Source organism: Gossypium raimondii, chromosome 5 (assembly GCF_025698545.1).
Source record: "Gossypium raimondii isolate GPD5lz chromosome 5, ASM2569854v1, whole genome shotgun sequence".
NCBI classification, from domain to species: domain Eukaryota; kingdom Viridiplantae; phylum Streptophyta; class Magnoliopsida; order Malvales; family Malvaceae; genus Gossypium; species Gossypium raimondii.
In genome coordinates, this window is record NC_068569.1 from 7,417,862 (window position 1) to 7,487,955 (window position 70,094).

The following is a 70,094-nucleotide window of genomic DNA, read 5'->3' on the forward strand; positions in this document are numbered from 1 at the left end:
GTTTAGTTGAGTGCTTAATTAGGTATTAATTAGGTGAATTTAGTCTAATTAAGAATAATTAGGAAAAAGGACTAAATAGAATAAAGAATGAAAGCTTAATTATAGATTAAAAGAAAGTAAAAGGGCTAAAATGGGAATTAAGCCATTTATATGAAATGAGGCGGCATATATGCATTAAAATCTAAGATTTTATTTAAGTTATACATAAATATTATATATATAATTATTATAATTATTAACCATTATTATGGTTTTATATTATTAAATAAAGTAAATAGTAGACAATTGTATGGTAATAAAATATACATGTGTAAAAATTGTATTTGTACATTTGTAAACTAACACCTAAATTACTTATAATTTAAGTATGAAGATATTTTATAATTAATTATTAATTGTATTAATTAAGTTATAAGATTTTTTTGTGATAAATAAACTAAATGATGACAAATGTATGGTATAGATGATATTGTACATTTATAAATAAAATATATGTTTACATTTGTAATATTATTATTTGTTGTTAAATAGATTTTTATTGAATAAATAAGATAATTGACAAATAAATGGTAAAAATTTATACAAGTGTAATAAAATAAATATGTACAAATGTAATTAAACAATTGGTTTACTTAATATTTAAGCATAAGATATTTTATATTGATATTATATTAATTATTTAGTAATTAAAACAATAAAGCAAATAAAATAAAGTAAAAGAAAGAAAACAAAAATAAAAGGAAAACTAGGGATTTGAAGCTTGAAGTTTAATTGGTAAGCTAAATTAAGTCCTTTTCTTATAAAATTGATGTTTTGGAATCCTAGAGTGAAATGCTTTTGGATTTAAGTTAAAAATTTGGAAGTTAATAGATTTTTAGTAGGGTTTATGTTGAATAAATTGTTGAATTAGGAATTTAAATGATTGAATTTCTAGTTAGAATTGATAAAAGGATTAAATTGTGAAGTAAGGTATAAGATTTATGTTGTAGGGACTAAATTGAGGAAAATTCAAAATTAGTGAAATTTGCTGAAAATTTGGTAGTTAAATTTGAGTTTAGATAAAATTTGAATAGAAATAGAGTGTGAAATAAATTAGAAAAGTAGATAAATCTAGGGGTGAGCATTCGATCGAATCGAATCGAATCGAATCGAAAATTTTCGAGTTAATCGAGTTTTCGAATCTCATTTTATCATCCTAACTTTATTTGAAGTTTTCTCGAATAGAGTCGAGTGAGATGGAATTCGAATCGAATCGAATCAAATCTATTTGTTCGAGTTAAATTTTAAAAAATAATTTTGGGTCCTTGTAACCATTGTCACCCATCGTTATAAAATTTGACCACCTTAATCAAATTTTTTATTAACTTTCATGTTTATCAATCATAATCGAGCATATGATCAATTATACACAAATCATTCATATATTTTCCAATTTTCCTCGTCCTTCTCTCCATTTCACATCCTTAATATGTATAACACACTTAAACACCAATATTTATACTTTCACTATTTTCCTGTATGTAAATTCAAACTATCTGTCTGAGTCAGAGTTACTAATTTATTTATATATCGAGATACCGAGCTCCAAATTAAGATCCGTTAATTTTCCCCAAAACTAGACTCACATATATTCTTACCATAAAATTTTTAGAATTTTTTCTTAGCCAATAAGTACAGTTTATTCTTTAAAGTTTCCCCTATTTCACTGCTCGATAGTTCTGACCTTTCTTCACTAAAAATTAATTATTTCATAGTACAGAATTCGGATAATGTTTTTGTTTGTTTCTTTTGAAAATAGACTCATTCAGGATTCTAAAAATATAAATTTTATATCATAATTATTTTTTACAATTTTCAATGATTTTACAAAGTCAGAATAGGGATTTCGAAATCATTCTAGCCCTATCTCACTAAAATTCAAATATCTCATAATATAAAACTCTTTTGCCTACTCTGTATCTTTTATGTGAAAATAGGCTCATTCAGCTTTAATTTCATATATTATTTAGACTCTAATTCAATTTCCACCATTTTTGATGATTTTTTAAAGTCACATAACTGTTGCTGTCTAAACTGTTTTGTTGCTAAATGTACTCTTTCATAATTTCACTTTTTCTCACTTTTCCCTTTTTTAATGATCAAAGTCAATTTCTCGTCTTTCTTGATTTATAATAACACATTTAACTTGTTTAACACACACATTATTCAATTTAGTCCAAAAATCATACTTTGGAAAAATTACATTTTTGCCCCTAAAGTTTCACAAAATTACGATTTTGCCTCTAGGCTCGAAAAATAATTTTTATTCAATTTTCTTGCATTTTAGGCCTAGCAGAACCATTTTCATAACTATAGCAGCCCACAATTCTCACTTATTCACACACTTGTGACATATTTTATAACTTTTACAAATTAATCCTTTTAGGCATTTTCATCGAAAATCACGTAGTAAAAGACGTTCATCACACTCCAAACATTCATATTCTTCCATAAAACATCAAAATACATGCATATCATTCATGGGTAAATTTTTAAACACAAACCCTAGTTCAAAATAATGGTAAAAATAGGTAAATCTTGTTACGGAGATTTCAAAAACGTAAAAAACATTAAAAACGGGGCTAGAACGGACTTACAATTGAGCTTGGGAGCTTGAAAAACCCTAGCCATGGTTTCTCAATGCAATTTTTGGCCTAGGGGTTGAAGATGGACAAAAATTGACTTTTAAATTTGTTTTTAATTCATTTTAATAACTAAATGACCAAAATGCCCTTAATGAAAAACTTGGAAACATGCCTAACCATGTCCATTTTTGTCCACCAACTTAACCAATAGTCTAATTACCGTATAAGGACCTCCAATTTAAAATTTCATAACAATTGGACACCTTTAACATGTAGATCTCAACTTTTGCACTTTTTACAATTTAGTTTTTTTGACTAAATTGAGTGCCCAAACGTTGAAATTTTTGAACAAAATTTTCACGAAATCATTTTGTGAAATTGTAGACCATAAAAATATAATAAAAATAAATTTTATCCGCGTCAGATTTGTGGTCCTGAAACCACTGTTTTGACTAGGCCCAAAATCGGGTTGTTACACACACGGCCTGAGACACGGGCGTGTCTCCAAACCGTGTGAGTCACACGGCCTGGCCGTGTGGCCCCTGCAGTGTTGAAAATTTTAAATATGTTTAAATTTTTTTTGAGTTTTCGACTTAGTCCCTATTTGTTTCTAATGCGTAATCTGGGCCTAGAGGGTTCGTTTAAGGGACAATATGTATAATTTTGATTGGTTTCTCATATGAATGCTAGATGAAATAAAATGTCTAGTAATTAATTTGTAAACACTGGTAATGCTCTATAACCCTATTCCAACGACAAATTCGGGTTAGGGGTGTTACACAAAAGCTCGCATCACTCATTGTCAACTCTCGCATTTCCTCTCCCTTTCGACAGTCTTGCGTCATTTTTAACTACGAGTAATAATTTGAAAATAATATAATATCAAATTCCATCAAAATCACATTCAATTACAAAGTCATACATATTTGCAACTTATTCAATTTAGTCCCTAAAACCGGGACTAACATAATTTTCAATATAAAGCTTTTGATTGAAATCCGATTTCACAATTACTCATTAGAGATCTCCTATTTCTTATTCCTACTAACAATTTTACATTTTATTCAATTTAATTCCTAATATACAAAACTATAAATTAAGTTTTACAATTTAGTCCTTTTCTTAAACTAAGTTTAACTTCTACCAATTTAACACAAAATTCATCCATTTCTCAACAATGGTAACTTTCTAAAACTTTAACAATTTTACAAATTGGTATATGGGCTAGCTAAATCAAACTCCCATAATCTCAAAAATATAAAAATTACAAGAAAATGACTTAATTCAACTTACCAAATTGTTGGCCAAAGTTTACGATTTTTGAAGCTTGCCTTTGAGTCTTTCTCTCAAATATTTCGGTGGTTTTTGGGAAGGAAGATTACAACCTCCACTAGTGTTTTCTTTATATAAAAAAAAATTAAGCTTACTTAGCCATTTTTATTCATTAATTAAACTTAATTTAATTTATAATCTAATCTTAATAATCCATCAATACCCGTCTGATTGAAAACATTGGTTTAAATATCATTTTAGTCCTTGATATAATTGTCATTTAAGTCCTCAAGCTTTATTTTTAAATAAAAAGTTTATAGCGATTGGACTTTAGAATTTACCCTAATTAACCATAATTTTAACTAAATTGACTATCCAAAATTTAATTCACCAATATATTAAATCCGTAAATATTATTTATTACTTATGAACTCGATTTACAAAACGTGAACTTGAAATTATATTTTTCGACACCACTAAAATTAGATTTTTACATATCATATGTGAGCATGAGAAAATCTTTTAGACATACCTTAACATATTGATAGAAATAAATTATAAGATTTTATTGGTCACACGGTGTTTCATATTTGATTATATGATTGTAACAAAATATTTCAGCAGTGGGAAGTAGAACAGTGGCAATCCCAAATGTTTAATTTTTTAGCTAGTTTCATTACAATATTAAGAGTGTAATAATATCAAAAGAGAATGTGAAATGTAAAACAAGTACTAGCCAAATATTATGCCTCTCAATAATATTATTTTTAAACTTTCTTAATGTAACTTACCATGTCAGTTTACTATATATTATATTCCTTATTAGATCCAGTTGCATACATCCCCAATTAATGCCTGCAACAAGTTATCTTTGAACCTTTTATTCTTTTTCTGCATAACAAATTTTGTTATCGTAAGACTTCAGCCAATTTGTCTATTCCTTAATATGGATTTTAATAATATTAAAATTTTCTAGAGATTTTAAAACATTTATAAAATATTGTTATTCTGCACAAGAAAAGTTATCCTAATGATTGTCAATTTTTTTTTATTTTTTAAACTTTACATAAAGATTCAAAAATTGAGACGTATAGAAATGTTTAAACAATATTAAAAAATGTTACTGCATTAATATTTGAACTGAAGAACATGGAAAATGAGGCAGGCGAGAAAAGAAGAGCTCATCCTTCTCAAATGTAAATCGTCTTTCCATGCAGACAATGATATAATTTCGTACACTAATTAGCCCCGTCTCCCTATAATCTATGTATATCTTTATTTGCCAGCCTCACCGTTTTTAAATGCGGATGACCAACCGAACTGGTTAAAGCTGCTAACTGTGAACTATAATGGCATTTCCATTTGCGTGTACTGGACTTCATCAGAGATTGGAACGCTTTGCTGACTCAAATGGAATAAAAATTAATCAGCTAGAAAAATATAGTTGGCCAAGGTTGGCACATGGCAGTGTTTTCTTTTCTTTGCTTTCTATCATCTCACATGAGGCAGAGCTCGCTAAAGGGGTGGGTGACTGTATCTCGACTTTGTAATAAAGATTGATAAGGAACTACACGCAAATTCGGTTGGTGGGTGTTGACTGTTGAGTGATAGCAATGGGTCTTTAAGCATTTTCACATGTCCAAACTCCAACTCATTCGGGGTGGAGGACGGGGTCCGGTGGGAGATTCTCCTTTATAAGGCTTTCTTTATTTTGATCTCTATCGGCTCAATCGATCTTACCAAGTATAGCTTTTTTCTTTTGCCTTTGTCTTTTCCCTTAATTAATTGTCTCTTATGGAGCTGTTCTCTTTTTTGTTGATAATTCCAATTTTCTATCTTCTCTTCAAAATATGGAATTGGATTAATGACGTGAGGGACCAACAATGTTACATTTTGGATTACCAATGCTACAAGCCCAGTGATGATAGGATGGTGGGAACTGAGTTCAGCGGGGAAGTGATAAAGAGGAACAAGAATCTCGGACTCAACGAGTACAAGTTCTTGCTGAAAGCCATTGTCAGTTCAGGCATCGGAGAACAAACCTACGCCCCAAGGATCATGTTTTCCGGGAGAGAAGAGAGCCCGAAACTGGAAGATGGGATCTTGGAAATGGAAGAGTTTTTTCACGATAGCATCGAGAAGGTGTTATCAAGGGCAGGCATATCCCCTCAAGAAATCGATCTCTTAGTCGTCAATGTCTCCATGTTATCCACAGTTCCTTCTTTGTGTTCTCGGATCATAAACCACTACAAAATGAGACCAGACATCAAGTCTTTTAACTTAACTGGAATGGGGTGTAGTGCTAGTCTGATTTCTCTTGACATTGTTCGCAATGTCTTCAAGTCTTACAAGAACAAGTTCGCATTGCTTGTGACTTCGGAATCGTTGAGTCCGAATTGGTATGCCGGCAACGATAGATCGATGATTCTTTCCAATTGTTTGTTTCGTTCGGGTGGCTGCGCGGTACTTTTGACAAACAAGAAGTCCTTGAAGCATCGAGCAATGTTCAAATTGAAATGCTTGGTGAGAACACATCATGGAGCCAAAGATGAGTCGTATGGTTGTTGTATCCAAAGGGAAGATGATAAAGGAAAGATGGGATTTCACCTTAGCAAAAGCCTTCCCAAAGCCGCAACTCGTTCTTTCGTCGATAATTTGAGGGTCATCACCCCAAAGATCCTGCCTGTTAGGGAACTAGTCCGCTTCATGGCAGTTTCACTCCTTAAAAAATGGAACGTCGTCCGCCATGGTTCTTCCCACAAGGGAGCTTCTCAAGGACCAATCAAAGCTGGGGTGAACTTCAAGAGTGGGGTGGACCATTTCTGCATTCACACAGGAGGGAAAGCAGTGATAGATGGGATCGGAATAAGCCTTGATTTGACCGAGTATGATTTGGAACCGGCTAGGATGACACTGCATCGATTTGGCAACACATCGGCAAGTAGCCTGTGGTATGTTTTGGCATACATGGAAGCCAAAAAGAGGCTGAAGAAAGGGGATAAGGTGTTGATGATAAGCTTTGGTGCTGGCTTTAAATGCAACAGTTGTTTGTGGGAGGTTGTAAGGGATTTAGGAGATGGGAATGTATGGAAAGATGAAATTTACATGTACCCACCAAAGACATTGGTTAATCCTTACATGGAAAAGTTTGGCTGGATTCAAGATGAAGATCCTAGCACCTTCAATCCCGGAGATTAAAAGTCTAGAAAGGTAAAAATAAAATATCTAAATGTATACAGTTAAGTTCTTAAGATTGTTAAATCCCAAAGTGGATTCATAAACAATAAGTTGGGCAGCTTTCGGTGATGAGAAGTGTGCCCTTTTTTATTAATAATTGGTAATCCTTAATTTATTGTTGAATTTCGAGGGAAATTAAAAAGGAATCAGGTTTACAGTTGAAGAGATTTTCAAATCAATGCTCTTGTTCTTCGAGGGACTAAGTTGTTAACATTTAAACAAATCACAAATCTTGACCTAATCTCAATCAAGAGGAAAATATTTTGTCCTTGATTTGACTCTGTTGACTATAATAATCATATTTAAGATTTTTTTGTGATTATTTTTTGCAACAATATTACACTTTTAGAATATTTATAAGTTTAATTTCATATTAGTGTTGCAGTTAAGAAAAACTTAATTTTAAAAATTTGTTATGAGTATTATTAAAAAAAAGTGTTATGAGAAAATGTCGTGAAAATTAGATTATTATTTCATATACCATTGCCGAGTTTTTTAACTCTATAAACAAAATTTAAAGACGATCATGTGTCTTATTTATATATTTTTACTTTTCAAATATAAATAAAAAACAATTGTTATTTTGTTAATTCTAAGCTTAGTGAATACATTTTTCTAACCATAAATTGGAAACAAAGTTTTCAATTTATATTTTAGAATTAATTGTACTACACATCTTTAAATTAATATACTAATTTTAAATTGGTTTTGAAACTTCAAGACAATCTAATTATACACCCAAACTATGGGTGTTATATCAATCAAGTCTTTGGCGTTTGAACAAAACGAAATTCTACTATACTCATCCAGACGAAGTGCACAAAATAGAATGTGCATTGTCTGTATTGAGTTGATCATTCTTTTTCTATCTTCCTCATTTAATTCCTTCTTGCCTTTTGGAACTAAAAGCTCTCCTTTTTGTCTGAGTGGTATGGGAGGACCGTCCATGGTAATGTCTCATACGACAAGATTATTTGTTTGGATGAACAACATCATCATTGTCTTCCAATAAAAATAGTTAGCACCATTGAAATAAGGAGGTTTAGAGATAGATTGAGACTCATCAAAGAAAATTGACCTGAAAGTAGACGTTATTGTTGTAGGATGAGTTAATGATCGTTTGAGCTTCCCCAAGGATCTTCTCTTGGTTGTTAAATTGTCTTTAGAGACTAGTTTTGCTATTAATTGTTAGCTCGATAATTCAACTCGAAATCACCAAAATGGGGAAGAATTGGCCATTTAAAAATTTGTGGTTGCTAAGAAAAGGATAGAAACAATGAACACTTCAATTTATAGTGGTTCGACCCCTATTGTCTACTCTACTACTTTAGTTTTCCACAACTAAGGATTTCCCCAATTTCACTAATTTGATAACCTTTGAGGATAATGTTTAACCTTACAATTTCTCTTAAGAATTTTACCCAAAACCTTAAGATTTTTACCCAAACCTTAAGACTCAATCCTCTCAAAGAGTAAATACAAATAGCAAACTAAGAAGCAGTCCTTATAATATCAGAATGTTTGCCAATAAAGCACAAATAGACAAGAATACACTTGAGCTAAAGAATAACAATGAAGGCTCACAAGTGTTTACAAGAAAAGTATGAAAGAATTAAGCACTAAAGTTGTAATGATTGGTCTTTTGGCTCCAACCGTAGTGGTTGTTGGAAACATGAATAGAGTCGTTAGGGATGAAAATACCAAATCATTAAATTCACCAGCAACAAAAGGTATCAGTACTTTTTCTACGAGTATCAATACTATTAGCATTTAATGACTGATTGAGTGACCGCCAAAGTTAGTTTACAACGATACTAAACACAATTTATCGATACTTGGTAAAAGGTATCGATACTTTTTGAAAATGTATCAATACTTTTTATAATTAATTGAAAATATGATATCAATTTGGTATCAATTTTGGAATGGGTACCAATATTTTGGAAACTATTAATGTAACACCCCCTAACCCTAAACCGTCACTAGAACAGGGTTACGAGGCATTACCGAACATATCAGACAATCTACAAATAATTCTTGAACAAATAACAAACTTATTATAATATAATCATAATTTCATATAAATATTAAATTACTGATTGACTTCATTTTTTTATTGTTTAAAATTAATAAACTTCATTCATTCTATTTCAACTTGTTACCAAATATATCAAATATGTTATGATAATTCTATTTCCATTTCATTACACCAAGTATCAAAATATTATGTTAGTATCATTTCCAACCAAAAGCATAAGACACTTTCAAGTGACCAATATAACACCTAAGTACATGCCACTTTACCAAAAGATCTTACATCACCAAATTTTGTACTGGAGTCGGGATCGCTCTGGATACTGAGCTGGAACCTTAATTAAACACTCAACTAGACTCATGATTACTCCTAATAATTATTTACGAACTCGGTTTACTAAGACGGAGCCCTTATAACTCACTTTTCCAGTGCCTGTGAATTTTGGGTCATTACAATTGATACGTGGCCAAAAAGTATCGAGCAATAGTAACTTGTTTTAAAACTCTTTTAACATGATTGAAAATTTTTTAACTGAATTGAAACCATTTTAACTTGATTTTATCAAATTGCTAATTTTATTCAACTTTAACTTTTATTCAAAAATATTTTAATTTATTATACCAAAATATATTATCAAATAAAGCTAGATATAACACTATGGCATGTCAATTATATTCGAATCTGTCCCAACAATTAATAGGGTAATAACTATTTAAATTTCCAAATATAGTCAATTCATAAGCTTAACTTGAAGGTTAATTATATCCGACTTTGCCCAAACAATTAATAGGGTAATAACTATTTAAATTTCCAAATATAGTCAATTCATAATTTATCGTATCCAATTCATCAACTCAATAATAATTTCATTCATATGATAGCACAAATCAATCCAATACAAATTCAATTTCACGTTTTATCAATCTTTAATATTTTCAATTTAATCCCTCATTTTAAAATCAACAATTTCATGCCAATACAATTCATCTAATCAGTCCCAACTTACCTCAATATCTTATCATGTTATATAATGAATTTATACAACAATTTAAGTAAATCAAATTATAGAAATACAAACCGAAAAGTTCGAGCTATTCATTGACGGCTTTAGCTTTGTAATGACCAAAAATTCACGAGCATTGGAAAAGTACATTATCGGGCCTCCGTTTAGTAAACTTAGTCATAAATAATTATTAGAAGTAATTATGAGTTTAGTTGAGTGCTTAATTAGGTATTAATTAGGTGAATTTAGTCTAATTAAGAATAATTAGGAAAAAGAACTAAATGGAGTAAAGGGAAAAAGTTTAATTGTAGATTAAAAGAAAGTATAAAGGATCAAAATGGCAATTAAGCCAATTCATAAGTATGAGGCAGAGGCGGCATAAGCTGGGTAAGATTGAAGATTTTTATGTGATATTTTCTATTAAAAATTCATTAATAATCATTAAGGTTTAATATTAAATAATAAATTATATTAATTGTTATTATTATTATATTATTATTATTATGAAATAAGTTAAACAAAGACAAATGTGTGATAGTGATTTCATACAAATGTATTGATAAAAGTATATACATTTGTAATAATTATATTAAATTATTAGATAGATATTTATTAGATAAATAATTAAATTATAAGATATTTTAGTGTGTTAAATAAAATAAATGATGACAAATGTATGGTATAGATGATATTGTACATTTATAAATAAAATATATATGTACGTTTGTAATATTATTATTTGTTGTTAAATAGATTTTATTGAATAAATAAGATAATTGACAAATAAATGGTATAAAATTTATTAAGGGAAAATTGGGATTTTAAAGCTTCAAGTTTAATTGGTAAGCTAAATTTAACCCTTTTCTCTTAATTTTGGTGTTTTAGAAGCTTTAAAACAAAGTTTTGTTGAAATTAAGTGGAGGTTATGGAAGTTCATAGGTTTTTGAACATGATTCATGTTGAACAAGTTGTTAAATTGGGGTTTAATTGATAGAAATTTTAGTTAGAATTGATTAAAGGGTCAAATTGTAAAGTGAGCTATAAGTTTTACATAGTTGGGATTAAGTTATAAGAAGTCTTAAATTAGGGTTTAATTATGAATATTGAATAGTTGAGTTAAATATGGCAAGAAATTAAGTAGAAAAGAAGTATGAATTAAGCTAGAAAAGTAAGTAAGCTTAGTTAGAATTAAATTGGGAATAAGTAAGAATTGAATAAAATTTAATTATTATTGTTTTTTTTATAATTTAATGTTGTAATTAATAGTGAAACTAATTATTATTTTTGTAGCTAACAAGGAAAACGAGGCATCGGCATCCAAAGAAAAAGAAAAGATCGTTGAGGAGTAAACGCGTATTCCGAGTTTGTATTACTATAACTTAAACTATTTACTAAATGCTATATTGAAATTGTAATCATGGGACATTTAAAGTAAGGTAAGTAATAACATTTGAAATTAAGTAAGAATATGTGTGAATATTGAATTATATGTGAATTGAAATAACAAATGTTTTGATTTGATTGAATATTTGAAATTGTTGTGGAAATGAATTCGAAATTGGAAAAGTAAAATAATACCCCATTAACTTTTCGGACTAGATTGGATACAAATGGCATACCATAGGATTTGTGATATGATGAGGAGATTTGTAGTTCGGCCGAGAAGATGATTATGTTATTATATGCTTCGGTTTATCCGAAGAGGCATCTAATGCCTTATTGGTGTGTTTGGGAGGATATAATATATTGGTGTGTTAATGAGGATTTATATTATTCCGGGTGTGTTAGGTTGGATATTCTGGTGTGTTTGGGTGGAATCCATGTATCTGTCAGAGTTTGAGCATTGTTAATAGGGTAAATAATTGAAATGAAAATTTGAAAATGAGATTGATTGATTTGGCACTATTGAAAAGTACGAGAAAAAATGTATGAATTAAATTATGAATTGAATTAGTATATGAAATATATATATATATATATATATATGAATTTAAGATTTATGAAGTGATATATAATTATGTATAATTAATTAGTTTAAATGATTTTTTTAAAAGGCTTATGGTTGATGTTTGTAATTTATTAATATTAAATAATTTAATTTATAGTAACATTACTGAGTATGAAATACTCAGCGTACGGTTGTTTCCGTGCATAGGTCATTAGAGTTCAAAGTCTAGTTCAACATCCAGAAAGATTTCGACTCCAACAAGAAAATTTTGGTGATGTATTTCTTCCTTTTGTTTAAGTGGCATGTACTAGGTGATTGTACACGAGTCGTATATATATGTAAATATATATGCTAAATGATCTTGGTTGTAAGTAAATGGTTATGATCTTTTGGGTGATAAATAAAGTTTAAAGTTATAAATTAGTAAACTTAGTATTAAATCTTGAAATGGAATGAAATATATGAATTAGTTTTTTTTTCTTTTTACATGTTTACTTTAACCTTTATAGTTAAAGTAGTAAATCAATTTATTAAGCATGATTTAGTAGCGTTCTAAGGTATAAAATCTTTGATTGAAATATTGGTATTGGTTTGTTTTTGGTTTTAAGTTTACAGGGGGTTTTATGTAAAAATAAGCAGAAATATTGTCGAAATTTAAAAAAAAAAAATTTACGAAATTTTTTTCGGAATACTCGAACAAATTCCGTTCTACTTTTAATACATGTCTTGGGCTTCGAGAGTCCATTATAGGGATTTAATTATTAAATTATACTATGAATGTTATTTTAATTGTGAATTATTCATAAGTTGTCTGATAGGTCCGGTAATGCCTCGTAACCCAATTCTGGCTCCGGTTTGGGGTTAGGGGGTGTTACAAGCTTTTTCCTTTCCTCTCGATAAGTCCGGATCGAAGTTAGTTACGGATTAACATAAACATACAATGACATCAATATTTAATCGAATTCACAGTCAATCATTATTTTATACGAAGTTTTCATTTTATTCAATTTAATCCCTAAAATCGAGACTAACATAACTTTCAATTTAAAATTCCAATATGAAATCTGATTTCACTATAATCGATTGGGGACCTCCCATTTCTTATTTTGACAGTATTTTTTACAATTTATTAAGTTTGGTCCCTAACATACGAAACTATCAATTAACTTCACCATTTAGTCTTTTTTCACACCTAAGCTTAAGGTCTATCAATTTAACGCCTAAAACTTTAAGAATTCATCAATGACAACTTTCAAAACTTTAACAGTTTTACAAATTGATGCATGAACTAGCTAAATTAAACTCACATGATATCATAAATATAAAAATTACAAAAAAATGACTAAATTGCATATACCAACTTTTGCTTAAAAGCTTCGAACCCTGTTCAATGGCGTGAAGCTTCTTAATTTTTCTTTCCTTCAAATCGGTGGAGAAGATGATTCCTCTCTCTTCCCACCTAAACTTGTTTTTTATAATGGTATTTAACATGTTAATCAAGTGATTAGTTTTACTTTAATTAAATCAAGCTTGTTTTAGTCTAATTAATCATCACATGCACTCACGTCCACTATCTAATATTTATTTATGGTTTATTTGCTGTTTTGAACCATTGGTTAATTGCAATTTAAGCCCTCAATCCATTTTCTAATTAAGAACCTACAACAATTGAACTTTTATCGCTTGTACAATTTAGTCATCATACATTAATTAATCATTAATTCGACATAAATGCTTATATAAAATTCACCTATATAGTAACTTTGTAAATATAAAATATTTACGGACTTGGTTTATGAAAACGGGGTCCCAAAACTGCAAGTTCCACCATCAATGAGTTTTGAGTCGTTACACTTCCATTATTGAAACCATTGATTTAGCCATTAAATGACACAAGAAATCTTATTTGATGTAATTTAAAATAATAATTTCAAAAAAAGTAAAATGTTATTGCACAAATTTTAAAATTTAAAGCTAAAAATAGAGTAAAACCGAAAAAATGGAAGAGTGAACAATAAATTTTGTAAGAGCTTCGGAAACATAAAAATAAAGATTTTTTTACAACATCCATTTTTACGGTATTCATTTTAAATCATGTGACATATGATTTGACGTCTCATTTAACGGTTAAATTAGCAATTTTAGTAAGAGAAGGGCCTTACTAATATAACATCATAGTTTGAGGATGTAATTAGAGTGTGTTAAAATTTAAGGACTAATTTAAAATAAAAATCATAATTTGAGGATAATTGATGCAATTAATTCATATATGTATAGTGCGCTTTAATCATTGAAACTGGAGTTTAGTTGTCCATCAGCAGATCCGGTGACTACTGCTAACAGAATTTAAAACAAATCGTGTGTTTTATTTTCAATGAATTTTCAAGAGGTTTGAGTAACTCACGTTCGATCCAAAGAAGTGTGTAATTTGATTTGATTTGATATTAATATTTTAAAATTCATCAATTTAAAATACTAACAATTGCAATTCTGTTGTTGAATTATAAAAGAATGATAATATTAAAAATATAAAAATAGCAATATGTATAACGTTTGTTTTGTAGAAAATTTTAAATATTTTAATAATGTAAAATTTAAAATATATATTAGAATTAAATAAAAATATTTTTATAGTAGAGAATTTAAAAGAAAACCACCTATTCATATGAATTTTGAAGAAAGACTATTGAAATTATATATCAATCTATGAATTTTCATTATTTTACTCAACTTTGTTTTTAAAAGTTTAAAATCTTGATATTACTTGTAAGTTAAAGCATTTCATGTTTTTCCTTTTGCTTTACGAGCAGTTCTCATAAATGACAATTCATTGAAAATACAATCAAGTGCCCAAGAATTGATGAAACCCAAAATTGTAAGGTACAATCATTTATTTCTCTCAAATTTTTTAAAAAATAAAGTGATTTGAAAGTTTTGTATTTAATTTTGGTTCTTTTAATTTTTAAATTTGTGTTTTTTATAGAATCACTTAAAATGGAAAATTTTTGACATGGCATATATGTAAATTGTGAGGTAAACATTTAATTAATATTTTAATATTTTAAAATACAAAAATTATAAAATTAAAAATCATTAAAATTATTTAAAAAGTATAAAATTATTAAAAATATATTTTTTAAATTTTAAAAATTAATTCATTGTTGACATATCATTTATGTGGCAGTCCACATTATATGTTATGTTTGAAAAATTAACAAACATTAAATTTTAATCCATTTTAGAGAGTAATTTGATAAAAGAAATACAAGTTATATAAAATTAGAGGGCAAATAAATCACTATCCCAAATTAAAAGTAAAATCCACTCTTCGAATCATTTTTAATGTGAAAGGTTTTTATATGGCCACCGTATTCCCATATTAAGAAGAAATAATCTGACCGCTGCAGGAAGCCAAGAAATTTAAAGTTTCTTAATGACATTAATAAAACATTGGTTTGGTGTTGATCAACTCATAGTGGTCCATACGAATCACCTTTTCCCCTAAACTGACACATTACCAGAAAAACCCTTCATGGGTTTCACATTGGTCATCCGCCCTTTTTGGTCACTCACTCGCTTCCCATGTTTCAAGTGAGACATAAAGGTTGAACCCTTTATCTCTCTGTTTCTATCTACAAGGGAAAACAGATGAAATAATGGATATAATTTGATGGCCTTTGCCTTGCCTTTTGTTGTGGTTGTTTCTGGCAATAAAATATTTCCTCAGACAGACAATATGAGATCAAATTTATGAAAAGAAAAACCCTCTACTTTTGTTAGCTAGAACTGCTTTAGATTCTCATGTGAAAATGTCTTGTTTGTTTAATTAGCTGTACGGAAGTTTTGGACATAAAGCAAACTCAAATTTATTGCCCGTCAATGTGGATGGGCATACAATTAATGTAGGGTCTCATGAGCATGCATGTTCCCTTGCCTTTCCCTTAACGTGCGATCTTGGTTCTTAGCTTAACTTGAAGGTCAGTTCCATTTTTACTTTTTTGGTTGATGATAAGTCTAAAAAGCTGCTCCAAAATTAAACCACACCAGGTACTACTTTACATGCGTATTTAATAACTCATGTCCATATTATGTATTATATCTTTTGTGTGTGTTCTTTTTTCTCGTGACCATCATAAAATATAACATAACGTAAATTATTAAATATATTAGATTTTTAAATACGAATATGATATCTAAGTTATACACATTGTGTTCATCATGTTTTATTGTATTGTATTTTTTTATCAACATCGTATGGTAATGGTATCTTATTAATTGTGTTAATAAACCTTCTAAAGAGTTACTTCCTCTGTGATGATCTGACTATATCCAACTAAGTTTTGGGCTGTTTAGTTTTTTACATGTCAGTCACTTTGCTAGTTTTCAGACCTTAATTATAGCCCAATATATTGGGCAAGGATCTGATCATTCTATTAAAGAAGTATTGATACTGAGCGCCCATTTTGTACCTATTCTTAACGCTCATCAGTGTTGTTATGAGATTGATTGTATTTGTGGGTTGTGTGTGATTGAGACTACCTTTCCATGGATCCCATGCCATGGGAATTGGATGCAACCTTTGTTAAACATAAAAAAGGACAGAAGACTGGCCGAAAGAACAGAAAAAACAAAAACAAAAGACAGAAAGAAATAACATGAGCGACACTGGAATAAACGTGTGCCTAGGTTTTCAAAATGTGTTGTTTTCTTCAGAAAAAATATGATATGGTATCATTACATTTGCACCTTTAAAATCAATTTAACTTTCGTGTTGCATTTGGGATTATACGTGAAATAGAAGAAAAATCAACTCCGAGGCTACCTTGACCATAGGTCAAATCGTGAATTTTCATTAAGATATCTCAAAAAATGGAGAAGGAAGTCGGCAACGGGTGTTCTTCTCTTGCTTACAAGCTTTTATTCTCATGCCCTTTCGGTCTGTCTCAGCCACAGGTTTTTAACTTTCTCTAGTTTATTCTCTTTTTATGCATTTACATTTGCTTTAATGTTTCATTTATTATGCCTTTATTTGTTTGTTTGGGTGGATGAAGCTGTCCGCAGTTTTCGATGAATCATACGATAGAATTCCTCATTCAGACTCGAATTTGGAGAATTCCATTTCTCAGGTAAACTTTGAAGTTTTCAAGTTTTTTGGAAGTCGAGTTGTTCAAAATTTTTTTTAACCTTAAATATGTTTTTGGTTTGCTTAGATATGGGATCAGAGGGTTCAGAAAAATGGATCTTTATTCAATGGCAAGAAATTTAGGGTATGATCTGATCTAATTTAATCTTGTTTTTCTCTTAAATTTGTGCCCCCCCCCACATAAACTTTTAGGGGCACACTTTTGAGATGCAGCAAAAGAAAACTTGACCCCATTTTTGTATTGATGGGGAAAAAACCCAAGATGAGGATGCTTCAACATTTGCCAAGTTATTTCATTTGAATGAATTTTGTTCAAATTAGCATTCATTATTGTTGTCACTACTGATAATTTTTACAGTATGGAGGCTATAGTCAGAAGAGTGGAGATGGATCAAAGAAAGAGTCTTATGTATGCCTCCACCTTGGGTTGACAGATTATAGGTCTCTCTCTCACTCTATTTGTTTATGCATGCATTTTTGCCCAACATACCTTCTGGATTTAAATTGCAACCAATATAGCATTTTTTGCCATGTTGCTTGTGTAGCATTTATCACGGTTATGGATGTTATCATGATCAATTGCCATAAATATAGGAGAACCCAAATAAAAATAATAATGATAAAAGAACATTTACTTTATCATATCTTATTGATGTTTTTTTTTTTTATGTAATAATGATTCAACACCTCTACATGTTACCAGAACTTTTGTGGGGACAAACTTGAATCCTTCATGGGAAAAATTCTTGGTTGCATCAGAAGGTATCTCAATGCGAATTTACGATATCATCTGCAGATGAGATTCTTTCTCCTTCTTGTTAGCAGTTAACACAAATTTATATATACTATAGCTGGCAAATACTTTTATTTGCCCCATTATGCCTAAAACAATATAACAGTTTTAGCTCTTAAGAGTTCGCTCAGTGCCCTTTACAACACTTGGCTGAAGTTTTAACTTTAATCTTACAAACACGGTTGCAACCTTCTGATTGTTTATACATGCGAGATTCTGAATCTCTTGACCATTATCAGTATTTTTCTGCAGATGACCCAACACAGTGTCGACACACCTCGAGCCCTCTAGGTAATGGTGCAATTGTGGAGACATCTGACCAAAAAATAGTGCTGCTGCAAAGAAGTAATAATGTTGGCGAATTTCCTGGGCATTTTGTTTTCCCAGGAGGCCACCCTGAGGTAATACATAATGAAGGGTACACAATAGATCTTACTTTTTGATCCTAAGACCCTGCTTTTCTTTCTCAGATTAATTTAAACTACCATGTTTTATCTGCATTAGTTGGTGTATCTTTGTACTTTTGCTTTTACAGCCACAAGAAGTTGGCATAGAAACCCACGAGTACTGCAAGTGCTCGAAAGATTCTGAGCTTGTTAATAAAAAGGTTTCTCAGGAGATGTTCGAAAGCATCATCCGTGAAGTTGTTGAGGAAATTGGAGTACCAGCTACATCCTTGGTAAGCGCAGTCACTTTGTTGTTGGTGCTGCTTCCTTTTGTTAATGGTTGTGAAATTGGGGGTAGTTTGAATTGTCCATAATATCTAGAATACAGAGCTCTGTTAATCATTTTTTTGATAAAGGACACAGGTCGAAGAAAATAAATATTTAAACCTCATAACTCTTTAGGTCTGAGATTCGGAATAGGCGATTTATTATCTGGTCCTTGGTATGAGACCCTTCTTTTAGATGATATACATTTTGTTACCCAGATTTGAGGTAAGTGTTGGATATGAGGATGTGTATTACACAAGTTTTAAATTTTCAGTTATAATTTATACCCCATACCCATATACGGATTTGGTTACTCTAGGGAACATGAAGAGTCCCGATAACATAAACAATAATGACATTTTTTCAAAAAATCCCGTTATAAATTCATCTTGAGATAGTTGACAAACAACTTTGTTATTTCCAGATGCTTTCATTCCAGTTTCTTCTTTTGCTTGCAGTCAGATCCTCTTTTTATCGGCATATCCCGCAGGGTCTTGAATGTTAGACCAGCTATCTTTTTCTTTATTAAATGCAGTCTTGAATCAAAAGAAATCCATCAACTGTATTCTAAGGCACAAGATGGCTATGAATCCACTCAACTTTATACAGTCTCAATGGTAAGTCTTTTCCTTCTTGCTTTTTCTTCTGGTAAATTTTGGTAGGACTGGAAGTTGATTGGATTGCTTTCTTCCCCTCTACCTAGACACAAAACTAACATGTCATGTGAAGAATAACTAAAAAACGACATATAGCTAGTGAATACAACACAATTACATGAACATGTCAAAGTTTATATAACACAAATACAGACCCATTTTTTTCCCCTCAAATGTTGAATACTGCGTTTTGATGATCAGATTGAAGTAGAGCATATGACATCAAAAATGCCTGGCTGTCATCAAGGGGGATTTGCTCTCTATAAGCTAATGGTTGAAGCATTGAAGAAGAACTGATGATAGTTCATTGCTGCTGCTCTCTTCGATTTCAAATTTCTACTCTTCTATATATGTTTCCATCTTAGATTTCAAAGCAATAACATCGAGTTCACAAAATTTGATGTAACTATAACATCATTTTAATTGCTTTCAAGGAAATTCCAGGCTAATTGTAAGCAGTGTGATATGTTGTATAGAAAATCAGAGGAGTTATTTATTGTATTGTGGGGATTTCTTTCTGTTGGACATTTTCATTCCAACTTACATGTAATTTGAAAGTCTTGCAGGTTTAACAGAAAGAAGGTTTAGGGGCCAATTCAAGCATCTTGTATTTAACAAACAATATCTTATCTTGAACAAGCAGGTTCGGGGTTTGAATCGCAACTTCATTCAATTTCATGACCAAAAAGGAAATCTGTCTTGATTAAGTTTTTGATGAACTACTTCAGATGACAAAGTTACGGGTGAGTGAATATAATTATAATCATTATGCAATAAAAGAATAACAGTAGTAAAAGAAAAGATGAAAGGAAACTAAAAGAGTAGAAGGTTAAGGTAAGTAAATAACTAAATATTATTTCACTTGGATGGTTAAAATTAGCAAATAAAATGAAAGTAAATAATTTTAACCATCTTTAGCAGTTAAAAAGCTCAACTTTTCATAAAAAAAATGTACAAAAGGTGATGATAAAAAGAATTTTAAATTGGGATAAATAAAATATTTAATTTCCATTATGTTATCTTACTTGAATTACAAAAAAAGTAATTATTCTTAATATTGGGATGAATTTTTAAATTTCACAAACAGAGAATTTTTTATATATATATATATATATATTTTTTTTTTTACTATACCTCCATTTGCATGTCACCTCTCAATTTTGCTTGAAGTCCAGTAAGAATGTATGAAATAATTTTTAAGAGAATCTAGAAAATGTTTTTCTTTTCTTCGTTACTCCAATTCAATAAAAGGGTAAAGCAAAAATGTTATGAACTAAATGGGAAGATTAAAATGGGCCTCCATCGAAGCCTAAATCAAGCAAATGAGATCCAGGAATGTTTTGTTTTATGGCCTTTTAGGCCCAAAAGCTTTAGCAGAAAACAAAACAAAACAGAACAAAATCTTCTTTGTAATTAACTTCTACTTCCGTTTCAGATCTTTAAGATTTTTGTAAAAACTCATAATAAAACCCTAAGAAAAGCTGATCTTCTTCAGTTGAGTGGAATTTGGAATAGGAAGAATGGATGATGAATTACTGGAATTGCAGAGGCAATTCGAGTTTGCACAGCAGGCCAAATCGAGCATCCGATTATCGGAACGGAACGTCGTTGAATTGGTCCAAAAGCTCCACGAGCTTCGTATCATTGATTTCGAACTTCTCCATACAGTTTCTGGCAAAGAATATATCACTCCCGTAATACTCTGTCTTTATCTCATGTTTGGTTAGGAAGAAAAGTATGAACAAAATAAATAAGAAAACACTTTTTTAGGTAGTGATGATTGCTTCTGGATTGTATTATGAATTTTAACGGTTGTTTGGTTCCCATGAAAATGATGTTAGAAAATGCACGTGATTCCCTCTGGATTGTTGTGTAAAATTTTAGTATCTTTTTGTTGTTATGCATGTATATTTGATTTATTACAAGCGGGTTATTTTGAATTTTCTGATCGTCATGGTCTATTGTTTTGTAGGAGCAATTGAGACATGAAATTGCTGGGGAGGTGAAGAAATTAGGACGTGTTTCATTGATTGATCTTGCGGATACTACTGGGGTGGATTTATATCATGTTGAGAAGCAAGCTCAGCATGTAGTATCGGAGGATCCAGGGCTCATGTTGATTCAGGGGGAAATTATATCACAATCTTATTGGGATTCTGTAGCTGAAGAAATCAATGAGAGACTGCAGGAATGCAGTCAAATTGCTTTAGCTGAGCTGGCTGCACAGTTACATGTTGGCTCTGAGTTGGTGGCATCTGTCTTGGAGCCTCGCCTAGGGACTTTGGTAGCTTACTTTCCTTGTAAATACTTTTGGGAAACTGGAGGAAGAACTTTCTTGATAGTTTTTTTTTTCCTACTTGGTCTGCTAGGTGAAAGGTAGGCTTGAAGGTGGGCAATTGTACACACCTGCATATATAGCTCGTGTCAGTGCCATGGTTCGTGGTGCTTCCAGGGGTATCACAGTACCAACGAATTTGTCTGTTTTGTGGAGCTCTTTGCAGCAGCTGTTACAAGAAATGGAAGGAGCCACTGGTTTAGCAGTTGAAGGTTCATTCTTCCAATCCCTTTTTAATGGGCTGGTTAAGAAAGGCGAGGTTCTTGGTACACTTCGTGCAGGAATTCATTGGACTCCAACTGTATGTAATATGAGCTTTTTCTTTGATGTTTGTCTGGATTTACATTGTATAATAAACAAATTCTAATGGCTTACAAAGTCCTCTGTTGATACTAATTTCTAGCCTAGTTGTGACTTAACTGAAAGGTAGCTTCTTTGCAGTTTCCTCAAAGGCACCAGTTTGGAAATTTAAGAATTGATTGATTTAAACTGCAAGATGATTACTTTTTAATGAATATTTTCCTTGCTCATGTTAAGGAGTACTACTAGTCAACATGTAAAGCTGCTTCAATTCTTTTATTTTATTTTCTATCCTAGTAAACTCTGAAAACTCACCAAAGAAATAGGGTTATAGGATTGCAGAAATAGGGGAATTTGCTGAGAGTGCAAGTTTATCTTCTGAAGAAATCCAAGCATATTAAACATTTTCTTTTACAAGCTTTTAATACTTAAGTGTGATCATGTAACAGGTTTTCGCTATTGCTCAAAAGGAGTGTGTTGATTCTTTCTTCTCACAGGTCTGTTTCCTTACTCTTTGGATTTATTTTTAATTTTATTTGATATTTAGATGCATATACAGAGGTATTGCATGCATCTCATATGGTGTGTCTCCTAAGGCTGTCTGTTGATGTACTTTTGTGATGGTTCTGGTTCTTCATATTAATTCTACCCCTCTTCCCCTGAAGCCTGTTATTTTTTGTGATGTATGGTTCTACAGCTGTATCCAAGAAGGCTGTAGCCTGTAGTCAAACAAATGTTTAGTCCTTGGTAGTTCACTAGACTTTTGCATCCTAGGTCATTTAAATAAAAAATAAATCTATCAATGTTACATCACATGCATTTCATTCGAAGTTTCATTTACAGTTCCAGATTATCAAGTGTAACTGTGCATAATCTGTGGTCTATCATATTTAAAAGTGTCACTGAGTTTTATCTTTAATTATGTTCTCTTTGCATGTTAGATAAACATTGATGTGTTATATTCCTCATTGTTCCCTTTTTCTTACAGAACTCTTTTATCAGCTATGACACTCTGCATAAACTTGGAATTTCCCAGCCTATTCAGTACTTGCAGGTAATGTATTGCATACACGATAAACAGATTGTGTAGTGATTACGCCACATTTGTTGATTTACTATGGTTTTTATTTAATTAAAACTTGGTTGTATGCTCCAATTTAGCCCAGATTTCCTGAAGGCATACCACTAGTTACAGCATTTGTTCACCCTTCAATGATTGAGATGTTGGATGCTGCTATTGAGGATGCAGTTGAACGTGGTAGCTGGTAAGACCTACAAATAAGTGTTCATAATTTGTGACCATGTAATTTGTATGTTCAGGAATATGCATCTGAGGATGACATTTAGATTTGCATAAAGAATGTTTGTAAAGTGTTTCAACATGATTTTATTGTATTTTGTGTGTCAAGGTCCTTTTTCTTTTTGATTTCTCTATCCCTGGTCTAATTGAATTGGATACTGCAGGCTTGATTCTCTTTCTTTATTGCCCACATCTTTTGGAGCCCAAGATGCATCTAAGATTTTGTCCCTTTCCCCTTCTGTTCAGTCAGCACTCAAGGTAACGTGTTACCCCTTGTGTGTTGATCATATACTTCCTTTTTATTATATGTGTATTTCATATAGATTTATTTCATGTTTATTTCAGGCTAATAAGGCACTCATCGTAGGGGATTCCTATTTATTTAGCAGCAGCTTTGTGAAGGTAGGACTTTTGAGTTGATTTGTGTAAGTATTTCAAATTAGTTAAAGAAATTAATCTTTACAAGCACGCCTAATATCAAAAAGTATCTATATCTGCCTACCACGTAAGTCTACCATTATTTATTCCCAACAAGTAGTTTCTGAGTGGGACTGGCATATTTGGTCAGATTGATGCAATTTGCCACCTATGGTTTCAATTGAAAAGCAATGTAATGAGGAGTCAGAGATGTTAGTTTTGGTCATTAATAGTTTTAGCTGTGGTGTCTTGCATGGCAGCTGAATCTTAATAGCAGTCCAGCTGATTTGTTGCAAATTTGTGGTGGAAGAAGAAAATAGTTTTATCATTTGAATCTGACGATAGAAAAATTTCTTTTTCCAAGGGTTCATAAGTAATGGGATGCTGACTTGTTCACTTAGTCTTCAAGCTTAACTTCTTAAAATCTTTACCCTCTGCAATATTGGGGGTTTAAATTTTTATTTGCCCCCTTTTTCTGGCTAACTTTTCTTACCCAGATTTAACACTCAACATCGTATGCCTAACATTTTTACTTCCCTATGCATGTATTTGCAGTAACCTTATAGGTTTGGATACTAGAATACTAATTGAAGTCAGTCTGCGTTTATATTATACCCTCTTTGATTCTCATAAAATTAGGTGCCCACAAGTTCTTCTTCTTGTTGGTTAGGATGTCTATGATCGTGTAGAGAAAGAGTTGGAAACCCTTAGCCATAGTGGGTCTTCCACTATCATTCTGAGTGATGATTCACACATGGTTAAGGAAGCTAAAGCCGGAAAAGATTTAAGCAAGTCTTCAGAGCCAGTTGAAACTGTTACTGAGAGTGGCAACAAAAAACGTGGTACTGAGAAAGGATCAAAGAAGAAAAAGGGAAAATCTTCGGGTGCAAGAACAGTGTCAGCTGAAGGTGATTCAGAAAACGAGGATTACATCCCCACCAAATCTAAGAAAAACCAGAAGAAAGGCAAGGATACATCTTCCTCTCAGGTTGCTGACTCGAGAAAAGTAGCAAAGAAGGACTCAATTAAAGCACAGGAGGAAAATGTGCCTTCAGATGAATGGTTAATGCAAAAGCTTGAGGCCCTGCTTCCTGATTTCGAAGAACAAGGTCTATAAGTTTTTATTGATATTGATGTTATTATTATTCTCTATCTATTAGCAAATTAGTTTTGGCTTTTCTATCTGACTTTTGATATATTTGATCATGTCTATGTGTCAGGTGTTGATGATCCTCAAACAATTCTTAAATATTTGGCTGACTATTTAAGACCTATGCTAGCAAATTATTTGAAGGAGAGGAGAAAGGCATTGTTCACAGAAAATGTGGAGAAAATGAAAGTTTTACTTGATAATTTGCAAAGGAAACTTGATGAGGTCTGCTTGGTTGCTGTAACTTTCATTTTTGTTTAGGTTTTGGTTCTTTTATCTAGTATTATGTATCCATTTTTCTTGGAAATGTTGTTAACTTCTCTATTGTGCACCTTAAGTTAACTAATATTTCTTCTCTCTTTATCAATCTTGTCTCGTTGGCAGTCTTTCTTAAATATGCAGCTTTATGAGAAGGCATTAGATTTGTTTGAAGATGACCAGTCAACTTCTGTAAGTTCTTCTTACAGTCGTTTATTTGAAAGAGATTACTTTGAAAGGGCTTATTTTGAGTTTTTTCTGTTTTATAGGTTACTTTGCACAGGCACTTGCTTAGAACTGTTGCCACGTCGATAGCTGATATGCTTTTCCATAACCTGGTAGGACTTAAGTACAAGTTTTGTTTTAATTTGACTTGCTATGGTCCTACTCTAATGATGTGAAAGTATGTCTAATGGTTCATGATCCATCCTTTACAGGACTTGCACAACAAGTTAAAAAATTGGACTCAAGTTGAAGATTCTCAAAATTCAGAAAGCATTTCACTTAGCCCCGGTGAAAGAACTGCTATAGTATGAAATGATTCCTAACCCATTTAACGTTCTGACATGGATAATGCTGTGTTGTTATTAGTTTTGATACCTTTTGCTTGTTCAGGCTAAGAGCCTTCCTGAATCTCAGTCAAAACGAGCCCTGGTAGTGGTTGAAGCTTTGGAAGGGAAGGTCAGTTCTTGTTTATTAAAACATGAAATACGAGGATTTACCTGTCTCTGATAATAATCACTACCAAAAGCCTCATATTCTTGTTTCTCTTAACTTATTTCATCTCTGATTCTGTTAAAGAGAGCAGATACTTTCCATGTATTGCTTATTACTATATATATTTTTTGAGATATACTTGAATTGTAACTTGGGATTTTGTATGCATCAGCGGGTGGAGACATTCATGACTGCACTGAGAGACTTGGCTGAGGAGAGGTTATGTCCTTTCTGTTTAATTGTCCATGGTGTCTTTTGTGGGCTTTGGGTTTTTTTATTTTTACCTGAAGTTAGCACTTACATTGATCATGATGTTTTATGTTCCATTTTTGCAGTGGGTTATTCCTGAAAAAGCTTGACAAAAAATTGGAAAGAACTCTCTTGCATTCATATCGCAAGGCATGCATACCCTACTTGATTATATTGATTTGTAAAACACAACACACACGCGCGCGTGTAAACTGCCTCCTTATGGTTGCAAGACCTTTATGCTGTTAAAGCTTTGCAGCAATATTAAATAAAGGGTGGGCCTCAGGTGGCATGCCAAGGCTAGTTATCCACAAGTATCTTCCATTGCTATCAAAATTCAAGATTACACTTGGACTCAGTTGCTTATCTGTTAGCTCATAGCATGATTTAATTTGTAAATATGTTTACGTTTGTTCTAATCTTGGGGGTTCTGGCATAGCATATTATGGCCAAGGTTGTGAGATGCAAATCTTTCCTCCTTGTATATGGTGAATGTAGAAGCCAGTAGAAAACTCAAGAAGGTTATATGATGGAGCTTCTCATGTGATGTCATTGTTTGTTGTTTTCAGGATTTGACTTCTCAAGTATCTGCTGAAACTGACCCAGTTTCTCTTCTGCCGAAAGTTGTTTCCCTACTTTATATACAGGTGGCTAGATAGAACACCTCCTATATATCTCAATGTCTAATCATCATTGTTTTGCTAAATCCAATTGTCTGCGATTCATAGGTTCACAGTAGAGCTCTTCAAGCTCCTGGACGGGCAATTTCTGTTGCTGTAACTCGATTGAAGGTATGGTGCCATAAACGTGTATTCTTTTCACTGTATTTTCCTTGAGACATCTAAAAACATTTTTGCGGTATTTATGTCCGTTTTTGTTTTCAAATATGCTTTTCTCCTTCAGCTTGAACAGTCCAGATATTTGAAGACAATGGTAAAATCTGAAACTTTGTGTTGGGATATTGTTAACAAACTTGTGTATTGGACCCAAAGTGCCCAATCTCTTTTGTATCTGATGATGGCAAATTAAAAGGTTGTTGTGACAATATAAATATCAGTGTGACTAACAGCAAGTACAATGTCTCTTCATCTGTAAGACATGCATTGGACACAAAATAGCACTTAGATCATTCATTTTAGCCAAGGCTACACGTGAACTTGTTGCATAAATTGTGCTCTTTAACCTTCTTGGGCTCTACTTTAAATAGTTCAACCAAAAATATTTTTATGTAATGCTTTGCTGTCTCTTATTTTAGAATAAACTAGATGATTCAGCATACAAGATCTTGACAGATTTCCAAACTGCAACAGTGACACTTTTAGCACTTATTTCTGCTGCAGCTGGTGATGTAAGTGAAGTTATATGATTATTGTTGTTATAATGTTGGTTTTTAATCAGAGTGCCATTCATACTTTGGCAATGAGCACAAATTTTCTCGTTTTGGTGTTCATTAGGTTGCAAGGCTGTTTTCATGTTGAAATATATTTAGGTCTTGATTATGCGTTCCGAGTTTACTTCTGAATTATGTCTCAAGCATCATTGTTTTGTTTTTTGGTTGTGGCAGGAAGCAGACTGTTCATCTGATAGAATTTTGAGTAAAAAGGAGCTTTTGGAGGGCCAAGTGCCGGCGCTAAAAGCTTTGGTTTTAGGCTCCTCTGGCTCTCAAGCTTGACAGAACTCAAGAGGACCATCACTTGGTTATGGTTTCATTGATAACTGACTCACTACTGTTATAGACATTAGTGCCCCCCACCTCCTTCCATTTTCTCCTCAAATCAAGCATACTAGCTGGACTGAAAGTTATGTTCTCAGGAAAAAAAAAGAAAAGAAAATGTGACATGGAATCTAGAGAAATGGGATGTGCCAACTTCCGTATACGTTTCTTATTTCAAGCTCCCTTGAGTATTGAATTATAGCGACTATATGTGAATTTCTTTCCCATTTTTCTCCGTTGCCTTTATGTGTCCCTAAATAAATTCATACCAAATTTCAAGCATAATTGTAATAATTGTGTCAAAACAGGTTTAATTGATGCAATGATTTTAGTACCCAAAACGTTAATGCATGATTACAAGTAGTCGTGGCTTGAAAATTGGCATGCATTAAGTTCTAATGGGAAATAAAATTAAATACAAGGAAATAATAATCTCCAAATCGCAGAGCTTTTACTAGGCGATGTTGTAACGCAGTGTTCTATTTCGCTTCATTTGGTAGGCCGTGGAATATAATATATTGCCGATAGGCAACATATATTGTTGTGACTTCATATCATATCATTTTTAATGTTTTCTAAATCAAATTACTTTATTTTTAAAATTAAACATTTTAGTCGTTCTCTCCTTAATTTTTATTAATGAGTGACGAAAAGTTGAGTGGGTTTTCTTTATGGGTCTAATAATAAATTTTACTTTTTTGTTTACATATTCTATCAATTTGATCTTGAATTTAAAAAAATATTTAACCCTCATTTGTCATTTTAATTCTAATTCTAAAATTTTAATAAATTTAGCCTTCAACAATTTCAAAAATATCAGCTTGTATCCTTAACTTTTTTAATATAAACCTCCAATTTTTTTCATATATTATTTGTAATGTATTATATTATTATTAACATAGATATTATGATGGAAAAAATCAGAGATTTCATATTTCTTTTCATCATCTTTCTCAAGCCACCTACCATTGTTGGAGAAGAAAAGTTTTTTTCTTGCAATTTGGTCCTTATCATCAATAAAGACCCCTCCAAGCCAAAAACTATCAAGTTTTCATGGAAATCTATAGTAGACACAAGTTGCTCACAACCTAGCAAGCTTAGTTTTCAAACTACAAATGAAATGTTCATGTTTGAAGAGAGAAAATTTAGATCATGCGAGAAACTAAAGTTTTAAGGTAAGTCTTTATGATTTAGTAGCAGTATTATATTTATTGCAATTATTTGAGCAAGAAAATATTATGAAATAAATAAATTGATTTCTCATGTTTTATGGAATTACTATGAAATGAAGAGAAAGATAAAGAAGGAGATGGAAGGAGTGTAGACAAGGGAAAACATGTAGATAAAGTTTGAAGAAAGCATAACCTAATTAAGATTAGTAAGTACTTAGAATTTTTTTCTTACCTAATTAGATTTTTGAAAATAATAAATTAACTTAACGTTAATGTCATAAATTTAATTACTATGAAATGCTAAAGCATTATTTTGAACACATAGGTAAAGATTGGTTTGAAGACATCTTTTGAAGTGGTCATCTTCATCCTCATCTTATCATCAAGTAAGGATTGAAGTGTATGGAACTTGAATTTTGATAATTGAGTGGCACGTACATAGGATTAGAACCATGAGAACATTTGTAGAAAATTAGCTAAGTGGTTCCAAAACTATGTCATGCATGTTTAAAATCATTTTGTACCTTGGGATGATCTTTCTTAAGTGGATATATGCATGTGTTATAAGTGGTTTTTGATTGATATTTTGATATATTTTAAATTCTAAAAATATTTAGAAATGTTGTGGAATGATTAGAGATAGTTTTGACTTAATTTTAGGTGTTTAAGTCATGTTTTGGACAATTTATCCCCGGTGTTGCGACATCTAATATTCAGTGTTGCAACATTGGGCTATGTCGTTACATCCAACATTCAATGTTGCAACATTGGCTTTGTCGCGACATTGGAGTCATTGAAGTATTTTTTCCTCAGTATTGCAACACTCAATTTCAACGTCACGACACTAACCTTGTTTAGACCCGAAAAGATTCCGAATGATCCTTATTTGTAACCAAACTTTAAAGGAAGACTAGAAATGACTTGAATAGCTTCAAATAAACTTAAATATGTTAAAATGAAGTGTTTTAAATTAATATTCAAGTTAGGCGTTCATCGTATTTTAATGTAATATTCTTTACCTAAGATATGCGTTCAATTCAGGTAATGGATATTACATGATAAATGATAGATCATGGTTCAATGGTTACCGACACAACTACAGAGCCGGTCCCAACGACTGGATTCTTGGGTAAGATTGACTATAGGGGAACATTTTTTTCGGTTTTAAAATGACTCCTCGAGTTTATAATCTGTCAGGTATGCTGGTGGTGATACAACCGTGTATCGGAACCTATGATGATTCCGTCTGGTTCGAAGGCGATAAAAGCAACATTTGGCTCACTTGTTGAAACAAATGTTAATTACCCTCCAGTTATGGCTGTAATCGAAGCAGTTGAAGCTTTAAGTCCAAAACAGAACCTTGAATTGTCTTTTACATTTAGCAAAACGACCCGGCTTGACCATGTGGAACTGTACTTCACTGCTGCACTGAACCTTTGTAGACGACTGCAACCTGATCATTCAACATAAATGTCAACAATGAGTTTGTATATGCAATCAGCCTTGTATATCAGAAGTGTGGCGGCGTATGGATAAATGCCATCTCTATTCGAACTTTGAATATCGAGCTAGTTCCAACTTCCAATCGACGGTTACACACTGCCTCCTCTAATAAGCGCCATCGAAGTATACACTGCCAGTGATCCTCTTGTCGGTGTATATACGTTAAAAGTTGACTGTGAGTGTCATTTCCCTTCTCTCATAGATATGTTAAGACTTTTTTTCATTTGGGGGTTAACTTGAGGGGCTCATATGTATGGTTAAGCAGTGAATGGACTAGAAGTGTTGATAAGCGCGTTCCAACAGCTACAAGGGTGGAGTAGGGAACAGTGTATTCCTAATGATACCGTCTGGCAATGGTTGAATTGCATGGGTGATAACCCTCCTAGAGTAACCTCAATGTATCTTTTCTTTTTTGTTTTAGCTATTTTGACATGCTAGCATCCGATTGCTTTGATTTGTTTCACTTGGTTTTGCAGATATCTCTCCGGATATGATCTTGATGATCCACTTCCAGATTTTAGCCAAATGGATGATGCCCTGGAAGCCATGTAAGAATTGCTTTTTAGCATCAAAAGCCACACCCTCAAGAAAACGTGAAACTGTTACTATTTTATGATAAACGCAGTCTTATCGGTATTCGTACATTACATGCCTAAAGTATTGTACTGTTCTGCTTCCTTCTTGGTGCAGAGATCTGCGGAACAACCACCTTGATGGTCCAATTCCAGATGTTCTTGGAAAGCTGCTTAATCTAACGCTACTGTGAGTCAAGTTGCATGGGTATATGTACACATACGAGCAAGCAACAAGGCTCGTCACTCTCTCTCTCTGCTGAATAAAATTTTATCTTTCTCAGTGACCTCCGGGATAACAATTTTGCGGGTGGTGTTCCGTAAAGTATAACCAGTAACAACCAAATAAAATACATGTAAGCTGCCTGCCAGGACCAAAATTGACACTAGTTCAATTCCAGCCATGGAAATATCTCTGAATCAAACCTACTTTTTTATTGCTCATATTTATCATTGTTTGCAGGATAGGTTCGAGCAATAATCAATCGGAGAGCAAAAGATTGGCTTTGATAATCGTATTGGCTGTGGGATTACCTATATTCTTCTTATTTATACTTGCCCTTGTTTTCCTCTTAGTTCGGAAACAGAAAACATCAACTCAAGTACAAGTCACAGCAGCGGAGTTGGGCGGTAATCGAGTAACCACCACTGGACAGTCCTAAGAAGGGGTTGTTTACTCCGCAATGAGCACAGACGCATTGATTAGGCCATCACTAGCCATTGAATATAATAATTCTTGAATGTCAAACGGAGATGGTTAAGGTACCAATCCAGATATATCGCGCATACATACAAATGAGGGCCCTGGAGCCATGCCAACAGCAGAAGAAATGTCAATGGGTGCTAATGCTGGAAGCATTAATCATCATTATCCAACTACCATACAAATGATCGACGAGGTCAACCCCAAATCTTCATTTTTAATTTATATGCTCGAACATGTGACGGACATCAATGCTAGACACACAATCTTTTTAAAAAAGAAAACAAATGAAAAGTTCAAATAACCTAGACAACAGGTTAAAGCAAGTCTTCAGTGACTCGGTGGAATGTCATAGATGGAAATGTTGGTATGCATTAGATTTGTAAAGAAGCTACAATGGCTACTCATTGGGAAAAAGATAAACAGAAATGCTTAAAATCGCTAAAATTTGCAAAAACACAAACGCTGCAAACTGATGTTATAAGGAATGAATTACATGCTTGTGCTTTACAGTGTAAATGAGGGGGAAGAATATTAATGTTGAGGTAGCGACGGTCTCTTTTCCAACAACTCGTAATGGACAACAAAATTATCCTGCAGTTGAAATATACAGTCAATATTCCTCAACTAGAGTCACCAATAACAGTAAAAATCAACATAAACAATGTAGTAGGAATGTAATAGTTCCAACCTTGCGGATTATTTCAAATGAGTTGGGATCAAAATAGTGGTATGAACCTCTCTCGTATGTGTTTGTCTTAACTAGTGGCTCCACATTGGGGACCCTCATGAACCAGAATCGGAACTCCTTGTGGTAAAACCAGCCTCTATTATAACTGTCAATAAGAGGTGTCAAGTGACAGTTGGCAAAAGAATGTGCATAAAGATTTCAAAACACTTCATTCAGTAGAGAGCATACAGTTCATTTGCAGCATATAATTGGGCTTCGTCTTTTGGCATGCTGCATTAGAAACAGAGAAGTAAAGATAGCTAAGAATAAGATCTTAAAATATACAAGAGAAGCAATAAATAAAAACACACCTGTAAAATATATAGAACAACGCATCCACTGTAAACTTCGAGAAATAGCCTTGCTGCATGGACACAAAAAGAAATCAGAACTACAGAAGAAATTCAGTAATTCACACAGTAACAACAAGCATGTTACCGAATTACAAAATGAAAAATAGTTTACATGCAAAGCAGGTGGTTGCTTAGCATAATAACATTGTGGCACGGTGAACTCTGGATCACCCTTAGCAGGTTCATCTGACCATGGAGAACCAAAAGTCTTGTGAAGATTTTCTGATGAATTCAGATTTAAGCCAAGAGTTGTCAGATCAATTCCAAGAGCAAGGGAAGTCAGATCAGGATTAGTCATCTTTATTACACTTTGCAAACCAAGTAAACCAAAAGGGTCAGAATCAGATTGCGCAGCCTGTGTTGATTTCAAGCCTGGTTCCCTAAATGACTGATTGACAGCTGACATCTGTTGCAGACGAAACGGGGACTGGTTTTGATGTTGCTGATATTGCTGGATGAGCTGATCATAACCCATACCAGAAACCGTATTTGAGGAATTTAGAGGTCTTAGCCCAATCCCAGGTGGCCCACTGTTCTGAACCAAAAATGAAAAAAGGGGATGTTAGGAGCAACTTTATTATCCTATACAAAAAAGAAAATGATATTGATGTACAAATCAAATGCACATATGAAAGATGTCTATCGTAAGAATGTCAAACCCATTTCTTGAACTTTCAAGAATCCTTCTGTATAAGAGAAAAAAAAAAGGGGCCAATTTCACAGCATTCCTATTTGACCAACAATGAATCTCAACCCAACCCACCTACTGAAACACTCTTCAAATATGATGTTTCAATTCAAAACGAACCTCTACTTTGATTTCCTATCAGTGAAAGATACAGACCAAAAAAATATTCATTTCCTATTACCCCCTAATAAACCCTTAGTTACATTTGCAAGGAATACCACACCTGTGTGTGGTAGCCCGAATGCGAAGATGGGAAAATATCAGAGCCATGTAAATGAAGAGGATCTTGGTTGTTTACAGATGCAAAGGAGACGCCACTACTACTGGCTGATGGAGCATGTTGCTGCTGCTGTGGGCGATGAGATGAATAGGATCCACCCAAATTAAATGCTCCAGATCTCCCCATCTGAGCAATTCACACACAAGAATTAGAGAAAATCTCATAATACATACAGCATGAAGAAGAAAAGATATACTTCTTTTTCAGCAAATGAAGAAGAAATTGAAACAAATAACTCATATAATACGTACAGCAAGCAATAATTCCAGAAATGAAAAAGAAAATAGTCCAATTTTCAGTTTTATAAGAAGAGACTCACAGAGAATTGCTGAGATTGCATCATTGAAATGGTATTGTCATGAAGTTGCTCCTTCTGGTGCAAATCCATTGCATAATCAGCATTTCCACCTGTATAATATCTAATAATATGGTCAAGAACATAATGGTTTTAAAAAAATAATATAGCATCACAAGAACGAAAGGTAAGCTATTAAAGGCACCGCTAGAACAGCTATAAAAACTCAGTAGATGGTCAATATAGTAGACTAACTGCAATATTAAGAACTGATATAACTTAAAGCTGGATTCTACAGAACGAAAAGTGATAAAGAAAAACAGCATTTATTACTGTCAACCAGAATGTAAAATTAAAGCAGAACCACGTCACAGAATATCTGTGCACCTTTAAAGCCTGGTAAAGCAGGGAAATCTTCATTTTGAATGCTGAACTCTTGGTTCTGTTGAACAATGGGAGTAAGACCTTGTTTTCGTAATGAACCTGTTATAATTTTTTTTAACTTAAATTGCTATAACTCAGCAACAGGAAAAAAAGCCAAAAGAAAGAATCAGAAAGCATCTTCTTCACTTACCCAATTGTCCTTGAGGCCCTCCAGAAGAATTAGGACGACTTGTCAACTGAGGGAAATCATTAGTTATGTCAAAAGGGGAATTTTCATTTGAGTTCACATCATTCAACATTCCCAGAGAGCTAAGATTGTTCACAGCTTGAACATGGCCCTGGGAAAGTGGACCCCCAGCACTAGGATAAGAATTGCCTAACATTGAAATTACCTGAGGAGATCCTGAATCCAGGAAGTGTCATTCCCATGAACAATTATGGCTAAACTAGTAAATCCACAAAACACACATTCGGTCATATAAAAGTAATAATCCCAAAAATATAAAACTGAAACATGTATTCAGGATCAACTAAGAATTAGAATGCAAGAAAAGAAATCAGAATACCAATAAAAAAGAGTGAGGAATAGGAATCTAAAATTCTGGCCATTGGCAATTATAGCCAGTACCATAACCAAATGCAAATCTTTCTTACAAGTGACCAACAATTTTTCACAGTAACATACCTTGAGGAAGCATACTACTCATCAACCGATTCTGTCCCTGCAAACTTAAACTTCCTGATCCACTATTGGCACTTAAATTTAGACGAGATGCAAGACCAGGTACAGATAATCCTCCACCAGAGCTCATACTCCTCCCGATGTTGCCTCCACCAACCATGTTTCCCATAGAACTCGTGATCCTAGGACCTGCATTTCCCAAAATTGGGGATACTCCCAATCCTGGAACAGCATTACGGTTACCAATTGCAGCAGAGGTTGGTAGAATCCCAGGTATAGAACCACCAACTCCATTTGTGTTACTACTAAATCCAGGGTTTCCTACAACACTAATACCTCCTCTATTTGTCACTCCTGAATGTCCATGGGAGCCGCCATGAGATAACTGCAAAATGGTATCAATGAGAAATAGAGTACATGATACAAGAAAGTTAGATGTCATTTTCTTCCTATTATTTTTCAATTTCATGTGTGTTTCCTGACCACATGTGAGAAGTGTAGAGAAAAAATATAATCATTTCTATTGCTGAAACGCAAAAAGTCAGATCATGGTATGGTGGGAATATTAAAAGTACCTGAGAAAGAGCAATAGGGAGATTATTTGATGCAAATCTGCCACCAGAAAGGCTCCCAGTAGGTTGTTGAACCCCACCAGTTGGAACATTACTTAATGTTGAGTTTCTAGATGTGAGGGTACCAGGCATGTTGGGAATATTAAAGCTACCATGAATATTGTGCAGGCCTTGAATAGTACCTGCAAAAAATAACAACACAATTGCATGAGTTCAGAAGAACAAAGAAGATTGAGTTCTGGTAAAATCTACCCACCAGTGTGATGGAAAACAGGGGAAGCCGCACCGGACTGACTTGAGAAAGATGTTCCAAAAGAACGTCCGCTACTGTCTGGAAGATTTGAAGCTGATCCATTAATAGAAGACTGCAATGATATGCACGTTATAGTTTCCAGTTAATAGATGAACCTACTATTATAAAAAATACAAGCAAGAAGGATACAGGCAAGAGAAAGGAATCACATGCAAACTTGATTTTAACTTTCAATTAAAAAGAAAATAGACCATGAAAGGAAGAAGATTCCTATACATTATATCATTTATGATTTTGAAAGGAATTCTAACATTTCAAACCACCGAAGACCTATAACCAAAATATTTATACTCTCTAAGTTTAGAAATCAGTATGCCAGAAAATATTTATCATCAAGTACACGCACATATACATAGACATAAGGAAGCAACAGAATCCAATATGTTGCATCTACAAACTAAAAAGAACAATCTAATCATCTTCTTCTCAAAGAATTAAGTTCACCTACAGAAACCACACAAATGAGATTAACGTTCCTAAAAGATTGCAACTCTAAATAAACTGTTCAGTTACAGTAATAATACATTAAGTAACCCCGACATTGCACAAGTGTCAATGAAACATGCATAAAATCATTCGCTGTTGAGAAAGAGCCCTTCAATATCTTCAGTATCGTAGGGGTTATAGCCTGAAAAGGAAAACATAATTGTAAGAAACTAACCCCAGAACAATAAAAAGGAGGTGAAAAGCAAACATCAAGCCAATGCTGAGCCAAACCTGATACCAACAATACACACCCAAAATACTACAGATATGTAGAAGTAAAACAACAATCTAAACTCTTTCCCGCTACTTAGGCTATGACATTGGCACCTAGAAAATATGTCCAGCTATGGTTCACAACATCACATTTGGCTTAAAACCACCCACTTTTACAACTTTCCACTTCCCAATGACAGTACATGATCATTAAAAAAAAGGTTCTTTAAAGAAAAGAACCTATATACGATGCATTTGAAACCTTTTGGCTCGCATAATTTTTTTCTGTATTGAAATTAAGGAAATTTTGCATGGCCACAAAAGAAAGAATCACTAAACAAATCATCCAAAGAACATCCACAAAACGAAACCTAAATTTATAGCAGCACTACTGATCCATTGTTTCATCTTAAACCATTTTAAGTTGAAAGGAAATAAGTCAGCGTAATTGATTGCTTCATCTTAAACTAACCCACTGTTTTTAAATTAAACGATAAATCCAAAAACGATAAAAAGAAGAAGAAGAAGAAAACTAAAAACCGAACATATTTGTCGATATAGATATCATTTTTTCAAATAACATCAATATCATGATTCAAAGAAATAAATCCTCAAAGATGCTTTTTTCCCAAAAAAATGAATAAAAAGACCCTACAGTACTCTCCGGTTAGTTCAGTTCAGCATCGTAAGGCTGCTCTTTCACATTTTTTTACTGTTTCTTAGCAGCCAAACAGTAGCTTAAAAACAGTCTCTACGGTCCATTAAACTCAAGATTCAGTAAAAGTAAAAATCGGAACTCACAGAAACTAATAAAAAAAATTCCGTAAGAGAAATTAAAAATCGGAATTCAAAAAACCAATAATCTTCACTAAGAAAACAAACAAAACATTTATACGAAAGAAAAATTAGCCTTGGAGATCAAACTCAGAAGGCTCAAGATCGAGTGAGAAGAGAGTGAGCGACACCTGCAAGGTAGATCAACGATCGAGGTTTTGCGTTTTTGTTCTGGGTCCGGTTTTATCTTTTAATTTTTATTTTCTGCCCTAAATCGAATGAGCCCAGGATGGAAAATGGATAAAATACACAGTTGGTCACCAACTTTCATAAGTTTTCATTTGGGCACAAAAATTAAAAATTTTCAAATTGAGCACTGTCATTAACAACGGTTTTCATTTTGGTCACCCAACTTTAATAAGTTTTAATTTTGGTTTAACTTTTTATTTTATTTTTCCTTTTTTTTAGAATTAATTTTAATATATTTTCAGTAAAAGGAAAACCTGGGGTTTTATATAAAAAACTTGGGTTTTATGGGAATATCTTGGATCATTACAAGGAAAGCCATTTTATCTTTTTAATTTGTTTTTTCCTTTTAGAATTATTTTAGTTTTACTATAAAAGGGAAAAATGAGATTTTATACGAAATTATCTGGATTATTATAGGTAATAACCCCATTTATCTTTTAATTTCCTTTATCTTTTCCTTTTAGAATTATTTTAGTTTTTCCCGGTAAAAGAGAAAATCTAGGGTTTTGTGAAAATATACTTGGGTCACCCAAAAACCATTTTACCTTTTTTATTTTAGTTTTTTCAACTTTAAGGAAAAACCTAGTTTTTAGAGGAAAACCTAGTTTTTTACAAAGAATTGAGTTAGAAAAATGGGTTTCATCTCCACAGTTAAATAATTCAATTTCTTGTAAAATCTAGTTTTTTGAAAAGATAAATTTAATTTTAAAAAAACAAAATGAGTGACCAAAACAAAAACTTATTAAAGTTGAGTGACTAAAATGAGTATAAAATAATATTGAATTAACAACAGCGATCAAAACAAAAGCTTATTAAATTTGGATAATTAAGATGAAAGGATTGTTAACAGCTATGCTCAATTTGCATTTTCTTTTATGTCCAAAATAAAAACTTATGAATGTTTAGTGACCAATTTGTAGTTTACCCATAATATATATTAGCTAACGGTCCATTATTTCCGATGAAACAACAAAATATAAATTACTATGGTAAATATATTGCCCTTTCATTATAGTTTAAGAGTAAAATTCTGCTATTAGTCCTTTCATTTTGCGTTAGTTTTGGCTAAAATTTGTCTTTATACTTATCAAATTGATCAAATTTAATTTTATAATTTTAAATTTTAAAATCTCATTATTGGTCCAAATGGTAGCAATTCAATTTATTTAGTTAAATTTTGTTACTAGTATTGTACTACACGTAAAGTTATAAATTTAGTTTATATTCTCTAATCATATTATTCTTTGTATTTATACTTTTTAAATTTCAAATTTTTAATATTCATGAAAATAATAGCCATTAAATTCATTAACTGACATTTTTTAGTGATATGTGAAAATAGTAAGTTGTACGACACTACACAAGTGATAATATGTTTGTTAAATCAGATTTCAAAAATAACAAAACTTAACTTAGGGTGTATATAATGAATTTAAAAATTAAGTGTTGAAAAATTATGTATTTTATAAGTGTTAGATTTATATTAGAAAATTGTTTGGTAAAATAGTAAATATAAGTACCGAATATGATTATGTGTTTGATAAAAGTAAATCTTAATTTTAAAATTTTAATCTTTTAATATAATATTTTATATAATTTTGGATAGTTTTGGATAAAAGATAAATATGGCAATTTAATTATCTCATTTAAAAATGATAATTATTTCAATTTTTAATAAAATAAAATCCAACTTAATATTTTTTTACGTTAAGTGAAAAGTAGCTATCTACCTACTTATCTTGTTCAATACTTTTTGTTGAAAATTTTATATTAAGTAAAAATTTAAAATGTTTATCAAACACATCTAAAATATTAAATGTTAAAATTTTTCATTTTCAATAATTTATCAAACACACCCTTAATGAATTTAATATTTATTTTTGGTTAGGACTCAAATTTTAAAATGCAAAAAAACACAATAACTAAAATGATTCATTTAAAGTATAAGGACTCAATCAACAACTTATACATAATACAAGAATTAATAGCAAAAATTACCCTAGTTTATATGATTTATTATTAATAAACTTTTAAAATTAATTTAATATATTATATATATTAATATAAAAATACATATACTTAATTTTTTATAAAATATAAATCTTAAATCTTAAATTTGAAGTATCCATGATTTCAAAAGAAATCACCAAATTTTAAAGAATATTTTTAAAGGAAAAGTTGATGCAATAGAATTTCTTTTCGTTATTATAGTAGAATGTTCATTAATTAAGTTGGGCTGAGCTGAAGTTGGATTTTAAAAAATTTAGGTTCAAACTTGACTTGTTTAAACCCACCTAAATGATTGGTTTTATTATTCAAAAATAATAACTTAAAAAATTCAACTACTAAAATATATAAATAATAATATAAAATTTTATATTATTTCTATATAGTAAAATAGGTTGGGCAAGAACTAGATCAAAATTAAAAATAAGTTAATTGAATTGGGCGGGCCGCTTGACCATGAACACTTTTAATAGTCTCTTGAGTTATATGTAATTTTATTAATTTAATATATAAAATTGTCAATTTAACGTTAACTCAATTTATATTATTATTACAACAAATAAGATAATTTACATTCAAAAATATGATTTTATACGCGCTTAAACGATATTTTAATACTTAAGAGTCGAAGATGAATTACAAGTAAAAATAAATATAGTAGCAAAAGTTTTTAATTTTGTGAGCCTTATATTAGGGATCTAATTAAAAATTTTAAAAAATCTAATTTATCTTTTTTTCTAAAAAGGAAATCTTTTTTTTTTTTTAAATCTCACTCAAATCATATATATTTGTCCGAAGTTTCAACGCTCCATGTTTGCTCAAAGGCCAGCGAAAGGGTAGCCATTGATCCTCTTTACTCTTTAGTTTACGACGAAAGCTTTTATATTTTCTCCAAACTTTTAACTTTTATTTCAAACGGCTTTGTCGTTTACAAATATTTTGCACAAAAACACAATTTTCAGAAAAAAATAAATTCAATCTAACATGCAACTTGAGATGTTTAAGATCATGGTGATCTAGCAATTAACTTAATTCCCTTCTTCGAGATGATTTTGTTGATCGTTGTTGTAAACAGGCTCTGGAGCCGATTGCTGCTCATGGATGTTCATTATGAAGTCATTGACTACGTTTTGAGCCATATTATTAGCTGCCATCTGCATTTGAGCTGCCTGTGGATTGCCACTAGGCTTGTTAGCTCCTCCTGCTTGCCCTAAATACCATTATACATAAACAGGGTCAGAAATCGCATGAATATAGTAAAAAAAGAAAGTCAAATGTTAAAGTCAGCTCGTGAAAGATATAACAGTATCTCGGGGCTTTAAAAAAAAAACTGTACATTCGTTTGTTTGGCCTGTAAAATTTCCTTCGTTTTCCAGGAAGAGAACTCGAGGGCCAATAGTTTTTTGTTTTTTTTTTTAATTTTCCATTTGAATGTTTATCCTCATGATTCAAGGAATTCCAGTTGCAAAGGGTTGCTGGGTCAATAAGTTGCTTTTTAGAATAAGTTGGTGATTATACTAACCTACATTACCGGCAGCAATGGCTTCTGATTTTCTCTTATGATGAAGCACGGCACAAACACCACCAATAACCCAGACAAGCACAAAAATTGGAATTGTGGTTCCAAGGATTACTGGTAACTTGCTCTTTTTCCTACCGCCGCTGCTTGAGGAACCGCCAGATCCAGATGTATCTACACTCGCTGTTTTACATGACTTACCGGAGACACACAAATTTGGATTGTCTGTCACACTGAAATTCAGACAATGAAAAAATATTGTGAATCACTGGACAAACAAAGCAGTTTTCTGGTATGATTTTATAAGCAAAATTTGTTTACTTACGTTAATTTTAACTTTTTATTCTTTGATATCGAGGAAGGAATTGTTCCACTCAAATCATTACCAGCCAAGTTCCTGAAGGAGGAAGAACGTTTTCAGTCGAGCTTCGAGAAATTACAAAAATGGAAAATTTGATAAAATGAGTGTCGACAAAACTCACAATTGTTTTAGATTAGGCAAGGTGCCAAGGAATTCTGGGATAGACCCGATTAGGCTGTTATTGTGCAAATCTCTGCAATCAAAAGAAAAGAAAATCTTAAAAACCAGATTAAACAAATTGGAATCCAAAAATTTAAATAATAAACTTGGTGCCATATATACAACTTACATTATCTCGAGGCTTGTCATCGAACTAAAATCAGGAAGAAAACCAGATAACCCAAAGCTACCGAGATACCTGAAAATTATTTAAACAAACCAAATGATATCATTGACCATCAAGCTTTCATGGAAAGCTATTTTCGGGTTAAAATTTAATGAACTCACAATGCTGTTACTCTGGGTGTGGAACCAGAAGTGCAATTGATCCAGTCCCATGAATATGGTGAAGGAAGACAAGGGTCGCCACCCCAGTCTTTCAGTACGTCAAATTCATCCTGCAGTGAGGCCAGTCCTTCCACTGGAATATAAAGCATGTGAATTGAAAAGCTTCAAATTTTCTTGTCTGGAAATGAGAAAGATATCAAGTGAGTTTATGCCTTAGGTACCAACCATCATCACTGTTGGTTCCATCTGTTAGTTCATCACTGACTGTAAAAACTTCCAGGGCATTGATAAGAGGGGGCAGTGTTGAATCGGGTGAGGCTGCCAAAGAGAAGGTGGTGTCGGAATTGGCAGTCAAGTTGTACAGGGTGATTTCTCCTGCTGTTCCATAGACTGGGATAAAGGGTTTGGAGTTAATCTTTCCATCTACGAGGAGCTGGAGCGATCTTTTCTGGGTTGAATCAAGTACCGAAGCTTCCGAATAATATATGTTCATGTAAACCGGAACTTTAGCTGTGGGAAGATTAGTCCCTAATTGTATGGATGTAGAAGTGTTGTCAGTGGCAAATGCATTTTGAAACAAGGCTCTAGGAGGGCTATCGTCTAAACTAACTTCAATGAATGTTTCATCACTTGTAAGAACTGTGAAATCGTCTCCCTTGACGGCTGGAACCCATATTCTATCGTAAAAATCATCGGTAGACCTAACAACACAGGAACATACATCATGAGATTTGTTAATTATGCAAGGTGAAAGAAAATCCAACAATCACATAAGTAAAAAGGGCAAAAACATTAACGTACCTAACGATTACTTCGGTACCATAAGCAACCCTCCTCCTTAACATCAAAGCACGATTCGAATCTGAATACCCATACATTTTGGAGTCCAAGTCCCGAACTTCAATGGCGGATATAAAGGGGACCATGTTAGGAAATGTCTGAGCTACGCATATGCTAATGGTATCCGTCTTCGTGACATAAATAGCCTCATAGGAAACAAGTTGGTCAGCTGAAGTCTCCACCGTAATCCAATGATTCCCATCAAAATGTAGATCAAATTTTGGAGGAGATGATTTCCCGTCATAGTTTCCATAAAAGAAATAGGCTCGGACAAGAACTTTAGATCCCTTTTCGGAATCAATATTGTAACAATTTTTCTTCCTGTCAGTGAATACCCTTAGAGTGGCCATCGGTTGATATATGGGTTTGCTAGATTGCAACTCTACAGATTCACCATGTTGAATGTAGAGGTCGTCTCCAACCCAACCAATAGAATAGTCATCACTGTAAGATTCAGATGATCCGCAATCGATGCTTACTGCAAGTCACACATGTAAACATTAATTCTAATATCAACAAAAACAACCACACAAAAACCAATAACACCATTACATATGTATATGTATATATATATAGTTGCTTTTTGTTCATGAAAATTAATAAAGTGAAACATTAGAAGAAAACAACTCACCATCAGCATTAAGTGTGGAAAATGCTGAAGCTGCTATGATGAGAAGTAAGAGATAGGTAGCCATGTCTAGAGTTGAGAGTTGACATGCAAAATTAAGGGGTTAATGGCCATTAAATAAGAGTACGTGAATGTTTAGTATAGGTTGACTACGACCGGGTCATAAGGCTAAAATATTCCAAAAGAATAAAATAAAAATAAGGTCGTGAGATTGTAATTAGACCGGTAAACATAAGCGATTGCTTGTGCCAGCGCATGGTTTGGTTTTGGATTCGGTGGAATTCCTTCCATCCATCATTATATTATCCGAATTAAGTCTATGCACTTGATTGTGTTTTGTTTCAATAGTGTACTTAAAATTAGACGTAGGTTAAGAACTCAGAATTTAATTCAATTAGTTGGGTGTAATTATTATTATTATTGCCGTTATTTTTTTTTATAATCCATTGAACTTCATACACATTTAAAGATTACCATGAATAAATTAAATTAAAATATGTTTTGACGCGTGAAGTAATCATTTCTGGAAATTTGGGATTGAATTTAGAAGAGTTTATACATTAAGCATTGACTTTGGAAGAGTTTACGATAGCAAGTCAATGCCTCGAAGTTGGGTTGTAAATGTAGAAAAGAGGCGTTGATTCCCTCCATTATTAGTAGGTAAAGGATAGCAAAGGGACAAGTTGCTATGACTCTGCTTGTATCGTTGCTTCTTGGGCAACTTCCAGCTTTGGATCAGTGAAACAAAAAAAGACGAAGGTTTTATATATATGTTGATTTCTAAGGCAATTACACTGCGAACATGAAAGCAAAGTCCACAATAAATTGAATGTTGACTAGCAGCAACTTCTGAATATTAAAAATGCTGTATCGACATATTTCCGCCAATTGCGATGAGTGTTACCGACTGTTTGACAAGAGACTGAGGGCATTAAGTTTGTAACTGATTAAGCTTTTTCTTGTAGTAGCATTATTTTTTTTACGAATAAAAATTCTTTCTTATTCAATTTTTTTTTTGCAAAGAGGTGCCTGAATATTGTAATTGGTATTCATATTTCAAGTAGATACGACTACACAAACAACAAAAATCTATATAATGCAAAATATTATTATGTAAAATACTAAATATTGAACTTTCAAAAAGAAAAATAGCCAAGGAAGAGGTTGAGTCTTTTAAGTTTTGAATACTTAAATTCGTGTTTTATCATGTATAACGCATGTGTGAATCTCCAATCCGACACAGTTTATGAGATTTGTTCGATTATTGTTAGTTCTACGTATGTTGTGCTTTATATTGGACATATGCTTGTACTCGTACCTAAAAATGTATTGTATAAATACTAAAGTCTCACGGGTCATGATGCACAATTGCATCAGTCTAGTTTTAACAATTTTCCCTTTAATAATTTGGGCCTCTTACCAAAATTCATGAGTCAAATTTGATGATGGGCTTATGCTCCTCACTCTATTACTACTCACGAGGGAGTTTACTTAACTATACCTTAGTTTAACATCTAATCTTAGCCATTAGCCGATAGTTATTGGCCCAGCTATCGCCCACTCAACAATTTTTTTACTGTGATGGTTTTTTTAACCAATAATTGATCAATTGTTTTCATTTGTTTTACTCTTTTCTAAAAGTTATATATGTCATCGTTATTACTATCCTGTTAACTTAGAAAAAAATCTTTTTTTTTCTTTCCAATAATTTACTCAAATAAATGAATGATTTTTTTTTCTTTCCAATAATTTACTCAAATAAATGAATGGTTCAACATATTGTTGTTGAGAAAGCAATTTAGAGGTAGAAAATAAATATATGGGCTGAAAAAGGAGAGAAAAGGAAACATCAATTCTTCCGTGCTTTTGTGGGGTTAACCCAACACCATAAACTCATGAACAAAGGTATATAAAATTAGCTAAAGTCCACGAATGTACAAAGAGCCCATAGAGAAAATTGCTTCGGCCTCATCTTATTTACGGACAAAGTTTCCACTACCCCATCAACAACACAAATCCCAACCAATATGATTTCAGTTTTGTCCCCACCGGGGATATGGCTGCCTAATGGGATTGGCAATTTGGCATTGCTCAATATGAAATACAATTTGACGAATTAATTCTTCCAAGTATGAAACTGAAAGGGTTTGTCAAAAGAAAGTGAAAGGGCAAATATGCAATATGCCGATATCCCATTCATACCAATTTCATAACTGCTAATGAAAATTGAAATACATGGAACCTGTGAGACAGATGGGTTTTGCAGTTATGTCTTTCAGGTAATTTTCTATATAGAGTATTAATGGAGTTGACTAACATTTCTAGATTCCATTGAGAGCAATTCAAGTGAATTCAAGATTTTCTAACTTGTACCAATGTGTCATATTTCCCAAAAAAAAAAACTATAAAAGATGTCTAAGAAATTTCATAGATTACTGGCGTACTCTCTCTCTAAACCCTCTCGTATGATCATTCAACTGGTTACATGAAACTCGGTGAAGTGCAGCCCTATATATGGCGAAACTCGGCAGTATAGCTTCGTCAGGAAAGCAATACTCTTGTGGTACAGACGCTCACTGCTTGGATCTTATTCCAATACTTGCTAAAATATCTTTGTTTTTCGATTTGTTGAACTGAAGGCAGTAGGAAACTCATTTCTTCTGGTCCTTGAGTTTACCAAAGATGTGAGCCTACTTAATTCCTTCACTGGTGCAGGTGATAGGGATGTATGTCGGGAAAGCTACAGTCGGGGTATTCATCATATGGTAACCACACCACTCCTTCATGGGCATTGATCTGAGTGGCGATTGCCATAGTCTCGTTACCAAATTGCCAACTGGGATCAATGTGGTTCCTGGAAAAATTTCAGTCACCATTCGCCGCTGGTTCCCAACAGTTTAAATTCGGTAGAGACCCATGCGATTACTTTCGGTCAGGAAAGATCAAAACCATTGAAATGTTCAACTCACTTAATGCCCTCTCTGAAGATGGAAGCTTATTGACAAAGCCTCCATGGCTCCTTTTAGCCATGTCAGTGTCATTTGGCCTACACTTCTTGATACTCTACATGCCATTCCTTGCTCAAGTATTTGGTATTTTCCCCTCAGCCTAAACGAATGGCTCCTTATAGCGGTTCTCATTCTAATCGACGAGGTTCTCAAATTCGTAGGCGGATATACATCTGGATTGCCCTATTCTGCTCCTACTAAAACATCAACGCAGAAAACCGATTGATTATTCTGAATTTAACCAACATTTACATACAATTTTCATAGACGTTCACTTGCTCTTCTTCTCACTTCATTTATCCATAAATTCTAGACTAGGGCAAAATCGAAAGTAAATTTTCCTGCTCTTTTCTTTCCCTAATTCCATTCTATTGGAAGGTATATTCTGGAAATAAACAACCATGCGGTTCCCAATAACACCAAATTACTTTTTAATTACAAAATTTTAAACATATTCCTTTTCAATCTTAATTTAGGATTTTACCAATAGCATACCGATTTCTGAATTGAACTCAAAGAAATCCTTCTAGCTAATCTCTAATAAACGCGGTTCGCATAAAAACACAACTTTGAAAGCGACTAGAACAGATGTTGTAACAATTGGCATTTCTACTTAAAACCTACACAAACTTAGAAAAAATGCAACAAAATTAGCGAAATTAAATTCCAAATTTCATTAAAATCTGCAATTCATGGCACGAATTACAAATCACCAAAGAAAACTACACGACCAAATTATAATTTCCAATAATCCCAATAGCACCCCTTAATTACAAGCCCTATCCCTAATCCTAAACTCAAACATTCTTGATAGCATGACAACAAGTCCAGATCCGCCAACATCGCTGAAAGATCTAATCCCTAAATCATTTAACCACCAAACCCATACAAAGTCCTGCCCTGCCTCTTCAGTGCATAAACCACATCCATAGCAGTCACAGTCTTCCTCCTCGCATGTTCGGTGTAGGTTACTGCATCACGAATCACGTTCTCCAAGAAGATCTTCAAAACCCCACGGGTTTCCTCGTAGATTAAACCGCTGATACGTTTGACGCCTCCTCTACGAGCCAAACGCCGAATTGCCGGTTTTGTGATACCCTGGATATTATCACGGAGAACCTTACGATGGCGCTTTGCTCCTCCCTTGCCCAGTCCCTTGCCTCCCTTTCCTCTTCCCGACATCTTCGAATCTTGAACTTGGATTGTAGCCTACGCTGTTTTTGAGGTTTGATTTGTTACACGGAATTCAAAAAGAAGGATCTTTTATTTATAGGAGAAGTTGGTAGGGATAGTGATCCGTGATGTGTCTTAACTATGAATTGTTGCCATTGATGAGTTAAAGTGGAGGGCTGAGATGAGGAGAAGCATCGACGCGGATCACTGACGTGGACTGTTTTAGCGGTTATTTTGAAACGCACATTACGGTTTTTGTGTTTCTTTTGTAGGTTGAAAAGTCGAGAAACAGTTCTTTAAGCGTAAACCAGGGAGCCATTTTTAATTGTTGGCCCAATAAGAAAGTCCTTTTAATAGCTTTGGGCCAAGATATATTACATGATCCAAGTGTAATTAGCAAGTTTGTACGTCATCGTTTTGGTTTTCTTCATAAAAAACCCAAAGCGGCAAAGCCCTCCTCCTCATCGTCTTCATCTTCAAACCCTACACCATTAACTCCCACCAAAAACCCTTACCTCTAACCTCCTATGGGGTTCTTCGACCTTAACATTCCATACACGGATTCCCCGCCGCAAAGCAAGGCGAATTCCACCGTCGCCAAATCCACCCGCATTAAAATTGTGATCAAAGCGATGGAGCTGGGCTACACGGGGATCGCCTACAACCGTACGATCAGGGGCGTCATGTCTGATCGCGACCGGTGCTCGATTCCTCTTCTTGGTCTCTCCTCTCTCCTCAATGTCGCCCCCTTTCTCTCCTCTTCCGTAAACTTCCACCGAGACCTCCTCGGGGTCCCTCGCTCCTCTCCTTTCCGCCAGTACACGCGCCTCACCGTCTGCATTGATACCGCGTCGCAGTCACAAGCTTTAAATTCGGGAAACCCGATATTGAAGACGTACGACATTGTTGCCGTTAGGCCGTTAAACCAAAATGCATTTGATCACGCTTGCGAAAAAGCCGAGGTCATTAATTGATTCAAATTTCAATGGAGAAAATTTTAAAGATATAGGTTTTAACTTTTATTTCTTTTTTGTGATTTAGGTGGATATAATTTCAATTGATTTCTCAGACAAGTTGCCGTTTCGATTGAAATTGCCTATGGTTAAAGCTGCTATTAAGGTTTGTTATTGACTTGATTTCTATACTCATTCAAAATTGAAATTTTGATTGTTTTAATGGATAATTTCATCTTGGGGTCTCGCAGCGTGGGATATATTTTGAAATAACATATTCTGATCTTATTGTGGATGTTCATCAAAGGAGGCAAATCATATCCAATGCTAAGGTGAGGAATCCATAGCTTGTTGCATTGTTTTTGAACGGTTGTTTCTTTCTTCTTCTTCTTCTTCTTTTTTTTTTTTTTGCTGTGTTCTAATAATTCATGTTTTTTAGCGCATTAAAATATAAATTTATAGCTGATGAAATGGTGATGAACTAGGATATGAACAATTGGTGAGTAGCAAGAATTGAGAGATTCAGTTATGATTTTTTAGTTGCTTTATAAGATGCAATTTTGGTTGGTCTAGATAGTAGTGGATGCTGTCAATGTGAACTAATTATCTGTAGCATACTGCTCCAGTTGCTGCTGGATTGGACTCGAGGAAAAAATGTCATGCTTTCTAGTGCTGCACCTTCTGTATGTGAAGTTAGAGGGCCTAATGATGTTGCAAACTTAGCATCTTTGCTTGGTCTCTCTATGGAACGAGCTAAAGCAGCTATTTCCAAAAATTGTAGGTATGCTAATTCACAGAACTTTGTAGTTTTTGCAAGGGCCGTAGTTAATGTCTTATTCTGTGTGGATCTCCTTTTGTTTCATCTTTCAGGAGCCTTTTGACCAATGCTTTGAGAAGAAAACACTTTTTCAAGGAGGTTATCAGAGTTGAAGCAGCATCCACCAGTCGGCAATCTGACTCTGAAATACCTTTGTATGCGGACTGGCTTAAGTGGGATCCCATCTCTAGTGGTGAAGGTGATTTACAGCTGGATGACATGGCGAAATCCTTTTGTGCCTCCACTAATGCATCAAAAACTGTGAAAGCCATTGATTTTGATTCTATTATTGACAAGATGCCATCACATGGCTTCCAAGTTAAGGATTTGATATCTGGAAGTGAGGCTTCCTTCCAGCCACAGACAGAAGTAAAAAGCTTTTTGTCTACTCCTCAGCCAATTGAGTTATCTGTTAGAACTAATCAGGCGTCTGAAAATTCCATCAAGCATGGGCTTTTTCCTGAAACAGATGATGCTACATTAGAAAATACATGTTCGGAACCTCTGACCTCTGCATTTGGGGATCCTCAAAAGTTAGACCTGGCAAGTTATGATACAAAAACTTCAACTGGTTCTGAAGAAGTCGTAACTGATACGGTCATGACTGAGAAAGAATTGGAGACTCGTAGTGCCTCAGATGCAGCATTTGGCTCTGTTGAAGCTGGAAACCAGGGTCTGCAATCCAAAAAGTGCTATGAGCAAAATTTTGTGTTACTAAATGAGAATGTGAATGATGGTCTAAATGCTGTAATGCTGAATGAGGATGTGATATCTCATCAGACATCTGCCATGGACATTGAACTGGATGCAGCTGCTTTAGAGATTTCTCCTCCATCTGAGTGCAGTAGTTTACCTCCTACTCAGGGCAGGGAGTCTAAGAGTTCTAAAGGTTCTTGTGTATTTTCAGGTGTGGAGACTATTAAGGTGGATGATATAGCAGTTGACATGGATAAGGAACCCCAGGAAACTACGGCTTCGTCCTTGAATAATATGTCTTCGCTTGAAAATATTTCAGAAAGAATGTCATTGAGGACTTCTGAAGATGATGCAGTTATTGCTGATCAAATTTCACTCCAGCAATCAGATGATGAGATGAGAGTTAAAGATAACTCCTTAGTGCCAAACCATGAAAACCAAGTGTTGTTAATGGAAGAGCAAAAGCTTGCTGAAGCTGATAGCAGTATGAATGATCTTGGCTCAGTCCTAAGTAATGAACCTTTGCATGAAACTGTCATCAAGAAAGAACCAACCACAATACTAAGGAATCCATTTCCAGAGTCCAATCCAAAGATGAAATTGAAAGTCCCCTCGTCAACCATGACTAATGAGATCCAAGAGGTGGCAATGGAATTGAAAAGGCGTGGAGAAGATGATAACAAAACTAATGATCCTACTTTAGGTCAGCGAATATCAGGTACTAGTATCAATGTATCAAAGTCAGATGGTTTTAGTTTTCTGTGTGCTTGATTGATTATTTTCTCCCAATCAACAGACTTTGCTTCTCCTTATCTGACTTCAAGTTGCCTATAAAATGCCAGGAAAGTCAAGAAGAAGACATAGGAATCATCATCACGCGCCCTTGTTTCCTTTACGGCGCAGCCTGTATCCTGTATCTTTCAAGAGGAAAGCAGCTCGAAAATCAGAGCGCAGGGTGAAGATGGAAGAACTTTAATTAATATGAGTGTGCATGGTTTAACCCTTTGCATTATTGAATACTATTTTTTCTTTCTTTTACGGTAAAACTTCTAATCTAGTGCTCTGTGGATGGGGCCTGAGTTAAATCCAGTTAATTTTAAGAATATGGATTTGGATGTTAATTTTTTGGGTATTAATCTTAACCAGTGCTTTTCTACTGCATTCCTAATTATGTTTTATACTTCGGCCCATCACATTGTTAAAACATTCCGTGGTGATGAAAGGTAACCCAATTTGCATTGAGCCAACGACTCTCCAACCTTAAAATAAATAAGTCACCTAAATACTGCTACTCAATTCAAGGTGCAGATATGGCAATTAGGGATATTATTAAATTTATTATTACTCCATAATTGGCACATTTTGCTTCATAATGTGTCCCACTCCATTATGAATGTTTAATTTTGAAAATGGATGCATCATGCATTTGTTCCTGTCTCATCTCACTCAATTTAAAAATATTTAAAATAATTCTTTAAAAAAATATTTAAACATAAAATATATGATTTTTTCTTGTTATTATATTTTTACCTTTTAATAATTTATATATACAAGGATACAATGGTAATTTTATATAGTAGAGTGGGTTGGGGCGGGGCAAATATTTACAATAATCATTCCATACTCGCTATCCAAAAAAAAAAAATCTGTTTCGCCTCACTTTGCATCCACTTTTGAAATAAAAATATCCGCTTTATTTAAAACGAATCGATTCGAATTTCATCTTATGGTTTGAATTTTAGCATTCTTAATTTATGATTATTTTAAATTGTGAAAAATGTAAAAGATTAACCTCAATTTGTGAAAATAGCAGCTAAATTATGCCCAAAAAGTGGCTAATCGTTACTGCTTAGACTCTAAATCAATTCCTACCATCATTATTGAGGTGGCTAGCTTCTTCCAAAGAGTATGGGGTTTCACTGTATTCGGCTCATGTTCTTGGCATCTTCCTGGACCCAGTTTATTTTTTAAAATTGCAACTTTGGTGTTTCTTTTTCTTGTAATTTGATGGGATTCATGAATCTAATTAATGTCATTTTTAAGATTATGATATGAATCAATTAAAGTGCAATTTAAAATTTTATTGTATGTGAGGAACTAGGTTTTAAATAACTTTAAAAAAACTTTGATCAGGAAAATAAACAACTCTTTTATTTAAAAAAAAAACACTAAAAAGACAACATCCCACATCACTTTTTCCCCCAATTTGCAATCCCAAAAACTCTGATGTTTCCCCCTTTTTATCACTCTTTATTACTAAGATTATTGTCCATTTGAGTAGTATATTCAAAGAAGAAAACTTTGGAGACAATGATGAATCTAAAGAAAAAGAAAAGAAAAAAAAGGTCAGAGTTTCATAGTACTTGCTTAATTGTTTATTATAATTTGGATAATGGGAACCTTGGATTCTTAATAACTTAATATTTTCAACGTCTTTTCCTAATGCAAAGGTCATACATAAACTTAGTGCGCAAACCACAGCCGCTTCCAGGGCCCGACAAAAACTAAACATCGCCGCCCTTCCCATCTCTAGGGGTTAATAGCCTTTAACTAAAGCAACATCTTGGTTCAAATTCTCATAAAACATCAACCTCGTCATTATCAACTAACACCAGCTGTGAATATGATAAGCAAAACACAGATGGTAATTTATATTACTTCTTTTTCTTTTCCTGCTTTCTGATTACATCCCAATATTGGTAAGGTTTGAAAAAGCTAAAAGAAACAACACTCTAGAGAAGCCTGGAAAAAGACTCGGAAAAAATTGGTGAGTTAAATGATTACTAGGGGATCGTGAAAGTAAGAAAAATCTTGTATAAAGATCCTTTTTTTTTCTTCTTTATGTTTACAGTCTAGTCGGTCATGGTGATGTAGTTAATAGTTATTCTCAATGGGAACAATATGTAAGCTGCATTTGTCTTGAGTTGGTTCTTTCTTTAAATTGGCGAACTGTTTTCATCCACCTGAAATTGTCTCTATCCTTTGTACTATATCTTGTGATTCACAAGAGTGGAAGTTTCAATTCATTCCCCTTTTATTATTTATCCTGCATTTTTATTCCTATTGGAGACTACTTGAGATTGAATAAAGGTAATATAGTTGACACTATATTACAAATGAGTTGAGAAGTTTGAGATGGTTAGTTGCCATTTATAAAGTTCACTCTTGGATAAGCCTTGGAATTCCATACAATAAATAATGTGATCAATCATATTTACAAACACCTATTTGAAGCTGAAAAAGACTTCTAATATTGCATCAAATATATATATAAAGCAAAAGAAGAAAAAGTTCTAAAATTTTCCACACTAAAATATATAGAAGAAATCAGGATCAACTGATGATCCTTTTTAAAACAATTAAGGATTAATAAGATTTGCAGAGAGTGAATCCAGAAAATTGACCCAATTCTCATCATCATCTTCTTCATGATGTCCACCAATGTGGATGTGGTGGCTCCATTCAACTTGAGCAACATCCTTTTCAATTTCTTCATTCCTTGCAAACCGTCCTCGGATTCTTGGCCTGCTGTCTGCCAATGTTTTCCTACATGTATACTGCCAAAAAAAAAAAAGAAAGATATTCATCAGCAAATGACTGCTGAGTCAAGCAGTATATCTAACATTATTGCATGATCATATCTTTGTATTAATCTTACAAAGACCGTACGTGAAAATGCATGCATGTAGGCATAAACGTATATTCATTATGTTTACTTCGTTTGATGATATATATGAGATAATTTCGAGATAGAGAAGAAAAATAACAGATGCTGGATTTGCATACTTACATAAATTAGTTTTACAAAATCAATGGAACAATTATTTATATATAATGTACATAGGGGATTCTTGACTTCTTTTTGTATGGATGGTACCAGAAACAAAAAAAGTGTTTTTTCTTTTTTGTTCTTTCACAAAATTGAATGTGGCAGACATCAAAAGGCATCATATAACCAGGAGGAACATAGCCATCATGCTTTTAATATATTAATTAATATTACACAGTAGATTTTTGCTTTTCTAGAGGGGGCTGGGGAGGAGGGGGTGATAGTATTTTTATTATTGAAGTACTTTTTAGTTAAGTTGCGAGCAACATTGGGATTAGATTTTATTCAGAGAATACCAATAATAGAGAGAGTTTTAGATTATCATATATACATATTTATACACCTCTATGTTATTTTGAATATGCTAGCAAAAAGGACTCATTCAACATGCATGCTAGAAACTTAACATGATAAAACTCCAATTCAATTGACTCTAGAAACTTGGACATTCGTACACAACTAACTAGAATGGAATGCTACACATTTTGATTTGTTAACTATATTATTATAAAGTTATAATTAAGATTAAGCGTAAAGACAGACCTTGATTTTCTTGGTGAAGTTCCTCAGGTTTCTTTTGGATCGGTATCTTTCAATCCTTTCTTTCTTTTCCTCAGGACTGTAGCGGTACGTTCTGTTCATTCCTTCAATTATGTCATTCGCACTGCTCTCAGTCGACAATGGACTCTCCGACCGCCGACCGCCACTCTGCCGCCCCTATCCCCACCCATTAAACCAAGTAAAGTTAATCAATATGTTTTTGAAGGGTTAATTTGCGCCTTCAGGCTGGCTATAACATAAACTAATTACCTGCTCCAAATCACCGGTGCTAAAAGCTCTCCTAACCGGACCGGAACCAGAGTCAACAAACTCGCTAAGGCTTGAGGTAAAGTAACAAGGAAACCCTTTGTTTTGAAGGGAATGGCTACTGACGCTCCTCTGCAAGAAACCCTGTTTCTGGGTGCAGCAACTCAATTGCGAACTCGGCGAGTTGTAACTCCCGCTACTGCTGCTGCTGCTGCTGCTGCCGCTGCTGTGAATCGCCTCGCTTACCAAGTCGTATGACTCGGCCACTGTGAGTTGATTTAGCGGACATAATGGGAAGTTTAACGGCGATGTCATGACGTCGGGAGACGTCAGGGAGTCTCTCAGAAACTCCGAGGAGGAGCGTGGGAATGTTGGGTATCCAAACATAGCGCGTGGACACGGGAAGGATTCAGATTGACTAAATTGAGTGCTTTTTTTTTTTTAAAGCCTAAAGAAATGAAGAAAGGAGTGGACTGGAGATGGAGAGAGCAGAGGCTCCAAAGCTGTTATTTATAACGAGCCAAGACAGATGGACATGGAAGATGACGTCAGCTTATATGCGTTAGGCGTTGACTTTGTTTATTAGGAAAATAATATATTTATTTTAGGATGGTCAAATTCTTCTATTAGTCCCTATATAGTATATACTCAGTAAACTTTGATTGGTAATTTTAGTTTTTATATTTTATGAATTGGTTAGATTTAGTCCTTATACTTTTCAAATTTTAACATTTCAATTCGATTCAAATGGTAGCAATTAAGTCTATTTGATTGATTGTTATTCTTGTCCTATTCATAAAATTATAAATTTAATCCATATTTTTTAATTGAATCATTCCTATTCTCTTATATTTTTAGAATTTTAACCTTAACGCAAAATTTCAACATTAAATCAAATAGAATTGATCTCCAATGGAGAGCCTATTCAGCACTGTCATCTAGGCAACAATAGAGTGCTTATGAACATGCAAAGGAAACCACAATAACCCATGCCAACACACTTTTCTACCCTTCATTCTAATTTCCTCCCACAATCTTGAAGTAGCAATCTTGCTATATATATATAGGAATCCTTTAAACATTATAAGCAACTAACTCCCTCAATTTGAGCATTCTTCTCCAATTCCAGTTACTTGCAAAATAAGGAGCAACATCCCAAAAGCTTTTCCCCTTCATAACATACTCTTTGATCCAAGCAATCCATATAGAATCTTTTTGTGCAAGAACTCTTCCAACTTGCGACAAGATACAAGCCTTGTTCCATTCTTCTAGATTCCTCAATCCCAATCCACCATCTCGTTTAGGTGAGCATATCAATTGCCAACAAACCCTGACTCCATATGCAACATAATCCCTTCCTTTTGAAAAGAATCTAGTGCAAATTTGAGAAATCTTTTTAATCTAAACTTCTGGCCCGAATACTGAAAATCATAACTTCAATATTCAGATGCCTAGTAGATCAACAATTAACTTTAGCCAAAATCTTGCCAATCAAAGGTCTACAGTTTGAATAAGTTAGCTTCCACACAAGGGGCACTCTCAAATACCTCAAGGGCAATTTACTAATGTTGAAACTAGTGATGCTTCTCTCATTCTTAAAAGCATTGAGGTGCAAACCAGAAAACCAATAAAACTCCTTTATTATACACCAAATGCCCACAATAGAATCATTAGCACCCTTTAAAAATATAATGTCATCTGTAAAGGAAAAATATGAAAGTTGTACTCCAAGGAACTTAGGGTAATACTTAAAAATTCCATGCTTACTTGCCACCTCTAAAAGCTTGGACAATACATTCAATACTACAACAAAGAGGTAGGGAGAAAGAGGGTGTCCCTGCCTTATTCTCCTACCCCTCTAAAGAAACCAATAAGTCCTCCATTAAGGGATATGGAAAACTTAGGGGTGGTTTTGCAAACAACAATCCACTTAACAAGTTGTTCAAGGAATTCCATGGCTTTCAAAATAGAAATGACAATATTTCAACTCAATAAGTCAAAAGCTTTTTGTAAATCCACCTTGAGAGCACGTTTAGGAGAAATGTGCTTTCTACTATAACTCCTCATTAACTTATAAGCCAAGAGAGTGTTGTCAATTATGTTTCTACCCTTGATGGATGTACTTTGACTTTTAAAGATTAAATCAAATAGGTATAGACAGTGCTACAACAATAGATAAGCCTAAACTCCTTGATGTGGCTTGGATTCTCACATATTAGAACCAACAATGCGCCAGACTGATTTGAAGAAATAAGCTACGTAGCCATCAGGGTCAAGAGCTTTCTCATTCCCTTGTTCATTATGTTTTTGGAATCCCGATGTTAAATACTACCCAACCTATGTCGAAATTTTAGCAATTATTGAGTTTTTAAATGTTTTTAATGTTGAATAATTTTAGTATTAGGGACTAAATTGATAGATTTTTAAGTTAGGAATGAAAAAGGATTAAATTGTAGAATAAATTGTAAATTTTGAGTAATAGGGACTAAATTGTGAAAATTTTGAAACTTAGGGATTTAAGTGAAAATAGGGAGTTAAATTTAGTTTAAAGTGAAATTTGTATAAAAATATAAGATTAATTGTAAAGAAATAAAGTTAGTCTCGATTTAGGGACTAAATTGAAAATTAGGCAAATATTGAGTCAAAAATTGAAATATTCAATATGAAATTGAATTGTGTTATATTGATGAATTTTAATTGTTTTAATTCCGTAGCTAACGTCGTACCTGGACCTTCGACTAAAAAGGGAAAAGAAAAAGTTAACGTGGAATAGCTCGGAATTCTTGGTTTGTATTTATATAATCCGAAACTAGTTATTAATTGTTATTTTTTTATTTAATGCATATGATGAGTATTGAGGTGAGTATTTGGCACTTTGACATTGAATTGAATTAAAAGTTGATTGAATGGATTGAATTGATATATATATATATATATATATATATATATATATATGAATATATTGATTCTTTGAATTGAAATGAATATATATATGTGCAAATATGAGAATTGAATATTGATTGTATTTGGACAGTAAATTGAAACCCTATTAACTGTATCGGACTGAGTCGGATATAGATGGCATGCCATAGGATTGGAAGAGTTTAGGGATTTCTTCGACTTCAAGTCGATGAGGCACTGGGTGCCAATTTACTTCGGTTTAACTGATGAGACACTGGGTGTCAATTTACTACTTCGGATATATTCGATGAGACATTCAGTGTCAATTTATTACTTCGAATTATCCGATGAGGCATTGGGTGCCAAACTGGTGTGTTAGTTGGATCCATGTATCCATCCGAGTCCGAGTCGTGTTAATAGGGGTAAATAAATAATAAAGTTCTATAATTGATATTGAAATGATATTGTATCTGAAATGAAAATGGGATAGTGAATTGAAACATGAAAATGAGACACATGAATTACATATTCATGAATTGAATATGGATTGAATAATATTATTGTATAAATAATATATATTAAATTGTGAAAAATTATTATATAGCAAGTGATGAGATTTGAGAATGGTATGAAATGATGTATTTATGAATTGAATATTGAATGGCTAATGACATTATGTGAATAAATGTGGTCTTAAATATTCAAATGTGTTTATAATTAAAATATGCATATTATATTATCATGTCTTTAAATATTCGGATTATAGAAATACCACTGGGTTTTACTCAGCGTACAGTTTTGTTTTCCGTGCACAGATTAGGTACAGCGATTTTGAAAAGTTGTAATTGAGGTTGTGAGCATCCATTTCATCACATCTCCAAGTGCCAAGATGGTATGTTTCAAAATTTTGAATAGAATGACATGCACTTAGGAAGATCAAGTGTGTTTCAAGTAGTAGAGACAAAAATATAAGTTATGAAAATTTTATTTTTTTTATGTTCAAATATATTAGTGATTAGTCAAAATCACTTTGGCACCAAATGTAATATCCCTATACCAGATTCCTTGAGTCGAACCGGATATTGGGGTGTTACAACCTAATTATCACTCTTGTCCCAGTTTACTCCAAAATGATATCAATGAGAAGAACATAACATGTGGCACTTTTTTATTGAATGCCATACATTTTTTGAGTAAAATGAGATAAAATTGATAATTTACATATCATTTCAAATGAAAAAAACTTTAAAGATCAATATGAAAATTTGAATAATTTAAGCCCAATTTATTAATTACAACTTAAAAAAAGGCTAATATACTAAAAACACACTTAAACTATTATACTTTATTTAAACAAACCCTTAAATTATATTTGTAGTTAAATAAGGCCTTAGCTTATGAATTTTACCTATAAAAGCTCTTGATTTTAATATTAAAGTAAGTTATTTTAAATTTTAGACTCTTATCTTAATTTCTTATTAATGCAATAGAAATTATCTACAACTTAACATCAACATAAATTTTAAGAGACTAATAAAAATTTTCAAAAGAGAAATTAAATGTGCTATGTATATTAGCACTTTAAAAATATTTAAAATATTATTTAATTTTATTTTCAAAAAGTGTTATTTTATTTTTTATTTAATAAACTATTTTCATCAAATTCACACCATCATTGAATGCAGTGGCGTATTTAGGTGGGTTGGTAAGGGCACTGATGCCCCTTAAAATGAAAAATTATCCATTTAAATTCTTTAAAAATTTTAAAATTTTTAATTAATAAATGTAAAATTACACTTTGGCCCTCTTAAAAATAATAAAATATTGATTTAATATTTTAAAATTTATAAAGATATAATCTATTAAAAATTAAAATTTAATTTCAGCCCTAAAAAATTTTTTAACTTCATCCTGATTGAATAGATATTAATTTAAAATTTTAAAATGTTTTTACTTTAATATTAAAAAATCTCTACCATAAAATAGAAGTTTAGAAACTTATTTAATTAAAAATTATAAATACTTATTTAAATAAAATATAGTACGCTAAGTTCACAATAATCGTTTATTATCTCCTATTATAGCCAGGAAAAAAATTAACGGACCAAATACCCTGCTATCATTTAATTATCAGGCATGAATTGTCTAGTTTTACTTAATTAGTGCCCGACTGTACTACTCTTTTGCATGAATAAAAATATTTTCTAACCCTTCCCCCCTTTTGGACTTTACAAAATTTACATTTTTGTTAATGTAAAAACATCATTAATGTATCTTTTGCCTTTTAATATTTAAAATAATTTATTAAAACTTAACCTTTCAATATTTATATATTCGATTAATTTAATTTTAAATTAAAAGATCAAAAACTAACTTCTAATATTTACAAAATAATATTGTATTTCAATATTAAAATTTAAAAATATAATTTTAAATATTAACACTTTTTTTATAAAATATATTAATAATATATCTGATAAATTTCAAGATATTAATAATATTTTATCATATCACAAAAGTTATTTTTCTTTCATTTAATTGGACGGTTATTTTAAGACTTTAAGATCCTTACCTATCACCCTACACAGACAATAAGTCATTACACTATATTTGTTCCAAAAAAAACCATTACACTTTAATGCTTTGATAAAACCCTATAGGTGTAGAGTTTAAAGTGTAATATTTAGTGACTCGTAAAAGTTATCAAACCACCGAAACAATAAAATATGAGGATTGTTTTATTCATTGCATTATCGCATTTTTCAAATAAAAATGGTGAATTTCTCGAATAAAGTTGGCAGATATTATAAAATTGAGCCAAACACCGTAATGCCAATTATTTCTTTGACAACAATTTTTATAATAATAATAAGATTGCCTACGAAAAATCATGACCAACTTGAAGAAAAAGGGGAAAGGAGGAATACCCCACACCCACTTGAAGACAAATGGACTTAAGTATTATACAAGGTAAACTCCCATGTGACAAGCACATAGTTAGACAACTTGTTAATTAATTACTTTATTATAGGCTAGCTAGGGTAGATTATAGTCAATAGTAATTATGATTTTGTTCATCAATAGACATACCATTAGAATGTCATAGAAGTACCCTTTCAATTTTGGAAAGATTGGACGAGGCTGACCATGCTTTTCTCTTTCAAATTTGTTAAATTGCTTCGTCACAACATTAATGTTCTTATTAAAGAAATAAAAATATGCATTATTACTGATTTAAGATACAAGAGAGCTACAAGAAAATCAAAACAACACTGAATATTTCTCCAACTTTATTTGTAACACCCCCTAACTCCAAACTATCGCCGGAACAGGGTTACGAAGCATTACCGGACATATCGAACAATTTACAAAGAATTCTTAAATAAATAACAAACAAATTAAAATATAATCGTAAATTCATATGTTTGATTACCAATTGGCTTCATTTATTTTATTTTATTTTTAAAAAAAATCGACAACATTTCTGCATATTTTTACATAAACCCCCTGCAAATTTCAACCGTAACCAATTCACAATCCATACAGTTTCATATTCAGATAACATCTTAAACATTAACATATTAATTTACTAAATAAATAAATATTTGCATATACTGTTTAAATAAATAAACTTTATTCATTCTATTTCAGTTTAGTACCAACTTACCATTTTATAACTTAACATTTCATTTATCATTCTTTACAACCAAAACTTACAAGACTCCTTAACAAAACCGAAGTACATGCCATATGTACCAAAGGAAAAATATATCACCAAAGTTTTGTTGAAGTCGGGATTGATCTAGATGCTGAACCAGAATCTTTGACTTCTATCAACCTGCGCACGAAAACAACCGTATGCTGAGTATTTCATACTCAGTAGTATTACCATAATTTAAATTATCTAAGTAAAATAACAAATAAACATGTCAAATTATATAATAATGAATTAATTCATAAATAAACTAATTTATTCTTAATTTTCATTTCTCAACAATAACTACTTAATTTGGCTATTCATCAATTTAATATCATATAACATTTCTTTTGAACATAAATCTATTCGTGAATCTTTGATTCATTCTTTTCATTCTCATTTCTCAATTCCAATTCACTTTCCATTAAGTGCCTCATTGAATAGTTCGAAGCAAAGTTGACACCCAGTGTCTCATCGCCCAAGCCGAAGTAAGTTGGTACCCAGTACCTCATCGAATCTATCCGAAGAAATATAGTGACACCTAGCGTCGAAACCATTTTTTTGAAAAACAAAAATTTTAGGTTGTCGACTTTAAAAAATGAAAATTGGGAGTCGCCATCAATCTTTTATTAAGGTGTGATTGAGTCACCTAAAAACGACTTTGGTCTACGAATTTTAGAAAAACGGGTCCGGGAGTTGGTTACGTATGAGGAAGGATTAGCACCCTCATAACGCCCAAAAATTGGTACCTTGTTAATTAATTAATGTCTTAATGTCGAAAATTTGAAAATATATAATCCTTAGCAAAAACTTAAAACGTTACATATTAAGACCCTTATCATTTCAGAGAAAGAAAATGTCACACCCAATGCGTTAGGGCACGACATTCTAATTTCCTCAAAAATGAATTAGGCCAGAATACTCGTGTAATAAAAATTTAAAAGAATATCCATTTATTCAAGATTTAAGAAATCGCGGCCCAATACGTTAGGGCACAATTACTCCAAAATCCCAAACTTGGCATATTTCCTTTATTATTTTTTAGAAAAAATATTCATTTCGAGAAATCAATGTGTCACATCCAATACGTTAGGACACAACGTGTTGAATTCCCAATAATGAGTTCTTATTTTTTGATTAAAGAGAAATGCTCGATTGTTAGATTTAACGAAGAAAATCGAAACCCAATACGTTAGGGCTCAATCTCCTTGAAAATCCTAAATACAAGCATTATCTCAATTTTGAAAAAAAAATATTTTTAAATTTGAGTGAAAAATGTAATGTTATATTGGATGTATGTATAAATGTCATAATAACAAATACAACAATGACATAGAAATAGTATAAACAAATAAATAAACGAAATGAATATAAAAACAATATTCCATGACATGCAAAATATTAAATAAAAGAAATATAAATGTAAATACAATTAAATAGCGAATGAAGAAAGTAAGCAAAATAAATAAAGAAAAGAAGGTATATAATATACAGAAATTTTAAAAAAATACATATGATTTACAAATAAAATTTTGGAACTTATATATACAAAAGTCATAACGTATTAAAAAATAATAAAAAATATGTATATATAAATTATAAAATACGTGTTAAAGACATAAGCATGTATTTAAGCATTTTCAAAAAACATATGTATTATAAAATGTAAAATATATGTATATAAAATTAGGAAATAAAGATAAAACGTATTTACAGGTATTTATAAAAGTTTAAAATATATACATATACTATAAAAATGTGGAAAATATATTTATGATAATTTAAAATAGTGTATGAATATATGTATATATGTATTTGTCTGTAGAAAATATGAAGAATAATATACATGTAAAATATATATATATATATATATATATAATATACGTGTATACACATTTATAAAAGCACAAAAGGGTTTTGGAACTAAGATATAAAAAGTATATATATGTTTTATAAATAATTTTTAAAAAAATAAAAATCTTAAACTAAACTAGTAAGGATTAAAATGAACCTGAAACAAAATTAGAGGACCAAACGTAAATAAAATAAATAAAGGACCCAATTTTAAGGCGTGGATAACTCAGAGGGACCGAATGGGAAAATATCCCTACCCTTTGAAACGCACCGCTTTATCGGGATCAAATCGGAAGCCTGCCAAAATTTTAAGGCTCAATTTAAAAAAGTAAAAAAAAAATTAAAATGATTGAAAACTCGGAGGGACCATATGCGCAAATTTCCCATCCAAGCCAGACCTCGCGGACCCTGATTACGGGTCGGGTCGACGCGTGGGTCTGGCCTTCTAAACGGTGTCGTTTCGCTAGCATGATTTGAAACAGTTTTTTTTAAAAAAAAACCATTGTTTGCAGCATAAGAAAAAAAAGAAAACAAAAAAAAAACAAAGGCTCTCTGCTAGGGTTTTTAACCCCAGCCCCCTGACGCTGTCGTTCACTCTTGCCAATGCTCCGATTGCGACGGAGACGGCACTAATCTGGCGATTCCGATATGAGAAGTAAGCCCTTTCCTCCTTTTTTTATATTTTAAGCAAAAATAAATAAAGAAATAAAGAAACTACAAAAAAAAATATATTTATGTATAAATGAAAAATAAAAGAACGATGATCCTCAAGGTAATATAGAGAGAAAAGACCTTTGTATTCAAAAAGAAAATTTTCTATTTGCCTTTGTATTTCTCTCGGTCCTTCCCTCTATTTTTCGTCTTCCCCCTTTTTTCCGATTTCTGATGGCTTTTTCTAGCCAAATAACAGGAAAATAACAAAAAAAAAATTCTACTTTCCTATTATGTTTTCATTATTTGTTGTAATTGTTGTTGATATTCCGTTTTTTGCTACTTGTTTCTTTTTTTGTGTTGTTTGCAAGTCAATCAGTGGAGACTCCGGCGGCGGCGGCGCAGGTGTGCGTGAGGAGCATGAGGCGGCCAAGCGGCTGAAGCTTGTTGCTACCTAGGCTAAGGTTTTTTTTGAATATGGGTTTGGGTCTCTGTGATTGGGCTATTTGGGTTGTAAATAGGGCCTGGGGCAAAATTGAGTATTACACCCAGTGTCTCATTGACTCGAGGTTGAAGTATCCCTGAACTCTTCCAATCCTATGGCATGGCAACTACATCCGACTCAGCCCGACTAGTTAATAGGGTATTCAAATCATTTTTCTATTTCAAATTCACTTTTGATTCAATCACAATTCAATTCAATTTCACTTTTCACTTTTCAATCAATACACAGTTCAGATAATTTCACTTCGATTCAATTCATTTCGATTCACTTTTCCAATTAATATACAAATTATATATTCACACATATTCATAATTTCATTCACCTTTATTCAATGCAATATTTTAATACTTACCTCAATTTCACTTACCAAGTACTTTAATTGAAATTTAACAATTGAAAATAAATAAATAAATTCAAATTATAGTAATACAAACCGTAAATCTCCCGTTTTAGTCCTCGATAGCTTTCTCCTTTCCTTTTGATGCCGATGCCTCGGGTTTTTTGTTAGCTACGAAAAATAATAATAATTTACACTATTAATTACAGCACTAATTATGATAAATAATTGAATTTCTATTCAATTTCTTCTTTACTCTCCATTTGATCCTAACTAAGTTCACTTACTGTCCTAATTCAATTCACACTCTATTTCTATTCAAATTTCATCCAAACTCAAATTTAACTATTAAAATTTCAGCATATTTTCCTAATTTCGAAATTCTCTAAATTTAGTCCCTAAAACTCAAAACTTATAGCTTAGTTTACAATTCAATCCTTTATTCAATTCCAATCAAAATTTCTATCAAATAAACCCTCAATTCCATCATTTATTCAACATAAACCCTACTAAAAATCTATTAACTTCCAAAATTTCAACTTAAATCCAAGAGATTTCACTCTTGGATTCAAAAACATCAAATTTATAAGAAAATGACTTGATTAAACTTACCAATTAAAGTTTCAAGCTTCAAATCCCTAATTTTCTCTTTTATTTTTCTTTCCCTTTTCTTTCGCTTTTCTCCCCTGCTTCTCGTCTCAATTCTGTTTCTATTCTTTGTTTTTGTTTCTTTTTATATTTTATTTATTTTATTAACATAATATAATGATTATGATAAATATCTATTTTAATAACAATATTTATTTTACATTTGGTCACACCTATATTTCTACATTTGTACCAATAATTTTATTACAATTGTCATTATTTAATTTGTTTATCAAATAAAAATCTCATAGTTTAATTATTTAATTTAATAAATATCTTTAACTTAATAATAATAATTAGTAAATATTTATTTTAATATCATTTACATTTATTACAATTATACACATAAATATTATTACATTTGTACCTTATCATCATCATACACTTGTCATGTCTTTAATTTATTTATTATATAAAAACCTCATAATAATATTAATTCAATTAATAATTATAAAATATCTTCATACTTAAATTATAAGTAATTTAGGTGTTTAGTTTACAAATGTACAAATAAAATTTTTACACATGTGTATTTTATTACCATATAATTGTCTACCATTTACTTTATTTAATAATAATAATAATAATAATAATAATAATAATATTATTATTATTATTATTATTATTATTATTATTATATAAGACCATAATAATGGTTAATAATTATAATAATTATATATATAATATTTATGTATAACTTAAATAAAATCTTAGATTTTAATGCATATATGCCGCTCATTTCATATAAATGGCTTAATTGCCATTTTAGCCCTTTTACTTTCTTTTAATCTATAATTAGGTTTTCATTCTTTATTCAATTTGATCCTTTTCCTAATTACTTTAAATTAGACTAAATTCACCTAATTAATATCTAATTAAGCACTTAAATAAACTTATAATTACTTCTAATAATTATTTATGACTCAATTTACTAAGACGGAGGCCCTGTATCATACTTTTTCGATGCCCGTGAATTTTGGGTCATTACATTATTAATATGTTAAAATCCAAAAATCAAAGATATGATACAAGTTATAGAAAGCTTAGATATATATATAACATTTTTTTAACAGGATATAACTCTATACAAGTAGATGAATTAATCTACACATGCATTTAAAATATAATGAAGGCCATGGGTTTTATATATGGTTGTCTCATATGCTGTTAGAACTTAGAAACACCCCATGAAGTAGGAACTCCATGTCCTGGAAGAAAGTAAGCTTTGGGTAATGTTGCCATGGACAAACCATGTCCTTATTAAGAACCAAATAAAGTCATCTACATGCACAATTGACTTATTCATCACCTTAGTTAGCCGAGTCAGGTCATGACTTGGTGCAATAACTTTTTCTTATACTTAAACTTAAATTTCATTCACTCCTGGTTTGTTTTTTATAATTTAAATCCCATCGAATTTACATTAGGAAAATGGTGAAAAGGATTTACAAACACAAAGATTGAATAAAAGATTTCATATCAATCAACTTGAAATTTACGTAAATTTATCGCAAAACTAGTGTCATGGTTGGTGTATTAAAATTATTTTTATATTAATAATTATATATAATTAATTTTTTATAAAATATTTTTTTATTTTTTTAATTTAAATTCTTGAACTCATGAACACGAGATTCGAATGGAGGAAAACAAATGAAAATTAATGTAAAAGGATGAATCCTAATGTTTGGCTAAAACCTTAGACGATGATGAAAACATTGAAAATAACTTGTGGAAATTAAGTGAGAATCCATAAGAATCACAATGAAAGAAGGGACACAACACAATAGTGGATTATCCTCTTCTCACAGTAGTAGGTCCACCGGAATCATCTCTCTCTCTCTCTCTCTATATATATATATATATAAGTAGTAAAAAATGGAGAAAAACATCCACTGGATCTGGGACTGGGAATTGATAGCCATGGAGACTAACTACTTTTATGCAACGTACTGGAGCTTCCAAGTAAATAAAGATTACTCGACGTTTCGATCGTTGGTTGGTCCACAATAACAAAGAGTACACTATTCGGAAGACAACGAAGAAACCCCTTCGCTATTTTCTTTAACAAATAACCATTTCCATCCACTTTGCAGCAGGTACTGCTGGCTTGATGCACCCATGTCTCAGCTCTGTAAAGTGTAACCTTAAGCTTTGAAATGATTTCAACTTATACTCTCAACTATTTTGAACGTCAATATCATGTCTTTTTTAGAATTCATAAAAACAAAAATTTCAGTTCCAATGATAGAGAATCGAAAGCTGAATTACGGTCTAATCTCAAAGTAGGAGTTCCCACAAATTTCGAGTACTAGTTCATGTTATTTTCGATATTTTAGCCAGGCTATAGAAATTAATCAATGCCTAAGCTCCATTTGATAGGCTTTATTTATTGTGAGCAACGTGGGGCCAAAAAGAGGGGGAAAGAAAATAGATTGTGGGGATTTTCGGAGAAGTTATGATGTAAAGATAATAAAAAAGATGGCTGTAAAAATAATAAGCTCTCTGTAAGGAATGTGAAGAAATGGGGTCAACAGTGCTAAACAGTTCACCCACTACAATGAGTGATATTATAAGAGGCACGTGGAGATCAGCATTTTGATTATAATATATAAATTAATTCATTATTTAAAAATAATTAAAATTAAAATTCATAAAGTCAAAAAATATGATTGATTGAGTTTTAGTTCAGCTGATATCATTGTTGTTGTAATAATTTGAAAGATTTAATCATGTAAGTTAAGTGATTGAATCAGGATGGACTAAATTAATTAGTTTAGCTTTTAATTTCAAATATTAAAATTAATAAATTTAATTAATTAACTAAATAGCGGTGAAATAATATTAGAATAAAAAATATTATTATATAGAAAAACAAACTTTATATAATAAGATTTAAACTATATTTTATTTTCTATAGTGATGAAATTTATATTATATAATATACTTACCTTTTATAAACCTATAAGTGGAAAAAGGAAATCCTCACTAGAAGAATTTTACATGCAGTGCGGTGGAACTTTTTCCACAAGTGTCATTGAAAGCAATGGAAGGGAGCATTGTGATGATGTTTCAAAGTTATTTCCCATTTCCATATGAGGTAAAATTGTGGGGTGGGGGGTGATTTTTTGTTTCAAAGTAGGAACATGTCATTTTTGCTGCACTTACTAACTTGTCAGTCAAAACTTTTATGAAGCTAAAAGAAAAATAGAGCGTGGGATGATTTAGCCAAAAAGTGCTTGTGTTTTATGATTAACATCAAAGAAAGAAAGAAAAAAATCTGGTGATAGACAGAGACCTAACCATTATGTTAGTTCTTATCTTTCTTACTGGCAGGAGAAAAGTGAATGTCAAACTATCTAAACTGAAAGTTTGGTGCCTTAGATTTTTGACTTTGAAAGTTGAGCATTCCCAATCCCACATAATTAAAATGAGGAAAAAAAGACTTCGATGTTACCCTCCATAAACTCAACAAAAGTCTTGCAGAATTATGAAAAATACATACGGTGGAGAGTTTCCTACATCAAAGGGTCATATATGTATAACCTTGTGGAGAGTTTCCTACATCAAGGGTCATTTCCCAATAACATAAGCAATTAAAGTTTGTCGCGTTCATTGTTCTATCTTCAAAGAAGATTTGTTGGTGGGACTAATTGGGAGGTTGATGAATACTGTAATGGAGAAAAGAAGTGGCTAATATTTTGACCTTTTGAGGATAAGGTACAGCCAGAATTATAGTCCTTGTCATGTGGATATTTTCATTCTAAGTTAGGAAAATGATTTTATACAACTTCATAATTGATCCCTAGCTTAGGCAGTCAGTTACATATATGGATGATAATATATCCACTGATATGGTCAACTTCATCACCTCACTCTTGTTTTAGTTGGTTAGGCTTCTAATCATGGAACATCCTTGAAAATGATCAATTTTACCCTAAAGCTGGCTGACCGGTCTTGTTTGGACTACATTGATGATTCTTGCTGCTCTTATGTGAAGAAGAATGGTGATTAAATATGTTTTAAAAATTAATCAAAGGAGCCATGGATCCTACATGTTTTCAACTTAGCTGAATGCTTTACTGAACACTAGTAAATTTGTTGAAGCTGGCTTCCATGCTGCACAAGGAGCGGACCAAGCTATCGAGCCATGCAGACGCAACAGAAGCTCATGCTGCTGATTCATTTTGGTTACTTCAAATGTTTGTTTTGTTACTTAGTTTGATTTGAACTAAGTTGTCAATGTACTTGATGTAATTAGGTAATGTTTGAGCTGATAAATCAGCTTTGCAAAGTGTACAAGTTAAGTTTAACAAGTTTCAATGTACTTAGTGGTAGTAGGTAGTGTTTAGGTAATCATTTTGCTTCACTTTGACCAGCTTATGTCTGGTATATGTATTGGCATTATGCCATTTTTATGTTAATGAAAAATTTATCAAAAGATTCATCATCAAACTCTCTCTTCTTGCTTTTCTTTTGTCTTTCAAGTTTGATTCTGTATTGTTTGCTCAGCAAGTATCGAGCCTTTAAGCTCAAGAAACTGCTTGCATCCTTCATTTTTGCATTCTCAGTTCCAACAAAAT

The 70,094-nt window shown here is 32.3% G+C and overlaps 8 protein-coding genes, 1 long non-coding RNA gene and 1 other non-coding gene across 17 annotated transcripts; 6 read left to right on the forward strand and 4 right to left on the reverse strand.

Moving 5' to 3' along the window:
- Positions 1–5,571: 5,571 nt before the first annotated feature.
- On the forward strand, positions 5,572–7,308 carry LOC105767824 (3-ketoacyl-CoA synthase 12). The gene has a single exon (XM_012587397.2). It carries the CDS (start codon positions 5,691–5,693, stop codon positions 7,092–7,094), a length of 1,404 nt encoding a protein of 467 aa, XP_012442851.1. The 5' UTR covers positions 5,572–5,690; the 3' UTR covers positions 7,095–7,308.
- Positions 7,309–16,713: 9,405 nt separating this feature from the next.
- LOC105767825 (nudix hydrolase 9) lies at positions 16,714–19,925 on the forward strand. 2 transcript variants are annotated; one of them, XM_012587398.2, is made up of 9 exons: positions 16,720–17,072; positions 17,171–17,245; positions 17,330–17,386; positions 17,621–17,703; positions 17,966–18,024; positions 18,308–18,456; positions 18,591–18,734; positions 19,227–19,385; positions 19,626–19,925. In XM_012587398.2, exons 1-9 carry the CDS (start codon positions 16,989–16,991, stop codon positions 19,719–19,721), a joined length of 906 nt encoding a protein of 301 aa, XP_012442852.1. In that variant the 5' UTR covers positions 16,720–16,988; the 3' UTR covers positions 19,722–19,925. The 2 variants fall into 2 exon arrangements, with proteins under 2 accessions (XP_052487739.1, XP_012442852.1); XM_052631779.1 differs by lacking the exon at positions 17,330–17,386 and having other exon boundaries at positions 16,714–17,072.
- Positions 19,926–20,839: 914 nt separating this feature from the next.
- Positions 20,840–28,242, forward strand: LOC105767822 (E3 UFM1-protein ligase 1 homolog). 2 transcript variants are annotated; one of them, XM_052631224.1, is made up of 21 exons: positions 20,840–21,118; positions 21,397–21,708; positions 21,794–22,060; positions 22,509–22,556; positions 23,048–23,113; positions 23,221–23,324; positions 23,524–23,617; positions 23,705–23,761; positions 24,447–24,885; positions 24,997–25,151; positions 25,311–25,376; positions 25,454–25,522; positions 25,622–25,714; positions 25,800–25,865; positions 26,074–26,120; positions 26,237–26,300; positions 26,720–26,797; positions 26,879–26,941; positions 27,054–27,083; positions 27,406–27,498; positions 27,715–28,242. In XM_052631224.1, the coding sequence occupies exons 1-21, from the start codon at positions 20,945–20,947 to the stop codon at positions 27,820–27,822; spliced, it is 2,493 nt and encodes an 830-aa protein (XP_052487184.1). In that variant the 5' UTR covers positions 20,840–20,944; the 3' UTR covers positions 27,823–28,242. The 2 variants fall into 2 exon arrangements, with proteins under 2 accessions (XP_052487184.1, XP_012442840.1); XM_012587386.2 differs by lacking the exon at positions 27,054–27,083.
- Positions 28,243–30,810: 2,568 nt separating this feature from the next.
- LOC105767828 (uncharacterized) lies at positions 30,811–32,050 on the forward strand. The gene is made up of 4 exons (XR_001125630.2): positions 30,811–31,087; positions 31,230–31,301; positions 31,396–31,467; positions 31,575–32,050. It is a non-coding gene; the product is annotated as an uncharacterized LOC105767828 (long non-coding RNA).
- Positions 32,051–32,168: 118 nt separating this feature from the next.
- LOC105767823 (probable NOT transcription complex subunit VIP2) lies at positions 32,169–37,874 on the reverse strand. 6 transcript variants are annotated; one of them, XM_012587390.2, is made up of 14 exons: positions 37,776–37,874; positions 36,636–36,739; positions 36,055–36,163; positions 35,802–35,980; positions 35,230–35,611; positions 34,735–34,947; positions 34,548–34,643; positions 34,185–34,273; positions 33,809–33,991; positions 33,010–33,432; positions 32,856–32,908; positions 32,734–32,775; positions 32,506–32,650; positions 32,169–32,408 (listed from the first exon to the last, which is right to left on the reverse strand). In XM_012587390.2, the coding sequence occupies exons 2-14, from the start codon at positions 36,651–36,653 to the stop codon at positions 32,349–32,351; spliced, it is 1,992 nt and encodes a 663-aa protein (XP_012442844.1). In that variant the 5' UTR covers positions 36,654–36,739; positions 37,776–37,874; the 3' UTR covers positions 32,169–32,348. The 6 variants fall into 6 exon arrangements, with proteins under 6 accessions (XP_012442844.1, XP_052487110.1, XP_052487108.1 ...); XM_052631150.1 differs by lacking the exon at positions 37,776–37,874 and having other exon boundaries at positions 35,230–35,448; positions 35,563–35,611; positions 36,636–37,764; XM_052631148.1 differs by lacking the exon at positions 37,776–37,874 and adding an exon at positions 37,612–37,763.
- LOC128041500 (small nucleolar RNA snoR35) lies at positions 36,055–36,135 on the forward strand. Its single transcript, XR_008196519.1, has one exon. It is a non-coding gene; the product is annotated as a small nucleolar RNA snoR35 (small nucleolar RNA).
- Positions 37,875–40,718: 2,844 nt separating the features above from the next.
- On the reverse strand, positions 40,719–43,707 carry LOC105765868 (probable LRR receptor-like serine/threonine-protein kinase At1g05700). Its single transcript, XM_012585130.2, has 9 exons — positions 43,639–43,707; positions 42,969–43,485; positions 42,393–42,868; positions 42,168–42,300; positions 42,010–42,078; positions 41,842–41,913; positions 41,685–41,756; positions 41,363–41,592; positions 40,719–41,050 (listed from the first exon to the last, which is right to left on the reverse strand). Exons 1-9 carry the CDS (start codon positions 43,700–43,702, stop codon positions 40,869–40,871), a joined length of 1,815 nt encoding a protein of 604 aa, XP_012440584.1. The 5' UTR covers positions 43,703–43,707; the 3' UTR covers positions 40,719–40,868.
- Positions 43,708–47,293: 3,586 nt separating this feature from the next.
- On the reverse strand, positions 47,294–47,892 carry LOC105767841 (histone H4). The gene has a single exon (XM_012587417.2). The coding sequence runs from the start codon at positions 47,823–47,825 to the stop codon at positions 47,514–47,516; it is 312 nt and encodes a 103-aa protein (XP_012442871.1). The 5' UTR covers positions 47,826–47,892; the 3' UTR covers positions 47,294–47,513.
- A 273-nt stretch (positions 47,893–48,165) lies between these two features.
- Positions 48,166–51,443, forward strand: LOC105767838 (protein GAMETOPHYTE DEFECTIVE 1). The gene is made up of 6 exons (XM_012587413.2): positions 48,166–48,778; positions 48,858–48,935; positions 49,021–49,101; positions 49,396–49,550; positions 49,640–51,000; positions 51,125–51,443. The coding sequence occupies exons 1-6, from the start codon at positions 48,344–48,346 to the stop codon at positions 51,256–51,258; spliced, it is 2,244 nt and encodes a 747-aa protein (XP_012442867.1). The 5' UTR covers positions 48,166–48,343; the 3' UTR covers positions 51,259–51,443.
- Positions 51,444–53,447: 2,004 nt separating this feature from the next.
- LOC105767840 (zinc finger protein CONSTANS-LIKE 1) lies at positions 53,448–55,379 on the reverse strand. The gene is made up of 3 exons (XM_012587415.2): positions 54,922–55,379; positions 54,655–54,828; positions 53,448–53,839 (listed from the first exon to the last, which is right to left on the reverse strand). Exons 1-3 carry the CDS (start codon positions 55,303–55,305, stop codon positions 53,642–53,644), a joined length of 756 nt encoding a protein of 251 aa, XP_012442869.1. The 5' UTR covers positions 55,306–55,379; the 3' UTR covers positions 53,448–53,641.
- Positions 55,380–70,094: the final 14,715 nt, after the last annotated feature.

Excerpts from the sequence above, each read along its gene's own strand:
- LOC105767841 (XM_012587417.2), bottom strand. The coding sequence starts at position 47,825 with ATGTCGGGAAGAGGAAAGGGAGGCAAGGGACTGGGCAAGGGAGGAGCA.
- LOC105767823 (XM_012587390.2), bottom strand. Across the intron at positions 34,274-34,547 it reads TGCTTTACCAGGCTTTAAAG|GTGGAAATGCTGATTATGCA; the intron begins GTGCACAGATAT and ends GATATTATACAG. Across the intron at positions 33,433-33,808 it reads ATTCGGGCTACCACACACAG|AACAGTGGGCCACCTGGGAT; the intron begins GTGTGGTATTCC and ends TTTTTGGTTCAG.
- LOC105767824 (XM_012587397.2), top strand. The coding sequence starts at position 5,691 with ATGGAGCTGTTCTCTTTTTTGTTGATAATTCCAATTTTCTATCTTCTC.
- LOC105767822 (XM_052631224.1), top strand. The coding sequence starts at position 20,945 with ATGGATGATGAATTACTGGAATTGCAGAGGCAATTCGAGTTTGCACAG. Across the intron at positions 26,798-26,878 it reads TTTCCCTACTTTATATACAG|GTTCACAGTAGAGCTCTTCA; the intron begins GTGGCTAGATAG and ends TGCGATTCATAG. Across the intron at positions 26,942-27,053 it reads TTGCTGTAACTCGATTGAAG|CTTGAACAGTCCAGATATTT; the intron begins GTATGGTGCCAT and ends TTTCTCCTTCAG.
- LOC105767838 (XM_012587413.2), top strand. The coding sequence starts at position 48,344 with ATGGGGTTCTTCGACCTTAACATTCCATACACGGATTCCCCGCCGCAA. Across the intron at positions 48,779-48,857 it reads ACGCTTGCGAAAAAGCCGAG|GTGGATATAATTTCAATTGA; the intron begins GTCATTAATTGA and ends TTTGTGATTTAG. Across the intron at positions 49,551-49,639 it reads GCTATTTCCAAAAATTGTAG|GAGCCTTTTGACCAATGCTT; the intron begins GTATGCTAATTC and ends TTCATCTTTCAG.
- LOC105767840 (XM_012587415.2), bottom strand. The coding sequence starts at position 55,305 with ATGTTTGGATACCCAACATTCCCACGCTCCTCCTCGGAGTTTCTGAGA. Across the intron at positions 54,829-54,921 it reads GCACCGGTGATTTGGAGCAG|GGGCGGCAGAGTGGCGGTCG; the intron begins GTAATTAGTTTA and ends GGGTGGGGATAG. Across the intron at positions 53,840-54,654 it reads ACTTCACCAAGAAAATCAAG|TATACATGTAGGAAAACATT; the intron begins GTCTGTCTTTAC and ends TTTTTTTGGCAG.
- LOC105767825 (XM_012587398.2), top strand. The coding sequence starts at position 16,989 with ATGGAGAAGGAAGTCGGCAACGGGTGTTCTTCTCTTGCTTACAAGCTT. Across the intron at positions 18,025-18,307 it reads ATTCTTGGTTGCATCAGAAG|ATGACCCAACACAGTGTCGA; the intron begins GTATCTCAATGC and ends ATTTTTCTGCAG. Across the intron at positions 18,457-18,590 it reads TCCCAGGAGGCCACCCTGAG|CCACAAGAAGTTGGCATAGA; the intron begins GTAATACATAAT and ends TTGCTTTTACAG.
- LOC105765868 (XM_012585130.2), bottom strand. The coding sequence starts at position 43,702 with ATGGCTACCTATCTCTTACTTCTCATCATAGCAGCTTCAGCATTTTCC. Across the intron at positions 41,914-42,009 it reads ATGACAAGCCTCGAGATAAT|AGATTTGCACAATAACAGCC; the intron begins GTAAGTTGTATA and ends TTTTGATTGCAG. Across the intron at positions 41,593-41,684 it reads AATAAAAAGTTAAAATTAAC|TGTGACAGACAATCCAAATT; the intron begins GTAAGTAAACAA and ends TCTGAATTTCAG.